Below are 72089 nucleotides of genomic sequence, written 5' to 3'. Positions count from 1 at the left end.
ACCAATCACAGACATCAGTTTTACATCAGAGGATTGTGGGTTGTAGAGTGCTTCTTCTCGACATTGCAAATAAAACATGTTTTTCTCTAAATGCAGTTGATATCATACGGATGTGGGCCACTTTAGGAAATGATGCAGCACTTCTGAAACAAGTGGGCCACTCAAAACAGAGTGGCCCTCTTGTAAAATAACAAATGTGGCCCAAATATCCCAAAACAAATGTTGCCCCTTTTTGGAAAACATGCGGTGCTCTCGGCAAAGTGTGATCCGGATGTGAACCTAAAGGGGACCATGTGGTAAAAGGGGAATATGGCCCAAATAGCACAAAACAAATTTTGGCCACCATTGGTTGATATGTGGTATTGCTATGGCTAACTTGCGGCACAGATCTGGCAAACAGAAGCGGACCACCCAAGTGCCAGGATTCTACGTGGTATGTGGGCCGGGTTACATTGTGGCAGCTGATAATCAAAATCTCATCTAACGCTTCATGCTTCATTCAGTTGAGCTCTATGGTGTCTGTCTGTCTCATCCTCCTCCTCCTCAGGACCCCATCCTCCTATCTGTCATCTCCCAGCATGTCTGCACTGTCTTCAGCATTTCTTATGCTCTCTCCACTTGGCCTCTCTGCAGGAAGGTCAGATCAAGTGCAGGGTCGGTGGCAGAACAAAGCCTTGGGAGGTGCCTGGGATTCAGTGTCTTGTTCAAGGACATGTGAGTAGAAAGAACTCCGGCTGAGCCTTCAATCCTGTACGACCAGTTTGGTTTCAGCTTATACCCTTCAGCCTAGAGCCTAGAATATTTTTCTAATATATACTAATGCTAGAGCTGCAAATCAAGGCTGCACCGAATTAGACATATCAGTCAGACAAGAAAGGGGACAAAAAAAGAAATAGTTGTGGATAGTTATGGATACCCCTATCTATATTTAGATTCAACTCATCTCACCAAAAGATGCACATGTTCTAACTTCATTTCCTGTTGATCTGAAAATTCTTTCCATTTCTTTGAGAACAAGTAGATCCAACAAGAACTGCTTCACAGTAACCCTCTTGGGTTTAAAGTGCCAAATATAGAAATGCAAAATGAAAAATGTATCCCCTGCCATCTCTCTGACAAAGATACCATCTTTATTTAAGAGAAAGAGAAAGTGGTCTCAAACTTTTGGTCTGATAGAAAAGCAGTGGGGAAAGATACCAGCCTCCAAACGGAACACTTTTCAATTGAAACTGAAAAACTGATGTTATAAATGTTGACAGGATTGGATTTTCCTTCCCTTCTTTATTGGCTTTACAATAATCTCTATATGATATTAAGAAGATCTATAATTAGTAGTATTTTCCAAGGATTATTGTTTCTAAAGTCAGATGTGTTGTATTTATTCCTTGAGGATAGTTCAGATCAATTGAACAGAATCGTCCGTCTATCAAGAGATTTCCAGATGATGATGCTTCTAACGCGCAACAGACGCTCGTCTGTTGAAAAAGCGGAGCCATACATGCAGAAGACACAGACGAAGGTGTCAAGAGAGTTCCTGGTGATATGAGCTGATACTGGTGTGTATGTGTTGTGAAGATGCCGTGATCTCCGCAGCGGAGTTAATACATCACTTCCTGCCTCTGTCTGCTGCACCTGGCTGCTCCACCTCTCACCTGAATAATGCAGAGGATTAGTTTGTGTTGTGAACACGAACCTCCCGATCATCAGCTCTGCATGTGTGAATGGTAAACTCTGGGTAAACTCTGTATCCAATTTTCCGGACTTTACCCGCAGGCCATGTCGGAAAACGGCTTTACTTGCCTCTTGGGACTCCCTCATCTCCTTTGTAGGACTTAATGATATTGTATTTGCAGAGATGAACTGAACCAATTCTGAACTCTAATCATTCTGCAACTTCATTTTCCACACCGGCACGATTGGGATCTCTCTCTGCTTTCAAACTCTGATGTTTGTGCCTTGTTCTGGCCAAAGATGAAGGTTTCCCATCACTAACAGAGCTTCACTGTGTTTTTATTATTTTTACAGTCCTGGTTGATTGCTTTCTAATGCTCTGCCTAAGATACTTATTGATGGATAAACAAACATGTTTCAGCTAAAACAACTATTGATAAGACATTAATGTTGCAGCCAAAGACACAGTGTTGCTGCATGTGCATATATCAGATGAGCTTACTCATGTCTGTGAGCATTAGCAGTGTCTCCCGTGTCTCACTACAGTTCCATTCTGGCAATAATACCAACATTGGAGTGAGGATGTTAAAGTTTATTATTTCTGTCCAAACTGTGTAGACTGTATCAAAAGATGGACGACATGTCAACACCCCAAAAGTGAAGCCAAAGCCTTCTGATCACCCCCTGGTGGCTGGCTGCAGTATAGGTCATAAACATTGCCACCTCCATGTGAGTGGATGGGACATGGCCCAAACTAACAAGTCAGGATACATGCCAAATACATTTTTGCCAAAGATTGTTTCTGTCATTTTAGGGAGTTTTTATCACACTGGTGTTTTGTTCAAAACTACTTTTTCTTCCAGTAAATTCGGTTTTAGTTAGTTATTTGATGCCATAAAAAAACGGGTGAAATGTAATGTATTGACAGATGAGACTGACAGCGTTCGTATCCGGAATGTTTTAGCTTTATTTCTGGATAGTGGGAGGAAGTTGACATGTCATTCTATGGTACAGATGCATTATGGAGAGGCAGTTACTGCAGCAGTCATTGTTGATGAGAACGCTGTTACACTGAACAACCCCCTACTGGCTAATGTGAGTGGATGCATATCCTTCAAAAACCAATAAACACGCATTTCCACAATATCCACAGTTTAGTTATATGGACTCAGTCGCGGGTTAGTTTTGCATTTGGTTTCATAATATTGCAGAGTGCCACAGGGAAAAATGAAGATCCATTAAACTGTACCAGTGCAACAACCTGCCTCATCATGTTGATCTCTTTATTGCTGCTGATTAATGAAAAGCTGTAAATGAAACAAGACTATTAACATCCATCTACTGTGTGACAACGTAAGTTTTAATGGCGACCGTGGGGAGATGTGTCATCACATTTATCTTCCCACCCCCACTGTCAAAATGTCAGCCAGGAGAGCTCTTGCTCTCGCCCCAAGCAAATGCTCAGGCGCTGAACTTCAGTGAGAGACGAAAGGTTTGGCATTTACACAGCAGCAGCAGCAGCAGCATTGTGACTCTGAGAGCTGAAGCAACCTGAGATCATCAGCTCTGCCCAGTGCAATCAGGCCCTTTTGGTGCAGAAGTATTCCACCCTCAATGCTTTCATTTCCAACCTTGCCTTCCCCTGCGCCTACTGTCAGCTGCCTGGAATCTGCTTCTATCACCCACGTAGACAGCAAGCACTTACAGATTTCAAGGTAATTGATACGTTACTGTTTGAGCCCATGGATGAAAATGTCTTCTGACATTATTGTTTTTAGGAAGACTTGTTATCTCAATACACATATTCCAGTGTGGGCATCTTCGGTCTAGACGCTATAAAAGCTATAAATCATTATGTTTGGGCTGTTTTCATTGTCATTACCAGGCAGTTTCTTGTGGTATATTGTTATTCTGGTATGAGATAAAAACCTTGAACTTTGTTTTCCACTTATTTTCTGGTGAATCCCCAAATTAAGTCTTTCTATATCTTTCCTTTTTTACTTGAACTTTCCTCTGGTGCATTATGAATTCTCTCAGTTCCCTCCCTCACCTTATCTTCCTCTCACACTGTCATTTGTCTCCTCCGAGCTTTTGCCGACATGAGTGATTTATTCTCATCTCATATTCAGTCTCATGGTGAAATGTGAATAATGTCTGAGTCCCTGCGGGGCCGCTGGCTGGTCCCAACAGAATACAATGTGAGCCCCTTCTCTCTGTCCCTGCCTGTTATTTATGTCCTTATTTTCCCTGAGCATGGCGTGAAACAAAGTTAACCCTGACTAATGTAAAAACATCAGACTTGACACCAGTGACGTTCCTGTATATTAGTCATTTCAGTTCTGCAAACCCATCTAAAAGTTTTACTTTCGGCGTGCTTTGTTATATAAGTGTGTGGGAGGTGTTTCCTGCAAAAGCCCATCAAAATATTACGAGTGTCTTAATGCATTGGGTGGGATCATTTATGTTAAAATAATGTACTACACAAAGCACTCGCCAGAATAAACACTCATCTTAAAAGCCTAAATGACAAAGTGGGGCTGTGATAGAGAAGAGTTTTCTATCTTCCAGCGTGGGCGCTTTAAATGTGATACATGCTGTGAAATTCTGATGTCATTTGTGGATTCTGTTCCGCACAAAAAGATAAAACAGAAACTACATCTTAAAAAGAAGCATTTGTTAAGAAAAAGCTTGACTCTCCATTTGTCTTTAAGATACATTTCGGTAGAAAACAAGAACTATGCCACATTCAGTTCACATGGGAGGGATGATAGAGATGAGAAAGAGTCCCATGTGGTTGCAGGTGTTTATGTTGTCAAGACGATGGCCGTGGAATACACAGTACACGACAGATGAGGCTGATGGCAGTGTCATTAGTTTTTAGTATACAGGGATTAACCAAATACCTGAAAATAAATACATTAGGATCTGATGACGGAGCTGCAGGAAACATCACAGGGTCACCAAAATCACGTAGGGGTCGTCCTCAGGGGACCATGAATGACTGAGATTTTAAGATATTTCAGTCAGGTGAATGGTGAAGTAGTGGACCATCCCGACCATGATGGCTCTAACATAGCTTGGTCGAATTTAAGCTCACCATTTTTTCTTTCAAAAATAAAGAGAAATATTGATGAGTTTGCTGCATTTTTCAGGAAATCTTGACTCTCAGGGTAAAATTCCCAACTGCTGAATCTCACTGCCAGTTTCTGAGTGTAGTTTTAACTTTTGACAGACAAAAAAAAGTATTAGAGAATTAATTTAGCATTATTTTCTACAAATTATCTGAATTATTTATAAGTACAGTTTGAATCATTGATATTTAAGATGGTATATTCTAACCAGGCTCTATGATTAAAGATGGAGGTGTATAAATAAATGGTATTTATAAACACATTTGGAATTGTCCCAGGAGATCGCCCCTACAATGTAATCTTATGGGGCAACTGCGATAGTCCACAAAATGTCCACTATAAATGTTTTTCTTTCTCACCAATAAAAGGGTGGAATTGTCATTCTGGGTCTTTGCTAAGAGTCTGGCAACACTACACATATTTCGTCTACGTCGCAAAATACAGACATTGCCCTTTAAATGACAGCATTCACCTGAAACAACTGCAACAACATTTTGAAGGAGCCCATCACACTGAGGTTGCACTTTTAGCTTTTAGCGTGCACCAAAGGAGAACATGACCTATAGTCCATAGACCAAGGACTGGAGGCAGCAGGGTGAAGTGTAAGAGAAGTCGGCTGTCCTTCTACCTGAGAGCTGTCACATTATCACCAGGCAGAGCTGAGACTTTAAGAGTGTCAGCCTGGGTCTCATTTCACCTCCTGTTGGACAGGAAAGGGAGGCAGAGCGCTCTCAGTTCTCTCTCGTCTCATCAATCCAACGAGCAGCCTTTCAGCAGGGTATGGGACAAATCAATATTTGCCTTTACATAAGAATGCCTTTGATGAGCTGAGGCTGTCTGAACCGCTCTCAGCTCGATGTCACGGCTCCAGATGAACAAAATGCAGAGTAAAAGAGTTTTCTGCTTTGACGTCTCTTAGAAAATCCACATTTTGAGTTGAGCACATAGTCAAAATACTGCAAAATACTGCAATGCAGGCCAATCACTACCGCTGTGTTCCACTGGAGGAATTCTGCCCATTTATTTGTGATGCAAAGAAAACATCCTCTTTCATTTATTTTTCATGCTCCTGTTTTTCTTGCCTCCGTGGCTGTGAGGTGTTTGTCGAGGCGTGAACCTTGAAAAAGACAAACCCGCACACAATAGACTCAGCTTTAATCTCTCAGCTTGCTTGAGATTTGACACAACAACTTTAAATCCTCCTACTCTATCATTGGCAGAGTGCTGGACTTTTCTTTTTACACATTGTGCTGCACACACACACACACACACACACACACACACACACACACACACACACACACACACACACACACACACACACACACACACACACACACACACACACACACACACACACACAAACACACACACAGCTCCCTGTGGGCCACAGTTCAAGCTGTTTCTCAATGGATGAATCATACTGTATAATTTTACACTGGTCCCAAAGGTTTTCACTCAGATTTCTAGGAGTGCACATAGTAAATATCACAATATATGGTCATAGACAGAATGATATATTTCAGTTCTATAAGGTAGTTCATCCTTTATCATACAATAGCTCTTTATTATTGACATGATCTACTCTAGTGACTCTGTTGAGCTGTACACAGGCACAGCAGTGCTTTGAACAATGTCACATCAACATCGCATGCTAACAATGATATTTATCACATTCATTCATGTTTGTGTGCTAAACTTCAGTAGTTAGCACAGAATTATGCAGCAACTGACCTAATGAGGGCACTACATGAAAGGAATGACTCATCAAAGTGACTGCAGTTCATCATGAGGACATGTGTCTGTAAACAAAAACAAACCAAAGTGACAACCTCGTGCTGGCAGGACAGTAAAAGTCAGGATTCGACCTCTGGCGACCATGGAGGTCACAAGCTGCTTTCAGACTTTCCCTCGACTCCGCAGATTCTACGCACTTTCTCCGGAGCAGGTGCATGTGTGAACACAAATGTCCGGGTTGATAATGCTTCTAACACGCGAGAGACACAAAAATGAAAAACAAAACAAATATCTCCCGGGGAAAAATCAGAGACATACTCGTTGAAGACTCCGACAAAGATGTCAAGAGAGTTTGTGGAGATAAGAGCCGACAAGAAAATCTTGTGATCTCCACTGTGGAGTTAATTCACACTTCCTGCACCCGGCTCCTCCACCTCTCGCCTGAATAATCTGGAGGATTTGTGGTTGTTGTGAACGCCTCTGTGCAAATCTCTTGCTGCGTTGTGCATGTGTGAAAAGCAAACTGCGGATAAAGTCTGTACCAACAATTCTCCAGACTTTATCCGCAGGTCATGTCTGAAAACAGCTTAAAAATCAACCTCATTCTGGCACTGGAGGAATTGAAGGGAATCATCCTGTCTGCACAAAGTTTAATGGCAGTCTATCCAAGTTGTTGAGATATTTTAGTCCAATGGACCAACTCACCATCCCACAGCTAACTGAATTTTGAATAATGCAATGAATAAATACAATTAATATAATCATAAGATTGTTTGATAATTTAAGGTAATACATTTTTCTATTAACATATATTTAACTAAAATATTAAGAGCATATTATATCATGTGTTGCTCTGTTTTCACAGTTACAAAATAAAATGATTTCTACTTAACATAGACAGTCATGTTGTGGGCAAAATAAATTCATGATATTTCATGCTGTCTGCAGTGTGCTCCTTTGTGTATGCTCGTGGATGCAGGAGAGCAACAAGCCAATCTCCACTCTAAAATGATTCACCTCTTTGGCTAATCAGTTTTCTATAGCAAATAGCTTGTGCAGCCGTGTGCAGGAAGACATATGTTAATTCTAGAGGCTGAAGTGTGCAGTGGTGACCCTGAGGGAAACAGGCCTGGATATCAGCACCGAGCAGATGTGGGTGTAATAGGAGCGGGTTTGATCAATCGCCCTTGCATTGATTGGTATAAAAGATTCAAGCACATGTTGCTGTTTTAAGAATATGCAGTCTTGTGCATCCCGTCAGAAGATGACACGATCAACCGCTCTTTTCATTTTAAATAAGAATTGATTAGAATTAATGTGTTTTTCAATGAACCTATTAGCATTTCTTATAACAGGGACCTGTTAGCACTGCATATTTAAGCTTCCATTTCTGTTTATGTTTTTTTTCTTTTCTACATATACCCCTGGGACATCATCGAGCCTGTGAATCATTTATGGGACTTTTATATATCATGTAAAATCTGATTTGGCTCCTGTTGAGTCAACTACACGGTGCTCGGAGGCCCAAATCGGCATTAATCTGTTGTTTGGGTTAATCATTTTTCTCCTGCTTGGATCAAATAAAAGCAAGGTTCTCAAAATAGCTCTTGGCTCAGGCAAGGAGGAAATTTAATTATACTTGAAAGAAAGAACACTGTTGTTTCTATAAGAAGAGCGGCTTAGGTGCTACATATTTAGTTTGATTCCACGTAGCAGCACAATGTGCCAAAGCCTCAGTGTTCTCCTTCATATCAAAAGACTATTTACATTTGCTTAATCTTTTTGAATATACCTGATTATGCAATATGTGCATTTCTATCAGAAAACACCACAAAGAAATCGCTCTTGTTCTGTTCTCTTATCTGTTCTTCTCTTTTTCTGGAAGTTATTGAGTGGAAAGGTAATTGGATTTGCGTCCTGATTATTATTGGATTAGCGGGTTCTCTAATTCTAATAATGATTAATCTCAAAGTAAAGGATGAGCCAAGGAAATGATTAACTGGCTGTGCTTTTTTTGTGGAGTCGGGTTGAGGCCGGGCCAATGAGGCTGCATGCAGACAGAGTGGAGGGGTGAGAGGGGCTGCGGCTGGAGTCTACTAATACCTGACCTTTGCCTCCTTCACTTTGAGCAACTGTTGTGCTAAAGCTGAGCCTCATGGGAGATTCTGGTAAATAAACAGCCAAACCAGGGCGAACAGCTAACTGCTGCTCGTCAAAGATCCAGCACCTCGATCAACCTTTCGAATCCTTATCTCTGTGCTTGCATGTGACAGAGGGGGGGCGGCCTCACGCAGGACAGTTGATGTTTCCCTCAGAAAAAACACAGAGGTTTATCAACTGGGGTCAAAATCCTCCTCTCCATTTGCCCAAACATCCAGGAATAACCTGTCATCTTCCCACAGCGTCTGATCCAGCATATCCCTCCACATGGCACACAGTGCTGGCAGTGGACAGCTTTGCTGATGATTCTTGCTCTTTTCCAGGAAGTTGTCGTCCTCATCAATTTCACACAGTCTCCCTGTGGTGATGACTGGCTTCAGTTTCCTCAGCCTGCTGGCAACAAGCTTAAATAATCCATTCCTTTAAATGAAACAAATATGACAATCCTGCTCTCAAGCAGCATATCCTGACATCCCCAGGCAAGGGAGGATTAAGAGGATACGATTTTTTTTTAGAAGTCTTAATAAATTTTTAAAGCCACCTGATTAACATATGTGAGAGATAAGTCATGCTTTAAAAACATCCTGGAATCCTGGGTCGTGAAGTGAGATGAAGAACAGTGGGGGGGATTTAAGTCCAGTGCCTGGAAGGCTGTCTAACATGATTAGCTGAAGAGGTAAGAATGTCTGTGGAGAGCTGATAACACAACCTTGGTGCCACTGAGGTCCACTGAGGTGTTAAATACATGGAGCTGATGACCTGCTTCTACTCTTCATCCATGCTGTGTTCACCTGGCTGTGGAGGATTTGTTATTCTTTTAGAAAAGTGCGAGGACACCAAAACCAGTTGGATCCCATATTTGTAGTTGGAGATGAATTCGGTGATGAATTTGGATGCTGCTGGTTGTGGTCGGAAGACGAGTGTTGTCTGTTTGACAGGTTCGAGTGAGGGTGAAGACAAAGAACACGTGCCTCCCACATACCAGCCCCTTTTTTAGAGCCTGTAGTTTCTCATGTGCTGCTCACATTGCAAGTGCCACATCTCCCTCCTCATGTGCTCACATTACACTTTCCATGGCGGCTTACTCTACCTCCTCTCCTTCCCTCGCTCTTACAGAGTACCCCCGCCTGCCGTTCTGTACCATCCTCACCTGTGACATCGACCCGCTACCATCATCTGTTCCTCTGAAATGTCACTGTTTCCTTGTGAGTGTCCAATACCTGATAAACCACCGAGGGGTGGATGTCACGCAGGTGGGTGGAAATGCCACTGCAACCTGATTACAGACTGTTCTCCAATCCAATATCCTTTTGTCGGTTATTTCCAGTACTGAGATCATTAATTCACAAGAACACACTTCTATCAGGGTTTCCACGTATTCCTGGAAAGCCTGGAACTTTAGAGAGAGCTTTCTCAAACATGGACACAACCTGGAACTGAATACAAATGACAAAATATCCTCTAAATCTTAATTGTCCTGGAATATTTTGAATTGGATTTTAGCCCCTTACATAAATTACCCACTTAAGTATGTATTGAGTTTGAAGTTTGTATGAGGGAGCTGTTTAAAGTGACTGCCACATTTCAAGTAAGTGATAGTAATTTAAATAACAAAATCATTTACGTCCAACAAAACAAGGTCATGGTGGAGAAGTTATTGAGCTGTCGTCAGTGATGGATCTAGCCATCACCTGTAATCAAGACATTTAATCATGAACCCTGCATCACTGAGAAGGAGGAATTAAATAGGTTGTCGCTTTTCTGCTGTCAGAGAAAAAGTCCTGGAAAAGTCCTGGCACATGATTTCTCAAAAAGCGAGAAGCTTGTTCTATTGTGCAAGTATAGTCGCTTTCACACAAAAATGTAAACAATTACTGAGAGTGGCCGTCCTTGAATACTGAGGACTTCATCTACATCACACATATTCACTGGTCACCCTGTTGAGTCTGTTTAACGTCAGTAAATCTGTTCTTTCATAGATTCTTTCCTGCGGACTGCTCTTAATACAATTATCCCTGTGGCATCATCTTAAGTCTTTTTAACTGAGCCGGATGTGCAACAATATCAAAGACTCAAAAATAGTGCTGACCATCATGTCATCATGTGACAGCTGACTGTATAAAATGTTGAAATGCTTTTAACTTCTATTAATGTCACAGCCACATTTTCCAGCCATCATTCTTTACAGGCTTTTCAAAAGCTGCACTGCTGAGAGTTTCCTGCACAGAAGCAACAGTCCTAGGAATTATATAACACCACAGTGTCCCTTCAGTGAACCCCCTCATTACAGTTTTACTCAGTCTTCACTCGAAACTTAGCACAGAGCTATGACAATTTCAGTTTGGGTTTAGTACAAACCAGAAGTGTGCCTGTATGTGTGGGGCGTACGAATATACGGCAAAAAAGGGATTTTATTTTTATCTATCTGTTCAATGTGTTGTCTAAATGATGTAGAAAATTTGATTTGTTGTTTTCCTCTGTGGCTTTTATTGTGAATGCTGATAAATAGAAATGATTTTGTAAATATGGATGATGTGCAAAGACTGTGTTGGCTGTTGACATATTAAACTTATGTTAATTAGACATTTCTCTGGAGAAAGCCTGAGAGAAGAGAAAATCGATATGTATGCAGATATGTAACAGTTCTCAAAGCATAAGTTCGTCTGGAATTTCTTTAGATTTGTATTTAATGGTGTGTGTCTTCTCTTTTTCTTCTTTCCACATGTTTTGTGGATGGGATACCAGAAGAAGATGTATGTGTTTGTAAATTAGGGATGTCTTGTAATCCCAGGAAGGGATGGGCCAGATGCATTGACTTGACACAGAAATAAAAAAAACATATGTATGTACACTAAATTGAAAAGCAAAATATGATTTGGTTCACCTCTACCTGGATTTTCAATGTGAAGTCACCTGTGTGATGTTTCTTCTGGAGAAATGTATGCAGATATTCTCTACTCCATCTTGTTACCAACCTCCAGGTGCTCCCAGGTGCTCCCCCCCCCCCCCCCCCCCCCCCCCCCCCCACCCCACCTTTCATTCTGCCTCTGCCAGCATTCCCTCCGAGGTGCTTCCTCCAGCACTAACTCAGCAACTCTGTTCTGAGCAGAGGAGCTTGTTTTATTAGCACCTTCATGAATAACCTTGATGGTGTTAAGGCAATCAAAGACGAAAAACCTGGCTCTTTTCTCTTCTGAAGACAAAATGTGGGAATAGAAGGCTGTTGAGCTGAACCCGTTGTTTAATATCAAAAGAAGACTTTACATTGAAATACTTGACAGATACTTCAGAGGCAGCTGATTTCCTGAATTATTCATGTTTCTCTGAAAGGAAGAATGATAAGTATGGTATGTCAAGATGTCTCATTAGAGTATATGAAAAATCTCTATATAGGAACATACATTCATATAGGTACCCACAGGATATTTTGTATCTAAGGTTCACTATATATTTTTGGAGGGAGTGACACATTCAATGCATTACCTCTGAATAAAAACTCAAAAAGCCTTATTATCACTCAAATCACAGTCACATTCATGAAGTGCTTTCAGTGGTGCTCTTCTTTACAGGATTGTCATTCTGGGCAGTGTAGGGTTCAGTGTCTTGCCCAAGGACACTTTGACATGCAGATTGGAGGAGCTGGGAATCAAACCACCGATCTTCAGGTTAATGGCCGCTCTACATCCTAAGCCACAACTGCAAAAGCCTCAGTGACTGTGATTTCTGCATTGAATCTACTGGTGATATAATCCTTTAAAAATTGATTATCAAATCCTTATGTAAAATGTTTGAATCTACAGCTCAATTTCTCACAACAATATATGCATTTCTGTGTTCATCATGTTTATTGTGCGCATCACAAAATGTTCATCACCTTTCAAACAAAGGTTTCATCAGATTCAGTGGTCTGGTACTGTCCCACAGATTACTCGTGAATCTGTGAATTCATTTCCTAACGTGTTCATCAAGATTTAATGTTATGTTGACATTTGACGTGCAACTTGTCAGGTGGTCAAGATAATAAGTGAGGTCACCACCCATGGAACCGCCTACAAATAGACTGTGTGTTTGTTTCCTATCAGACGTGAACAGCTATAGGAGAATGAACCACTGACTAACAGTGACCCATTGTTTTTATAGCAGATGTGGAAGACATTCACGGCGCGCTTCTAGTTGACATATTACGGTAGAAGAAGTCGTGTGTGTGCTCTCTCTCTCTCTCTCTCTTTCTCTCTCTCTCTCTCCCCCTCACTCCCGCCCCCCCTCTCTGGTTGTTGTCAGCAGCAGCTCCCGGGTTAGTAGTGATCCCTCTCTCTCTCTGTCTCTGAGCGCTGTGATCAGACACCCTTCTCTCCGAACACTCTCCTCTCTAACAGCGACCCTTCCTCTGTGAGACGAACTCCGGACACCAGCCCACCCGCTCCCACTGTGAGTTTCGCACCTTGTGCTTTTGTTGCTGCGTGTTCCACCAACTCCAGTTGGACTCTGTCGCGCTTGCAGCCATGTTTCGCGCGTGTGTCGGGGAGTTTGCTGCTCGCTGACACGCACCGCGCTGCTCTGACAGAAAGAGCGTGCCCCCCCCCCCCCTGTTTGAACTGGACGTGTTCGATTCCGTGTGTTGTTTGAGTGTTTCTTTTAGTCGTAGCTGTGGTTTTGCGTTAACCGGGATGTGTAGAGCAAAAGCTGGAGGAGAAGCGGAGGGAGCGTGGTGGACGTGTCTGTCAAATATAACGCGAAAGAAAAACAACTCCGTAAACATGTATGAAAGGAAAACACCTCTTGATGCGTTTTTAAATTGTAACGTCCTATTGTTTAGCTTTGTTAACGTAGCCACGGTGGAGCTACTACACCCCACCCCACTAACAGGACCTGTGAAGTAGTTTAGCAGCAGCACTAAACATGTGCGAGCTTGTTCTCTTCTCTCTTCTCTGTTCTCTTTATTCATCTTCTCCTGGTGGGTTTTAACCAGCCCAATATTTTCTACTTTCAAAACTTGTTTTTTTTTTGTAGGTTATTGTTTGTTCTTTTAAAAGAATCGTTTCCTATTATTTATTTTTTTCACCTAAAGTACCATTAGTAAGTTATTTGCTTAATAAGTAAGGTTGGGTAATGATTGTTTTTCATTTATCATGCTGAACTCGAATGGCACATTCCTCCACTGGGGCCAAACAGCCCCCCCATGAAAGCATATTTAAGTTCACCAGATCTGGATTTTTATTTGGATCGTCACTAAGTTGCCCACCTTCATAAATATCAGTCCCCTTCCCTTCAAATTGAGTTCCATCGATTATTCTCAGAGAAATCAACGAAATTATGAAAAAAATTCCCCATCTCACAGTGTTAAAGACAATGAAGGGACATTTTCTTGATCCGCAGCTGCACCAAAATTGAATGGGTTCTTTCGTCACCGCTTCCTCATCCTTTCAACAAGTTTCGTAGGAATTTGTCCAGTAAGTTTGGGTAATCCCGCTCACAAACAAACAAACACGGATGAAAGTGTAATCTAACAGCTTGGCAGAGGTAAACATAACCTCCTTGGCAGAAGTAATAGGTGAACAACTTAACAACTGTTTACCTTAGCAAAATGTAGGCACAGGAATATTACGCCATAGAGCCCATACCTCCAACAAGGCCAAACAACAATTCTAAAAGTTTGTTAAAAGTCCAGCGTGTAAGATTTAGGTGAAGGGGATCTATTGGCAGAAATTGAATATGAAATAATCGTAGTGATGCCCCCACTAGAGCTGCATTTGTGATTAATTACATGTTGCTGCAACACCTATGTGTTGCAACAACATGTTATTAATGTAGCCTCTATAATGAGCTTTAGTTTGACCCAAACTGTCTGCACTGACTCTGAGGCCCCACTGTTGTGGAAACATTTGCAATTACGAGTCAATAAAAACATATGGACCTATTTTTTTACTGCCATGGTGCACGGAATGGGACTGTGGGCCTTTGTTAGGTGACAGGATGCGTCTGGTGCATCTGGAAACAGAGAGTGATTGAGATGTAGTGGATGTGTTAGCGGCGAGGATGGACTTAACAAACTAGACATTGTTTTAAACATCCCTTATGCTTCCCTTTAAGGAGAGTGTGTGCCGCACCACAGTGTAGTGTCATTTTGGTGAGGTCTAATTCCGCAAGTCTCAGAGAGAGAGAGAGGGGGAGGGAGGGAGGGATGGCGACGTCACAAGGTAAATCTGTTAACTATCTCTCCCCCATTCTGAATAAATATTTAATTTCATAGGATAAACCTATTTTAAAGGGAAGGATAAAAATATATAACTACGTATGGCCGTTCAGCTTAAGTTACCATGGTGATTTACCCCGATAAGAAGTGAACAAGCTTCGTAGGACTAAAAACCCCGAAGTAAACCTGAAGTTACCCCGATAACTGCAAATCCTGCTTCGTAGTACAGGCCTCTGGAGGTTTAGTAACATTTGCATATTCCTGCTGACAAACAAGCAAAGAGAGAAACAAACAGACACAGGTGAAACCGAACCCTCCTTGCTGTGTATGGGATAAACGCTTCATCATAGTCAAATCTAAATTAGCAGAATAGATTTTCTTATAAGGGCAAACAAAACCTGCAGCTTTGTTTTTCCTATAAACATGGCCACATAGACGGTAGTCATCACCATGAAGTGCAGTATGGCTGCATGGCTTTCGCTTCTGAATGGGAGGACAGACACATCTTGGTGATTACTTCTTTAATGGTTCACCGTATTGGAAGCACCACTGCTAGAATAACCCACATATGTTGCACGGTGCTTGCACACATTTGCCATTATGCTTCCATACAGAAGAGCCAAATGATGCTGGAGGATCCTTTAACCATTGTCTCTGTTTATTGCCTCAAGGATCTTTTTCCCCATTGACTTTTTTTATGAATTTTTTTTTCTGCACATTCTTCATAGTCCATTTCAAATGAACTGAAAAATACATAAATGCCCTGAACCGTGACCAACAAAACAAGCTGGCCAATGTGCTGTAGTGTTTGTATGAAAATGAAAGACGTTTGTTTCATTTGTACCTTTCCTCTCCCTTGCACTTTTACGCAACATTTAGTCTAACTATCAAAATAAACTGACTGTAAAGGTAGTGAGGGCAGTTGGTGGAGTAGGTCATGGCTGCTCTCAAGAGCCATGAATCACTTGGTGTGAGAGTCTTCTTAACACCTAATAATTCAGGTTAGTGTTCGACATGTCAAGACTTGTCTAAAGTGCAGTTCAGCAATAATGCAGCACTCTCATGAACACTCATGTTGTTGGTGCTGTGAACTGAGCTGTAGCATACTGTTAACCAGTCTGCAGGGAAAGTTTCAGTCCCATTTCCTGTGAGGTTAGATGACCGGATGACTGACATGTACGTTTAACTCATTTTACCACCTCCACCTGCCCAATTTGTTTACGTTGAAGAAGAGACCGTTGTATTTTTCCCTTCAAAATTACACAACTGCTTAAGGTACATGAGCTTGCTCATGTTTGTAATGGTACCAGCACTCCAACACACAACAAAGACCAGACCCAAGGTGCAGGCTTGCGTCGGCCAATAACATGAGGGAGGCAACATGGTGGCTCATACATTCCTGATAGCTCACAGTAAAGAAAATGTGATGTCGAATGAGGAGATAAATGAGACAGTTGTTTTTAATCAGGAATCCATATATCATCCAGGCTCTGTGGGTGGGCAGGGATTTCTAATCTCAGGAATGAGGAAAAATGAAGTGGGGATTCTTCTCTGTTCTTAGCAACCATGGTGACTTAATTTTCAACTTGATGGAAGTTAATGAAATTGTCATGGAGTTAAGGTGCCTGGTAGCTCACCTGCTAGAGTTGGTGCCCCATGTGCTGGGCTGCAGGTTCAACTCTGGCTTGCAGCCCTTTGCTGCTTATCGCCCCCTCTTTCTCCTCCTTTCACGCTTTAGATGTTCTATCAATCAAGGCAAAAATGCCCCCAAAATATCTTTTAAAAAGGCTCGGAGTAAGCAACAGTGGATGACTGTTGAAGATAGTGGCTAGAGATGTTTCAGTACCATCTTCCCTTCCTGATTTCGATTCCCATACCTGGACTATCAGCCGATATTAAGTACGAAACTTACATTACATATTTTAAAAGCTGTATGCTACAAACTCTGTATGGAAGTGATGATTGCTATCATTGCTGTATGGCCTGGCGTAGCGTAAACCCAAGCTGAAAAACAAATACATATGCAGAATTAATGCCATAGAACTTATTTTATAATCTATCTGTCTGAATTATTGTCAAATTGTTGACATTTTAGCTAGCCCTGGACTTTGCTACACTACTGGAAAGCACTTCTTCTTTGCCACTAAAAACAGTAGCTGAATAATTAATGATTGATAAGACCAATGTACTTTAAAGATGTGGTATTGGTTCAGTAGATAGATTTGCCTACTCGTCAATGCCCGGAATTTCCAGCAGTATCTGAGGCACTTCTGATGGTGGTATCAGTATCAGGACATCTGTAATAGTGGCTGCACTGAAGCAGCCATCAGCAATTTTTCCTTCTCATGTATATGCTCAACAGCATCACTGTCATCTTATTCAAAGCAAGCATGATAAAAACACGAGGTATTTTCACAGAGTTAAGAGAGTAACACTCCACTGTCAGAATTAAGAAGTGGCTCTGTTAAATGGGTCAGATCTGACCTGATAACCTTTTTTTTACACTTTTAACACTTGTGGCTGCAGGATATTGTCCTCACAGCCAACACGCAAAGACTCTTTTAGCCTTTTCTGCAAACTCTTCTAACTAATGGTCCTCAGGCTGAACAACAACACTGCTCTATGTTTCACATGGAAATAGTAAACACCGTCATACAAGTGCACTTTAAACATTACACTATGCTATGGCCTCCTTGTTCAAAGCAGTCACATTCACTGTTGAGTGAAAATGGAAGGGAGACTTGATCTGGTCTCAGTGGAGCTAGACTGTGAGGCTGATATGATCCCTGGAGAGTTAAACAGTAGTACATGTAGATGTTTTTTTGTCTCTGTGTGGTTTTTGTGAAGAGGCACTGAAGCAAGGACTATCACTGGGTACAGCTCTGGGAAGCCCCACAGGTCTCTCACACACTCCTGGCATGCCGCATGCTGGCTGGCCAAAGCAGATGGTGACCACCTTTTTGTTTTAACTTCCCTGTGTTTAATTAGAGCTAAAAGCCGAGCCCACCGATGGCACAACAAACTGTGAGCGATATCATTTTAGGTTGAATTTATTTATAGTTCAACTCTACAAATGTACACTTGCAGGCCTCTGTATTGTGAGGGTAGTAGGTTCACTGCCTGGGGCACTTGGCCCTGACAGATCAGAGACCGTAACACAGCGAGTAGCTGTTGAGCATCTTTGCCACAAGACTTTCTTGTTTATTTATATATGATAATTTAATAATGGATGTGTTGTTCATTTTTCCCAAGAACAGCACTCACTACAGGTCTCTTCTACTTATATTGATTTGGTGATTCTTGCTTTAGATTTAGTCTAAGAATAGAAACAAATATGATTTAGCTAAGCAAGCTGATGGTTGACTATATTTAGTTTCATCTTCCAACACTCGCCGACCTCTGGTCTGTCTCTAAGGACCAGCAATATTGTTCTGCCATGGAGGATGGCTTTCTTCCTGGCATCTTTGCTTTTAATTTCCTACTTACTAGTGTGACGAGGGTGTAGCTTTAGGCCTTAATAACGACCCCACAGCACACACGCTAGTGTTTATTTCCAGTGGACAAGATTAGAGAAGCTAAGACCATATGCTGCTTTTCAGACCTAGCTGTTTTATGGCAGCAGAAGCAGCTCAACTCATTGATTGTATCTGGGGAACTGACAGAAAAGCAATTCCATTGTTGAGTGGTGGGACAACATTGTGGAAAATGTCTGTGTATATTGGGCAAGTCATTTCACTCAAAAATGTTATCTTGGATTCATCCTCTTTGATAACCTCTTTACTTCCTATTGCAATGCTTGAAACATCTGCTGCTTTCTTTAGTTCGACTTGCTCGCATCCACTTTTATTTTCTCAAACAATCTCTGGTTTATTCTTCCAAGAGATTTCAGACCATAAGTTTGTGTTTTTCATTTTAAAATATGTTGTTATTTGATTTTCATTTGACAGGTGAACTTCAGAGGACGTCACAGGATCTTCGGAAAAGCAGGAGCATCATCTCCCTCCCAAATTCAGTAAGTCAAAGTTAGAATTGTTTTTCACTTCATGTATGTATATGGTTTAGTAATTTTTAAGTGTGTGGTAAAAGGCCTGCAGTCACTGGAAATGAGGAATATACCAGGCTGTGCTGGTCAGCTGTTGAACAAGCTCTGCTGTGGAGACTGGTTGTGAGGAGTCTGTATGTATTCATTCTCACAGTGGAGCATTGTGATTGTTTTGACTGCTTCTCTGATTGCATGCATGGAACTTTTTTTTTTTTTATGGTTTCACATTCTCTCCATTTGCCATTTTGACAAAGTCTCCTTTCATTTCTCCTCAGCAGCACTCATACATCACATCTATTAGTCTCAATGCGTTCATTATACGTCTGGTTAACTGACCCCATTGGTAAGAAATGTGAATATCTAAGCTGTTAAATGTTAAAATTGAGGTGGCAGCCTTATCTCGTCATAGATTTACCCCATCACCTCAGAGCCATATGGTTTCCTCATCCTGTTGTCGTTCTGTCCAGTTCATTGACTCACTGATTACACTTCGATTTTGAAACCTAGCAGCAGCTCATCACTGATCATTTGGATCCCACTGAACTGTTGCTACTTTTGCTACTCTAGTGCGTGCTCTTTAGTGCATCATGGATCACTTCACGTTTCAGTTAATCTAGAGGTTGCTTCATTAAAGTAGATTCTCTGTGACTGGAACAGAAACCCACTGATTTGGTGACAAAAGTAGTAAAAGGGGGCTCACTGTCAAAGCAGTCAGTACCTTCAGGGCTTGTTTCTCTGATTCAGAGAGAGATATCTTTTATGTCAGGAGAAGTGTAAAAAATCTTTTGGTTTATTATGAAACTGGGGGGGGGGGCACTGTGATACAGGGAGTAAATAGATTATATCCTTACAGCAAGAAGGTTCTTGGTTCAAATCCTGGTTCTGTGTGGAGTTAACATGTTTTATTAAACTTTATGAAATGTCATCAGTTATTGTCTTTGCAAGGGAGAGTGCTAGAAACAACTGAATGCTAGAAACAACTGAATGCTAAACACACAGCACTTAACATAGACGCTCAGCTACAGTAAACGTTTCAGCATTAGTGTTAATACAGTCACTGAGCCAAGGAGCAGCTGGAACACAAGTCTGTGTTGGGCACAAACACATTGGAACCCGTGATAAGCCATTTATAAGCAGCCTTTCTTGCTGAAAATAAATCTCATTGTGAATGATATTAAAAAAAACAGCTGAGCACCACACAGCAACAGAGAGGAAGGACATTAAACTTTAAACTGTCTCAGAAGTTAATGTAAGCAAATCCCAGTTGGCAACATTGCTTACAAACCATGTACCTCAGAGTAGGGTGTCATAGGGCTTTGCAATAGGATATATATATTTATGCACATATATAATTTGCATGATGATAGAAAAATGTATATTGTGTAATATAATACTCTACGGTTTCTTTCATTGGGCTAAAAATTGGACTCTTGGATGATGCTTTGCGTTCACACAGCACAGATAGAAGCAGGACATTTGCAAGAAGGCAACACAAACATGGAGGAACAATATGCGAGTCAGAAAAAGGACTCTGACCAGCCAAGACAAAGTGAGGAGCTCTTACTTAAAAGAGGGGCTACTTCTGTGTGGACTGAGTTTGGATGTGAAGAGTCTTTCATGGACCAGAAAACAGTACAACAGACTCAACTCACCACTCGCCTCTTCTACCTGTCAAACAGTACGAAGAGTCTACAGATCAGAGCCACAATAGTACAGCTGAGTGCTTACAACATACGCCAAACTCAGATGTTGAAATTAGCTTTTGCCTGTGGCCCACCATATGGTAAAAAGATCATGAAAACACAGGGAGGTAACAGCTGCTGCTATGACACCCACAAAGATCTGAGTGGCGGATGGCAGCAGGGTGTTTAAAGGCCGTTTAAACCAAAATCAGTCATTTGTCTCTTAACATTACTGAAAACATGTGAGAAGAATGGGAACTATGTAGTACTGAATTGTGACGTTTGACCGTTTTAAAGCATTCCTTGGTTCTAGATTTTTAGCACAACGTACAGTTTATTGGTCGACATGCATGATGAAGTGCGGCCCTCATTAGCAAAGCTCGCGCCCAAACTATATAAGAGTTAGCAACGGGGGATCCCCCACTGGATTCAGTGGAGTTGGGGAGTTGATGGCACTTCTAAAATGTGACGAAAGCAAAAATAAAACAAAATTCTCCTGGTGAAAAAGTGGTGTCATACACGAAGACGACGAAGATGTCAAAAGAGTTATTGGTGATAAGAGCCGATGATGGTGTCGGGGTGCTGTAAACATGATCACATGATCTCAGCAGCGGAGTAAATACGTCACTTCCTGCCTCTGTCCGCCGCACTCGGCTGCTCTATCTCTCGGCTGAATAATGCGGAGGATTTGATGCTGTTGTGAACGCGTCTGTGCAGAGAACCTCCCACTGCATGTGTGAAAGTCAGACTACAGGTAGATTCCGTTGGTCATGTCTGAACATGGCTTATGTAACTAATAGAATTCAGACTCACCTACCACAGCTCCTGTTTTCTACACTTTCACACCTGGTGTGCTGTAAAGAGTAACACTTGCTGCGGGTACCAACACTAAACGTCACTCATACCTCCATCATTCTCCATATACTTAAGGGCAGAGGATGTCACACCTTGTTAAAGCCCTGTGAGACAAATTGTGATTTGTGATTATGGGCTATACAAATAAAATTTGATTGATGACTGATTGATTGATACTCACACGACCCTCTGTGGGCATTGGACAAATGGTTGCTGCGTTAGCGATTACAGTACTGTTATCGTTTATTTTTAAATAACTGCAGTCTGATCCTGCAGTGATGAAATGAGTGTATGTCACATCAGACAGTAGCATAGACGAGAAGAGAGTTGACCAATAAGGTGCAGGTGTAAAAGGGTGGTACATTTTTTTATGTTATGTGGGTGTGGGCAACCACAGTTTCATTATAAAATTGATGAAATATTTAATGCTTCTCATAAGATAAAAGATCTCTAATCCTGTATTTGTGCCATTGTCCTTGTAGCACCGTGCACAGTGCCTTCATTTGCTCAGTCACTCCTTGCTGAGTTTTTCCTCGGCAGGCAGGCAGGACATTGCATTGGAAGTTTGTACTTTAGCTGTGCACGTTCCTTTGACCAGCATGCAGGTCTTGCAGGCATTGTGCCCAGCGTGCTGAGTGCGTGGGCCCGGACTGTACTCGCTGTCCATTCACAACAGATACACAGATAGATAGTTCAAGAATCTGAGTATGTGGGAAACACACAGTAACAGTTATCCATTATCTGTGGATGTGTTTGTTGCAAGATCCACATATACTTTTGCTTCCTTGCCTTAGGACACCTTTGAAAACAGTGTTGACACTGAACTTCTTTTCCTCAGTGCTGGAGTTCAAGCTCTACAAGACTGGCTTTGTTAAGTAAAACACCATTTAATCTAATAATGCTGCACAGAAACCCCAGACCATGCTCACCTTTTCCATTCTAACATATCATTTTAATAGATAGTGTTGCTTATTTTTGCTCCCACATCCATGAAATTGAATACCATCTTTCTAAAACAAAACCTTCGGTACTGCAACAACACACCATTTCCCCAAACCCTTAATGGCTGAGGTTACCCTCTTTGCTAAAAAAAAAAATAGCATCTTGAACAAAAACAACACTAGAATTTGTACATTTTTTATGAAATATTGTGTTGTCAAGCTTCTTACAGCAAAAGCCAAATATTTAATGGGTAGTGAGATTGTTTAAATTGTCAGCTAGGAACTAATAGTTGGCCTTTATGTAATTACAAAGCTGCAGGACCTAACTTGCCAACTGGATTTGTTGTGTAATTGTCTGTCTACCAGAGCTTTTTTTAAGTCACAATAGTAATCAATAGATTAATCTGTATCAAATAATTCTTAGTTGCAGCATGAATTATAAACATATAACTGAATTATTAAAGTGTTTTATATTTTTATAAAGTTTTTTTTTAATAGTAACAAACAATGAATTGCATTGAGTATCAATGTGAGTGGTTTCCACGTGATCTCACAACCAGACCCTTGCTAAAGGAATAAAGTGAGGTTAACAGGTCCAGGAGACAAACCCTGCCTCTTTCCAGATGAGATGTCTTCCTCATCACTCCTGAACATTAACCATTCTGTGCAGACAACGATTTGCTGTTGGCTAAGGTTGATTCCCTCATTTGTTTCTGTGTAAACTCAGCTGAGCCCTCATGGCATTTGTGGTGCTCTACACAAACCTGATTAGCAAGCTGTGTGGGGGCGCGCTCACATTTACCAAGACACAGCCTTGGTATATCCGAGGATGAGTTAACAATATAGAGTGTGACAAAACTGGCAGTAATGATTATGTTTCTCCTCCTGGATGTAAGTTGGTTTTACCTCAACACAAAGACATCATTCAGTAACAGGCTTTCTTGAGGTGTCGATAAAATGGCTCGAATGCTTTTAGGGCAGAAAGGGTGATTTGAGTAGAGTACATCAGAGGCTTTGCACACATGCCTACAAACACACAAACATGCCTTGCCAGACTTACGAGGTATGCCAGAGCTGTTTAGGACGAAAACATTTTGCTGCTATACAACAAAGACTTTATTTACGTCTCTCTGCCTACTTGTAAAGTGAGCTGTGTCTACTGCTTCTGTAAACCTGTAGGCTGAACAAAAACATATGATTTCCCAGAAGAGTTATCATCTCAAGGAAAATGACTGAAATTATGTTGTCAGTTGATTATTTTTGTACAACTTATTGCTGCCCAGCAACACAAGACTACATAACCCCCGATATCCCTGTAATTAAAACTAATTAGTGCTGAATGACATGCTATTAGAGGCTCCTAACATTTAAAGTCTGTTTTATAATTCCTGCAGACAGTCTAGAGGAAGGTGGAGATTTGAGCGAGGTCGTAACAGGCAATGTTTCATAACCTTTACTATTTTCACTCTGTCTGCAGTGTGGGAGAGTGATGGACACACCAATCAGAGTCTGAATAGTAACAGGAATGGTATGTGCCTGTGTTGGTATGGATGCAGCTGTTTGTATTGCACTGTTTATGGAAGGTGCTCTGCCTACTGATAAAGGGCATTGATTCAAGTATTTCTGTCATCGGATCTGAGCAGGGTAACAGAATGGCAGTCTGATGAAATTATGAAATGAGGTTTCTTTGTCTCAGACAGGGGCCTATAGCTTGGAAACGAGGTGTCTCACAGGAATAAATCTCACGAGAGAAGACTTTCAAACCCAGAACTACAGCACGGAAATAATTTGTTTTTCTTTTGTACAATTTGTATAATGTTGAAGTAATCAGTCCACTAGTTACCTTCTTAGTAGGGTTGTAGTGTTAAGTCTGTCTTACAGGTGTAACTCGGTGTCATGGCCCCACTGTCAATTTTATTTTCTTTAGTCATAAAACCCACACAGTTCTTTTTTTGCTGTTTAGCTGGAACAATTGAGTTATCTGACTCAAAGCAAAGCAAAAAGCAAGAGCGCCTATTCGGCAATAATACTGTCTGATAAGGGTAGATCATTGTGATCGTGTAACATGCACCCACTACGCTGTCATGTGCAACCGCTCAATGTGAGACAGAGATTGGGGCAGATAGTGCTGCACACAGCTTTACAGTGAAGCACTGGTCTGAAACACAGAGTTAGAGATTCTTTTGTGTTATGAGAAGTGTAAAAACAAAATTGCATCATTATTAAACTGTGGCGTGACAAATTAGACCCTGTCAGACTCACACAGTCTATGGGAAACACTGCACGCATTTTCAATTGCATCACAAGAGGCTGCTCTATTGAGACAAAACGAGGGCTGAGTTGCAAACTGCAGTGCCTGAGCACTAACCTCATTGTGTCTGTAGTTTTGAAAATTGATGAGTGTAATACATCGAATGCTTGGTCAGATTCTTAAGTAATTTGACAGAAAACATCGCGTGGTAAAACAACAGCAAGTGCCTGCAGTGTTTGGGGCATGTTGTACCAGTGGCATGATGAAATAGAATCTCGGAAGACTGGTTTTAGTGCTAAATCAAGGAGTTTGAAGGCCTCTCTGAAAGCAAGATGGGTTTTCACAAGTGAGATTTGGGACACAAAGCATTTTAAATGACACGGTTCCTGCGCTGTCTTTACAGCCATTAAAGCAGAGAACAAACTGTATAATATCTCTAGCTTACCCGACCCAGGCTAAGTCATTACTACCTTTTGTGTCTCGTAAACTAAAGAAATGGCACATTCCTGGTAATTGCTGTCATGTATTGTTTGATATTTTCTTCAATGCTTTTGCAGTGTGAGGTACAAAAATTGTGTTTTTTCCACACAGGCCAATTAGGAAAATGACATGCTAATAAAATGGAATTTGTTGTTCTTGGTCTTATGAGCTTCTGGCCTAACACTTGAAAATTGACGTGTACCTGCACACTAATGTTGATGTTAGTGGATTTATGGAATACTCTTGTCGGCTCATCTGAAATTTATAAGCAATAGAAGTATGTTTATTGCTGTGTGAACCAACATACGTGTGTGTGCATCAATTACCACTATCATGGCTAGAATGATGAGCCCCGGAATATATGACATGCTTGCTTACACATGTTCATGGGAGGAGGTGAGATGGCAAAGGATAAAAATGTTATAATAATAATAGCATAAATGGCAATATGGTGGATATTTCAAGGTTCTCTTTTTGACCTTTATCTTGCAATTATTTCCACATGAACTAATCCCTAGTGACGCAGAATGATCCTGCAAGTGAGTCGTCTTCGTCACTCAGCACGGCTGCCTAGCAACCAGGTAGCACTCCAGCAGGCTGAGCAAGGGTGAACTTGTCATATTGTTGCACCTCATGGATCAATATTCTCTTCAAGTAACATTGTTTTAATTATAGTTAAACTGACACTGGTTGATTTGTACTTAAGACAGTATATCTACAATCAGAAGCACTTGCAAACAGTACTTTCACAAGTTCACTAGGGTATGTCTTTAAAAAATCAGTGACAGACTGTCTTTCCATCCAATGCTGTTCTTAGTCTTGGGGCTGTTCAATCAGTTGCTTTAACACTTAATTCACTGACATGGAACGAAAGAAAATATCCCCAACCGTGAGGATTTCCCTTCAGTAACACAGAAACATGTTTACTCTACTTGTAGTAATTGCAGATTATCCTACTCCCTGATTAGTTCTTCTGTCGTCAACAAGCTCAGTGAATAGAAGAATGTAAAACGGGGTTATAAATTGCTTAGTCATATGGGTCATATAGTGTGGGACAGGGTTTAGAATTATTTCTTTGGTCTGCTCGAGTAAACGTGAAACTGGCTAAAATACTTCTCAACTGGCCATAGAACTGCATAATTCAGTGTTTTCTGTGGGTGAAGGGCACACTGTGACCGTGGGTAGTTGAGGGTACTACTACTACTAAGTAATGGTTAGATAAAGAACATTTTCATTTGAACAATTTTAAATTTGTATCATTTATTAATCTGCATGGCGATTTTGTATTTTTGAAACATAGTATTTGAAATATGGTATAACCAAGCCATGAATATTGGAATACTATTTAAATATGGGTCCCACCCAGTCTCTCTATGTTGGGATTTTGATCTCATCTTTTCCTCCGCCCTGTCTGCACCTGTTTAAACGTGACTCAGTTGTAGCTAGCGGGTTTGTTGTTGGGAGTGATTTTCTCCTGTTGTGTGAGATCAGTGCCAGCATGTTGCTGCAGCTACAGAAAAGTGTATGCCATTAGGGGTAGTCACAGTACTTGGACCTGTGAGAGTAAAGACAGACCTTCCAACTATCTAAACGCCTGCCAGGGTGAGTCACCAGTTGGATTAGATGATTGATTGGTTGTATTGATTACCCTACACGCTTGGCATAGCTGGGACACAAACATGCACACACACACACAGTACTCATCCAGCAGTATATAGAGCTGGGGCGATGGTCTGCCTGCCTGAGCTTCTTGTGTGTTGCATGAACGCCCACAGTGAAGTGTATACAGACTATGCATGCGTTTTTTGTTGTGGTGGGCAGCTGCGGGAAATAATAGCAGCAGAAGAACTGATAAAATACCATCAAAATATCACTTCATACTTTGTAGGGATTAGTGCTTACTGCTAGGTATGTTTATATCATCAATATCCTGGCACCAGAAATGACATTGTCCAATCTATTGTGTCAAGCTCTTGCAATGGTTGACAGTAAGAGTCAATCAAAGAAGCGGAAAAAAAGTTTGATGAAGTCCGTCTACAAAAGGAACCCACCAATGGTGACTGAACTCATTTATTTGATTTGCTAAAGAAGAATTTTACTTGCATTTGGTGAGTGGTGGAGCCTTGTATGGCAGTAAAATGTACCTACAGGCCCAGATTTATGGGTCAGAAAGCCAGACAGTGTTTTTTTTCTTCTTTTCTTTAATCTCTTAACCTAAACTATAGGCCTGTTGCACCAGGGTTTTTGTACAGGGATTTTTCACAGCTTGTTTCTCTAACCATTCCTCAGAATGTGAGGAAAACAGTTTTTTTAATCTGGCCACAGTGGGCTGTATATAAATATATAAATGGATCAATGGAACTGTTGGTAGCAGAGACTGAGCTCCCGGGGAGCTACAGAACACAAAATTATGTTGTCAAATGTGATACAATTGAAATAGTCAATTTTGTATTATTATTTTTCTCTGCAGCAGAGAAACATTAAGAAAAAAACATTTACCACCATTTATAAACTGCAGTGTTCAACCACCGCTGAGATTTTCATAATGTTGCTTTTACTGATCATTACCAGTTGCCATCTACTTATTATACATAATATATTTCTCACTGCTCTTATTAAGATGCACTTGTACAATCCATACAACCACATAACCGTAATGGTTCCCCTGTTGTTTTACCAATCACAGTTACCACCACTGTCTGCTGCTAGTGCATTTCAAGGATAATGCAAGTGATAAGTCTAATTGTGACCTACAAGTGAAAATGTAGAGCATTGTAGCAGTGCAGGTTAAAGCTAAATGTAATTTGCCTTAATCCACAAAGTGCAGTGACACAACCCTTTTCACGGTCACTGCACCACACAACTCTGTGATGAAGTGTTTGTGGTTACCCTTGAAATGTTAAGAAGTCTCCTGTAATCTCCCAGCAGTCCTGAGGGGAAAATATTTGGGTTTGCAGAGTTTTATCCACTAATAAGCGCTTGTTGTGCGTCATTAAAGACCGCCTCATTAGATCGTATAATTAGTCCTGGTGAACAGTTACCCTGGACAACAAACTTTTGACATCTGGTATTTCCTCTTTTTGACTCCACTAAACCTCCAGTGCCTTCATTTTGTCCGACTTAACCCTGCTGAGTTATGAACACTGTTCATGCACTTCGTCTAATACTGCAGTTATTCAGTAAATCCTGCCTTAACAAAACTCATGGTCTTGATAACTGGGTGTATATAGTTTAATTATTTAAAGTCCATAGCTTTTTTACAGCTTTGGCATAATTTTTAATAATTTGTGAAAGTGTTGTAGCTTTGGTTGATGTGTCATTAATTACAATAATGATGACAGGATCTGCTTTTTAATTAGATTTTCTGTGTAATTGTAATTATCACTCATCTTTAAATCACTGTGACACTGAAGTAACAGACCATGGCAGAGATGAGCAAATCAAAATTAATTGTAAGTACATACCCACTGATTCCGTTCGCTGACTAAAAATCAACTGATATTAGCCTTGACAGACATATTGGTGCTTATGTTTACTGATCTGAAAACTTTTATTTTTACTGAATAAACAATGCAGAAAAGATGTGTTTATTTACATAAATGAATAGTTTATTTTCTTGATGGTTTTGCTCCTCGGAGGAGATTGTTTACCTCCCAGCTGCGCGGGTGCATTAAGTGTCAGCTCTGCTTTAGCTCAACATGTCTCCACTGCTTTTGAGCTGGCCTCACGGTGAGCCTGCCGTGTCAAGATGCCTCCAGAGATGGAAACACCAAACAATCACTGGCACCTCCACCTCATTCCTGTACCCCACATGAGCACTGAGTAAGAGATGGTAAAAATAAACCACCTGTCTATTTGACACACCAATATATAAATGTGCATTGCGTGTAGAGTATAAAGTATAAAGCAGTGTCAAGTCGTACTGCGGTCACTCCCTCTATGATTTGTTTTTTTAGTACTAGCTCCTCCAGAATGAGCTTGGAAGTGGAAAGTGTTTCAATATGGGTTGTTTGTAGCCTTAATCTCAAAGGTTACCAGGTTTTATAGTGTGTCTAAGGTTAACATGTAAGTTTAACACAACTGTGTGCAAACCATCATTGCAAAAATAGTGTATTCAATGTGTTATTTTCCTCCTAGTGGTTAATATAGGAAGGAGAGGAGAAGTAGTAATGCCAGGAGGGACGGTGGGCTGCCTTCACTAGAATGAGAGACCCGCAGGGAGTCAACAGAGACGCAGCTGGACTGCAGTCCTGTGAACCCTGTCATTATCCACAATCCTTATGGTTGAGTGGATTGGATAGTGCTCGAAATAATTGTTCAGAGATCCACGTTCTGAATGACAGTATCTCACAGCATCAGGATGTTAATTTTAACATCATAATCATTGTTAAAACCTTGCTTTCATAGATGCTCTAGTAAGATCATATCACAGGATCAGTTAGTGCTTGTATACTCGGCTTTGTGTGTAATTGTGACTACCCAAAGATCTTCAGTCATCACTCCAGCAACACGCTTGCGTAATCACGTCAGAGTAAGTCAGGCAACAAGAGGGTAAATTCCCTCGGTTTAGTGCGATGTAATAACTGAATATTAGACAGGGAAACTCCTTATCTTTGGATTCATTAGGGCGAGTTCATCTCATGTCGAATGTCCCCAGATGATTACACAACAGCCTTAATCTGTTTGACTCACACGCACAATAATCCATTGATAGTAACTGAGGAGCCGTTAACACAGACCGCTTGCATTTCCAGATCTTTTGTGTTGTGTAGAATACGGTTTCCAGGCCATGTATTGGTGGCCTGTTCAAGACCTCAAGACAGGAATTCACTGCCTCCTCCATTGTCTTTTGTTTATTGCCGCCAGCTGTAGTAAACTCTGCTTCCTGTGTTCATCAGTTTTCTCTTTATTTTACCACAACTGAACCTCATTTGTAATGTCCACTACATCAGAGCCAGCATCTGTCAGGCAAGGAATCCATTACTTGAGCTGAGTTTCATCACCCCTGGATAACTGGATACATCAACAGGATCAATCTCTCATTTTGCATTATATGATGTATGCTATAAGTGCCCACACTCAACTATGCTGTACTGATGAAATGTGCTGTCACAGAGCCATAGGGAGAAGACTGGGGCCATTTTAGACTCTTCATGTTTATCTCTTAGTAATCTGTTGCTCCTTCATAACATTTGTTTCTGATCTGACAACAATCACAGGGACTGACTAAATATATTGTATAGAGGTTTTTGTAGTCGTGTTAGAACTGTGTTGATTCAACTCTATTAAATTTGAAGATATATTTTCTTATTGCAATTCATATTATCTCATCTTGACCCTTGTGGGCAGAAGAATAAACAGAATTAACAGTTTTCACCTTTTCAAAACAACCCTGGTGTCACCACGTTTCATTGCCTTACTGTGTTTTATTCTACTTCTATTGACTGTGCTTGGTTGGAGTTGGAGTTGTGAATAGATATTTGTAGAGTTTTGTATTGATAATAGAAAATGGAGGCAGACGAATTAGATCTGAAAAGAAACGGCACCAGATCCATCATCCGGCAGTGATTTGTGAATCAGGAAGATGTTGAAGAATGGATGTACAGTATATCTGTAAAATATGCTGCAAAAGAGAAGCTGTACCACAAATTAGTTTGACTGTTTGAAATGCCACCCACTACGAAAGAAAGGAATGGCTGAAACTCTGCATGTCTGCATCTCCCATTGAACTGTTTTGAGTCTTTGTTGAGCTTGTTGCAGAACTGAGACTTCAAAGTAAAGTTCCACAGTTATCCACTTCCCCTGGGGCACAAGACAGTCATGTTATTCTGGATCAAGGGAACTCATGCCTTTGTCTTCTTCTCAGTGAGTAGATGTGGTCACACATAATTGCATAAATCCATATAATAGATTGTCAGAGAACTATGCAAGTCAGTTCAAAAATGTGCGTCCATCCATCTCATAGATGTAAAGGTAATTCACTAGATAAGTGACAACTCCGATCAAATGGAAATGGGAACCATTCATGTCAGAGTATAAACCTTTATGGTAATCCCTTTGATATTTTTCAGTCACCAATTGTTTTCCAACCTCAGGGCCAGATGAGGTAGTTAAGTCAGTTGAACCAGTAAATCAAACAAGCACCTCCTTAGCACTGTTAGGACATCTGTAATCCCCTGAGAGTCAATGAGGCTTGTTGTAACTCCAATAGAGCACGGAGACTTGATCCTCCCTGTTTTCAGCTTGAAAGCATACTGTGTTGAAGCTCCAATATTCCTCAGGGCAATGACAAATCCACAACATTAACACTAACCACGAGAGGCAATACAATTACTGAGTCCAGTCAATCATTGTGAGTGCACACAAGAGATAGACACGCCACTCAGGACTAACCTCCCTCACTTGTTTCTAGAGTCTGTTGAGTTGAATTGGGTTTTTTTTATTTTTTTTTATTATCCCGGCTCTACATAGTCCCACTAGAGATCCCAAACATGGTGGTGAGGGGATTTAGAAACTATTGGGCAACTGTGTCTCCGGTTATTTATGGAAAAGCAGGGGGAGATGAGCAGGCTGTAGAGTCTGCTTTCTTATTTTGAGTAACACATTTGTTCACAGTTGATCCTCTACACCCACACACTGCTTTTGTCCTTGTGATCCAATTATTCTTTTTTTTTTTACAGAACATCTTTCTAGGGAGTTCTCACCTCAATTCTCTCAATATATTTCTCCTATGTTTAGCAGCTTTTCATTTCCACAGCACATGTTCTGTCACAAAGTCTGCAGAAAGAACATAGAGAGAGAGAGTTGTGATTATTACTGGTACATAGTTTTCAGCTTTTGGTTCATTCTTCTCTCTACTCTCCAGAGTATTAAAAATCTGCAATAAATGTCTAGGTGCTGCATGTGCCTCAGTCTTCCAATGGTAAAGAAAAGCCTGTATGTTACCGGACCATTTATGCTCTCACTCTTAAATGTCCATGTAGGTAGAACGATAAAGATTTTGGCAATAGGACTCTAAGGGTTTTAAAGCTATACTATAATAGTAATTCTCCAAGTCACCCCTGTAGACAGCTCCCACGTATTTCTATACTCATCTTTTCTATCTTGACAGCATCTCAATACATCCTCTGTGTCTGTTGAAATTTTAATCATGGCCACCCATAATGGACTGCTTTCTCCTTTTTTCAGCTCCTAATTCATCTTTTCAATTATTCTTCGTCTCTGAGCCCTCTATCATCCAGGTGTGATGTGTTTGGGTTCACAAATAGAGTACATATGTATGTCACCATAACACAAAGTAGTAGACTAACTTGCCCCTCAGACGGGGTCACTATCAGGGTGAACACAACATGCACCTAGTGGTTATATGTCATCACCGACTTACATCATGGCAACTGTCAAGAAATGCTGTTGCAAGTGCAACTGGAAAAGGGCAACACTGCATTTTTCTGCAGTGCAAGAACAAAAGCCTGCTATGACAACTGAATACGCTGGTAGGAGTTCTAAGGATATAAAAGGAACTAAACGTCTTTGCTATTCTGCACTAACTTTAGGCCTAAATTTTAAATTGTAAATATGTCTTTAAATTAGTTATTTTTTCAAGATAAATATATTGGCAACATGTCTCCATGTGTTGTAATTCTTTCTCAACGATAGATATATAGAATGGAGTAATAAAATTACAAATAAGACCAACATGGAACTGATAGCTGACTGCCTACAAACTCCCTGGTCTGAATTTCTCTCAATAGGCTCATCTTGGTTGTGGGACAGACTATGGATACCTACTGTCTGTTCCTGCAGTTTGCGAGATAATGTGACGTTTCCTGGATTATTCACTACCAGGCTACTTCACCTTATCTTCAATCGTAGGGAAGTATAAGTAATTTTGAGACTCTGATGTCCCTTCATATATGTCACACTTCACACATCTTAAAATTAAATTAATTACATTAAAATGAATTCATCATGATCTTAAAGTCTTAACTTTAGCTTGTTGAAACCTTCAGAAACTTTGTGTAAACAGTTCCTCTCAAAATTGACTCTTGCAAAGACTAGTTGCAAGTATCATCATATCCGACATCAGATGCCTCACTGATGAGAAGCAGTTCTAGCCTGACCCTTCATAGGAAAAATGCTCCCCAGCCCTGGTTTGTCTTTTATTTTGAATAGAAGCCACTCATAAGGAAAACCTGTCTCTACTCCAATTTACTGAATACAGATCAGAATCTTTATTTATCCTAAAATGTCACTGGTGATAGTAAGAAGAGCGGCTGCGTAATAGCACTGACTCTCAGCAGAAACCCCCTTATCAAAGGTGGTTACAATCATGAAAGGTGCTTTCAATATTGAAGAAGCCATTGTTCCATTGGCAGTTGCTAGGCAACTGCATCAATATTGCTGACAAGTCAAGGAGCAGTGGTATGGAGAGGCAGAGACTTGCAAGGGTATTTTAGAATGTGAGAAAAGCGTGTGATTTACCAAGGCATACATTGATATGTACCACATATTTTGATGGGGTCATGGTGGTAGAGCATAACAATAAAGGAAACATGCAGGGTGGGTATTGAGGCTGTGAGAAGATTGTTGGATTAAAGGGATACTTCACCAAAAATAAAATTCACCCATTATCTACTCACCACTATGCCGATGGAGGGGTGAGTGAAGTGTTTGAGTCCACAAAACACTTTAGGAGTCTCAGGGGTAAACAGCGATGCAGCCAAATCCAATACAATTGAAGTCAATTGCGACCGCTTCTTCAGACGTAATAAAACTACCGAAAAAAACATAAAATGCTTCTAGACTGCTGGTGTGGTGTCATCCAAGTGTCCGCAAGTCCTGACATTCATATTCGACTGGAAACTGCATCATTTACACCATGTTTTTAACCTAAATGTACTGCGTTCACGTACCCTCAGGCACACCATCGTTTGGCTATGTCTACTAGCATAGCCACTTCCGGTAGTGGACATTTAGGCTTAAAACACAGTGTAAATGACCTCGCACTATCATACAGAAGCTACACAATTCAGTTATAGTAATCGACTGCTTATAGTGATCAATTTGGCCCGAGATAAGCATGATCACTATACACGGTTTCAACTGTTTGTATTCAATGCTCACCTTGTGCCTCCATCTCCGATGGTACACTTTCCATTTGTAGGAAAAGTGAGCACTTTGTTGTTTCCTGGTAGCACTGATTGTTTTTCCCTCTGTTCCCTTTTAGAGCTGCTCTCCTCATCCACAGGAGAGTGGTTCAATAATTTATCTTGTTTTACTCCTCTAGAGAATTGCCCTATGGCGTAGGGCTTAACAATTAATTGTATCGAAATAGTAATATGGTCAAATGCAATGTCTGGATTGCAGGAGCTAGAGTTTTTTGTTGAAGGTAAAATGTGTCACAACATACAATTCATTATAAATCAAGCATTGTTGTGCTGTAGAGGCAACCCAGCCTACAAACCAGACATAAGACCCCAGCAAACATCACCATCATTGTTATATTTTTCAGTGAAAATATAATGAAAAAATTACTATCAGCACTAAAATATTTTTTGTGTATTGGTTGATCCTACTGTGGAGTAGCCATCACTTTTTAGACAGGCCATCCTATTATTTGTGTGTGTGATTGTGTTTGTGTGTGTGCGCGCAAGGACAAAGTGGATGGTTCATTATTGATCAGTGATTCTCTCAATTGCTTGTCCCCTTTAAATCCACAGGCACTATTCACTATTCAGCGCAGTTAGACTTTAAACCACCATGTGATGTGATCACACCTGCCGTGACAGCTGTCCACATCTTAACGTGCTGATGAGCACTCATTAATTATTACTATATAATTACAAGAGTAGGTGGCACTCATGGGTTGGACCAACCCCATTTGAGAACTTGGCCTTCGTTTTGATATCATCTACGAACTTTTGCGGTGACAGACATTTTTCCATTATCACACACACACAACACGAGATGTGCTGCCACATGATGAATTTCAAATAGATATCAATAATCATTATGAATGATTATCAATAATTTGTTGTTTTTTGCAATCAAAATTATTACCTACGCCAAGGAGTTTGTTTTCATCACTGTCTGTTTGTTTGTTGGTTGGTGTGTTGGTTTGTTTCCTGGACTTAGCTAAAATTAACTCTTTTCCACGAAACGAAGTACAAGAATGGGATGTCAGCCAAATAATAACCCATTAAACTTTGGTTTTGATAAAGGAATTTTTTTATCACTCTATTGTTGTTTTTGGACGATTTCCTTTATTTTCAGGGAATGATTCATGGAATCTTGATGAAAAAAATCTGGCATATTTGAGGGAGTAATTAGTTGCAGTTTGATTGAATATAAGGTTTGTCCTTGGCGGCGATATGTGCTCTACTGTGTGAGTACCACTCTAGTTTATAGTGGAATACTATAACTGCTTAACAGGTGCAGTTGCAAGCTGGAATCATAACCTTATTGTAAAGATTGAAAAATAATTTTGTAATCAAAAGAGTTTTTGTCCTAAAAAATGTTTTGTATCACTTGAAAAACAATCAAAGCTTGTTGGCCGAGCACCAACGTATCTTTTAAGGCAGAGGTCTTCAACAGGGGGGTCGCGGAATTTTTGGTTGATTAACCAATTTTTTTCCCACAAATTTAAATGTCTTTAAATACACATTAACATGAATCCAACATATTGTAGCGAACGGATAAATGGAGGCAGAAGACGTTATCTTATAGTCAGCAATGCAAACATTCAGCGACACACAATAATAAAAACATGAATATATGAACCTGTGTATTATTTGAATAGCTTAGTATTGAATGCACAATAACAGGGTAGCTATGTTTATACATGGCACTAGGCTTAATATAAAACACTATTTTATACAATATATATAGTAGGGGGTCCCTGCTCCATCTCTCCATCAGTTTGGGGGTCCTTGGCCTGAAAAAACATTGAAGACCCCTGTTATAAGGTGTTTTAATCACAACAGTGGGGATAAAACAAGTCATTGTCATTATTGTTGTAAAGAGACATTGAGGAGCCATTTTAAGTGAGACATGAATACATCTGTAGCCAAGGTCAGGGCATATTGCTGTGTAGGCAGTACAAGCTGACATCAAAACCCTTGTCCGCTTACCGGGTCACATGTCGTCAGTGGAACCTAATCGATATGGAAAGTGAGACCCTCATCTCTGTTCAATGCATTGGCTCATTGTGGAGGCACCTACATCTGTTGGTCTCCTGACAGACCCACATGACGTCTGGCTCCTGCTTCTAGTTTGACTTGAGGGGAAGGTTTTATGGGTTGCTGCTTGTATTTGCAAGACCCGTGTTATGTAATTGCATTGCATAAGTCGAGTCCTCGAGGGGATTATTTGTATATTGGTAACTGCATATCCCTGCCTCTGCACTGGATAAGTGTCTGCTTTGGAGAGGGGGGTAATCGCAGAAGAAATACTCAACTGATTATTTTTACATAATGGAAAATGGAAACCCCATTTTCTTCCTCCCTCTCTTTGTATTCCATTCATTAATATATCCTCTACTGCAATATGACTCTGCACACATTTGCTTGTCATTCCAGCTTCTCTAACCTTGTACCTTATTTTTTATTTTTTTTTCTCATCTCCTTTGTTAGGTGTGTGCACCATGGTGTCTAAACCTCACCCTCCTCTAATGAAGAAGCACAGTCAGACGGACTTGATAAGCCGCCTGAAGAGCCGGAAGATCCTCGGAGTCGGTGGTGAGGATGATGATGGTGAAGTTCACCGCTCAAAGGTCAGATTACATCACATGAACACAGTCCAGTCATTTTTAGCCTTTTTTAGGGGGATAATGCAGATACCAAAGGCAAATGGCTTCTGCATGAGTGCAACAAACTGCTTAGTTATAAATATGAGCATGTATTAAACCATAATCAGATAACATTGATGCAGGGTATAAACAAGAAAATGCACTCAACCACAGATTCGGGCACTTACCCAGAGAAATGGATTACTTTTAAAAGCCAAAATAGGCTGCTAATTGGCTCATCACTCACAACCCATTGTGTGCTTTTGCTCCTCATGCTTCAGTGAATCTAGATCACATATTCCCATGAGTTCACACAACTCCACTGAAATGGGACTGTCTCCCCGGAGAGACTCCCTGCCTCTTGCATCCCATGTATTATATCATTCCAACCATACATTTGCACATTTGTGTGGACAGTGTACAGTCATGTGTACACCAAAACAGCACACATGCTGGTGCATATCAGTCGTCACAAAATCACCCATCATAATCACGCATGTGGAGCACAGTTGCAGACTGATGATAGTCTCTTGTTGGGGTTCAGAAGGCTCACATATCACGATTCTACAGTTTTTTATTTTATCATTTTTTATCTGATGGCATTAGAATGAGCACAGGCAGAGCAAACACTTCCTCACTGAAATATTAATCAGGCAAGAGGGAGCAGGAAACCGAACAGAAGGAAGCAGGCATACGGTGGCTGATGGCATGTGATGAGATGTCAGCACCCTTTTCTCAGCCCTCCCGAGTGTTTGTTTTCTCTCTTAATGTCTTAGCAACTAGCCTAACCCAGACATCTGCCGCTTTGATCCCTTTCACAAAGCATTGGGATGGAAACAGATACATATAAGCTGCTTTCAGACATCCACGGAACTCCACACAATCTCCTTACATTATCCGAAGGGACTATATGTAAGAACGTAAATGTCTACGCGCAGATGTGACAGCACATCAACACTTGCTGGGTTCACTCAGACATTTTCCTGACATTTTTCTACGGGGGTGGCTGGAAGATTTCCGGGAAATGTCTGGACCAGCTGACTCGGACATTTGCGTTCTCCAAATGGAAAATTTCAGGAACATTGCGAGACCTCATGCCTGAAAGCAGCTTTATTTTTCTATTTTGGCCTGATGTGTGAATGCCGTTTTAAAAAGTGGGCCTCCTAATTTTAGCTGTGACTTCGATTGTGACATTGACTGTTGCCCTGAGAGTCTATTTGTACTCTTATACATTGTGCTGGTACTTGACTTGTTCCATTTATCCTCGCCAAAAGTGTTTGTGATTATGAAGTACGGTGAGCTGCATATAGTTGCTTTGGAGGGGAAACAGTTGACTTTACCCCTGTGGTACCTGTAAACAAAGGAGGGAAGTCCTGCTGCGCTCCACTGATTGTTCTCTTCCTGCTCCTTCTACAGTCCAGAGATAAGAATGCAATTCCTTTTACTCATAGTCGTACCTAAGTGAGAGCGAGGTTGGTATTCATGCCAAGGTGCTGTATGTGAGTGCAGCTGTGCTGGAGGCTTCTTTAATCCACTGGTAGACAGACTGCTTTAGTTTTAAGGTCATGTATCAACAATCAATCTCTGACAGCCCGAGCTTCGGCCTTTATAAATAAGAGATATAACAAAGTTGTATGAATAATTTGTGACCCAGAAGATAACCACTTAGCCATAATTTATATTTGTTTTGACTGCAACATCCATCAGATGAGAAGTGTACATACTGACATGACAAATTTTAGCTCTGTGTAGTACAGATAATTTTTTCTCCGGGATATTTTCCTGCCCTCTGGTTGAAAAGTTTCACTTTGTTTACTTTACGCGTCGGACTGAGAGATTGATGACAAATCGGGGCAATCGCAGCTGTGAATAACCATCTCTTCCTGCAAACAGCATTGTGTATTTCTTCCTTTTCCTGTTTCTCCCTCTCTGCACCTCTCCCTTCTGCTTCTATTCCGCCCGAGCCAGTCCTGTGCCATCGGTTGACGCTCAGCTCCCTTTGAGTGTTTCTTATGCCAGTCATGCATATTTATGTGATCTTGTCAAAATCTGCCCCTGAAAGCATGGCACAGGAAGGAGTGAATCACTCGGTCACGTGATCCCAGCTGGCACCAGAGACGCTGTTAGGGAGGTTGAAACACTGGGAGCTCAGCCCAGCCAAGAAATCTTTAGATGCTGCCTGATATTTGTGAAATGATTATAAGACATGAGACAAAAGCTTTTCTGTGCTGTACCCGACGCCTCCAGTCAGACGTGGAGGCTGACTTTCACAACATGAAATCCTAATAACCAAAAAGAGTGCAATCTGACTTCTCATTCAGCTTCATTATTGTGTTTATTTTCAGCAGCAGGAGTAGAACTCTCCTGAAAGAAATAAAAGCCTTGACATGGATGAAACAGTGATGATAGATTATATGTTGCCAAAGCTTTGTACAGTTCTGTCATATCCGCTGCTTCTGTCCTGTGATGACGGCTTCTTTTGAACTCTGACAGATTTTCGATATGACAAACTGCTTTAACGCTGTGTCTCATGTCTATCCGATACTCACCTCTTCACCTCCACAGGAGCTCTCTCTTTTCTTTTCTCCTGCCTGCCACACGCCTCTGCTCTGTCATCCTGCCAGGGATGCAATCAGCATACGCCAAAAAAATCGAAGTAAATCTGTCCTTTTTTTGATGTGATTATAAGCTCATCAACACATCTTATTACCCCTGCTAAGAAGGGTATGTTTTCATTGCCGTTTAATTGGCTGCCAGCAGGATTGCTCAAAAAATACTGATCCGATTTCCATTTCATTTTGTGAAGGGGTGGGGCATGATCCAAGGAAGAACCTATAATTATTTGTTTGTATCGAGCATTTTTTTCTTCTAAACATGGCGATATAGGGCTTTAGTGCTGTTCTAGTTTCTAAATGTATTTTGTACATTGACTTATCCAATTATTTGAACAGGCTAACCAATATCAAGATTATAGAAAAATCATTCATGATCTTTTCTACCCCAGAGGGGCTAAATAGTCATCAATACTCATTATTCCATATGGGGGGAGAGGCGCACAATACAATAACACTATTGACGTCAGCTACAGGCCAATATTCAATGCAGCAACAGATGTACAACAATCAATATTTGGATTACTCACTGTAGTGTTATCAGTGGATTCTCTGCTCTCGTTTGACTTCATCCCTTCTTCTGTTGTGCTCTTGTTGCTATTTCGAGTTATCTTTCATACCTTTTTTACACCAAAGTTAGCGAGTATACGCAGGTTTATTTAAACACGGGTAAAAAAGGTGATGGAATTAGTCTTTTCTGTTCTTTTTCTATCCCGGTGAGTGATGCCTGACGTCTCTAACCACGCTGTCTTGCCAGTGTTGCATTTTGCGTGATTTATTAACATGCCGATGCCTCGAGGTCCAATGGAAATGGGGTTCAGAAAACCCCTTGAAACCCCCCTGTCCTGATCTGTCTAGTATTTAGTTCTACTTTGAAAACTCACAGACTTTTCAAGCAGAAAACTACTTTGCAACTGACAGTAAGTTCCATGTATACACTGCTGCCCAGAAAATCAGTCATCTGTTCTGCATTTTCAGTTTCAGTTTTTTAAGAAGAGAGTTGTTTAATGATAAAGGGAAATAATTGAGGGCTGTGGATGAAGTGGTTCAACTTTTCAGCCACGGGGGGGTTTCGGTGTGGCAGTTTTCACAGTGGCATGAAAGTTGCATACCTGGTACATGTTCTTATTACCGGTATTGAAAAAAGAGCATGTGGGCAAACCGAGACTCTCACCTACACATGCTCATCTCCTTTCCTCCTTGACTGACTCTCAACACCACACTCGCATGTAGGGGAGAAAGTAGCAGAGAAGCAAGAGAGATACCTCCAATCTCCATCCCTTAAAAACTAAATAAAAATCTGCAATGCGGGGTTGTTTTGGTCACTTTATAAATAAATGCAGGCTTGTCCTTAAGGACAGGATCCAGTTTGAACAAAAAATGTATCCAAAGTGACTGCCGAAGGAGGAAACGCATCTGACATGTTTGTTCTTTGTGGAGGGATGGGGTTCTCAGAGAAGGACACAGATTGTGTGTCCTGAACATTGTAAAGGTTGATCATAAAATGTCCTGACAGGTTTCTGAGTAGTATTCCACATCTGGGCTCCTGGCTTCATCTGTGTTTTCTGTCCGTTTGCTGACCTCTGACTTAGAAAACAGACACACACTGTGACCTCAGTCTGACCCCATTGAGAAACACACACACAAACTTTCCTTGCTCCGGGGGCAGACATAAGTGAGTGTATTCAAGGCTCAGACAGATTCAGTCTGGCTCTCCTGTCGCACACATAATTTATTGGAACCATTTTTCAATTATTGTTCAGAACATGTGACAATATTTTGTCAAACAATCAATCAATTAACAGAAAAAATTATCTAAATCCAAAATCAAAAATGTATTTGTTATTAGTCACTCGACTAACTATTCTATTAGTTGCAGTTGGACACAAACTATATAATATTAACAAACCCCATATATAACAAACCCCATATATATATATATAATGTCTTGAGTACTTTTAATGCCTGGTACTTTTAATAGTGTGGTATTAGTACTGAAATAAAGGATGTGAATACCTTCCCCACTGGTACCAACATAAAAACTGCCACGTTCAACCATAAAATTCTGTGTAGCATAAAACCATGAAAACAGGATGCTTTTTTAGACTGATATCATCTCATGGAAATCTCTGTTGCAACCCTGCTCACAACCAACCAACATATATAATTCATGAATTATAAAAAAAAAAAAACTGTGGTTGCAGACTGTCTGCTCTGTACATAATTCTCTCTCTCTCTCTCTCTCTCTCTCTCTCTCTCTCTCTCTCTCTCTCTCTCTCTCTCTCTCTCTCTCTCATATATCACTCATCACTGTTGAATCTTAATCTAACCTGGGCCACCTTGGTACATGCTACTCTACTACATCATACCAGCACTAATACAGTTTTACATTCATACATACTATGACTGAATGGTGTGTTTTGATGCTTAAAATCAGTAGCTGCCTAGAAAACCTAGTCGCTGATTATTAACATTCCAGAATCTTCTAGCATCTGCGATAAGAGATGCTTATCATAACAGATATGAAACATGTGGGTGTGTCTTCTCAATATTGCTTCATTCATTCCTAATGACTTTTCACTAACTATTATTTGTCTTTGTATTCAGCTGTGATGAAAAATTGGTTACTAAGAAACAGCGTGGCACACTTTGCTTTCAATTTGTTGAATAGTCCTCTCACCATTTGCTTCAGGCTTTCAGGAATATAAATAGAGTGCTGCGTGGTCCTCGCGTTGCTAAGATTAAGTTAATTTGTAGCGAAATGGTTTTTCTGTTGCCAGAAACATTTGAGTTGGTCGTTCATCCAGAATTGACTGTAAATGTTGTTATGACATTCCGGCTTAATCCTCAGGGGCTGATTAACGAGGTGGAGACATTCACAGTCTCTAATTAACATCCTAATAGGTCCTACTTTGACACTCATCTTTTCTCTCCACCTCTTTAATGTGCTTCTTTCCAGGAGCTTGGTAAAGATGAGCTGGTGACATTAAATACACCTCCATGGAGAGTGATTCATTCTTGGTTATGCGGTGCTTTGTAAAACATGTCATAAGAAACTGTTTCCACGTATGACCTGCCCGGGCCTTCACACATGCACAACAAAATCAGAGATTGTCTGTGCAAGAGGAGTTCACACCAACTGGAAATGCTCCCTCTGGGGTTTAGGTAGGGGTTGTCGACTGGGTAGCACATGCAGGAAGCTGGATATGAACACGCCCACTAGGTGCCTGTGATTTCCACAGGCAATTATCTGCTCCATTCACACATCGGCCCAATCGGACCTTCTACACTTGACACCGATTAATCTCTGGTTCAACTAATGTTTCCCTTTAGGTTCATACAGATTCTTTGGGTAATGTCTACAAAGGGGCAGGGTTACAGTGCATGTGTGAAAGCAGCCACTGATATGTGTTAAGATGAAATGATTATTGTTACATTTCCTGTCTCATTTCCTTTTTCCTTATCGTGCCATGTTCTCTTACAGATCAGTCAGATGCTCGGAAATGAGATGAAGTTTGCAGTGCGAGAACCAATCGGGCTGAGGTGAGATTTCAGCTGCTCACAGTGAACATGGCAGACTGTGTGTGGTCATGGGTGTGGTTATGTTCAACATCTTCTAAATTCTGAGAAAACAAATATACAATCTATATTAAGGGATTATACACAATTTTACGCAATGTCTTTCTTATTAGGGTGTGGATCCTCATCTCTGCCGTGGGTTTCACAGCTGTGGCCTTGATGGTAAGCGTTGCTCTGCACTCTTTCTGTGAACAAGTCCTGTTTTAAACCCAACAGAGCTCAATATCCTCAGGGTTCAGGGGCAGCACACACAAATAGGAAGACTCTTGTCAGTACTGCTGCATTCTGGGGCTATTATGGGAGCGTTGGGAAATACAGAATGTTATCCTCTTATATTAATTTGACGGAACTGTATTGTGCTTGTTTTCGACCGCAGGCCCTGGTGTTCCCTAACCAACTATATGAAGTTGTTTTTGAGGAGGAACTCTCCTCGCCCAGCATCTCCATTCGCCTTTATGGAGGAGCACTGCTCAGTAAGTCCTCACTTCTGAGACGCAAGAAATATACACAGATAATAAATTCATGCAGCTTTTCATGATTCGTCATGCATAGCTGCAGTACAGGGAGTATACTGCACTAGGGTTGCAAAGGGGCGGAAAATTTCCGGTAAATTTCCGGAAACTTTCCGGAAACTTTCCATGGGAAGTTAAGCTCGGGAATTTTGGGAATTTTGAAAAAAAAAAATTACCGCAAATTAAACGCTGAGCAATAAAAACGTCATTCAAAACTCTATTTTAAAGATGTATGGAATGCAGCACACGCTGCACGTTGAATTTCAACCCTGCACTGTGCATTTCTCCATCACATGTACAGTGCATTCTTCCATCACATGCACAGATAATTCCCAGTATCCTGCACACTACAGCAGGGCTATTGAGGCCACACTACTGCATTAGCCCAAGGACTAGTCAGGGAAGTTTTGATGATATTACTGGGGAAAATATATTAGCATGCTGATTGAGGATTGTTCATCTGTTCATCTAGCCTATTTCTATTCATTTATCCATCAATTGTAAAATATTTTTAAAGACGATTCCAATTGTTTAGCTAACTACTGCATTAGTGTTTTTTACAAGTTTTTTTCTCATCTTATTCTACAGAACAATGCTACGTGCACTATCTCATGTGTGGAGACATTTCACCCCAGCCAATGTAGAAGGAAAGGCTGTGTACATTTGCAAATACTGTGCAAAGACCTACGTTAAGAATGCCACAAAGATGCAGAAGCATATAGTCAAGTGCCCAAAGTTTCCTCAGGGCTCAAATCAGCTTATGACAAAACAAAATGTTTATATTTATGTCTGTATATGACAAGGTAAATACAGTTAGTATAAATTACCCACAAAATTTCCAGTTTATTCCCGTTAATTCCCGTTAATTCCCGTATATTCCCGTTAATTCCCATGGAAAGTTTCCAACTTTGAATATTCCCGGAATTTTGCAACCCTATACTGCACACACTGAAGTAAATTCACTGTACTGCAGTGATGCTGACAATGTTTTCATATTGATTTATATACTGGCTAAAAATGTACACTGGTTTACTGCTGATCTTGTGTGATAAGGCCACTCAATGCATTCATTACAAGTCACACACAAACATTCAGATAATGAACAAAAACACCTCCTGCTGTAAAATCCATGTTTACGTGAACATGAACACCAATATTCTGATATTAACCTGATTAAGATAAAAGTCTGAATAAGACATTCTCATGTAAACAGCATTTTCTGATACCTTAATATATATTGGATATATATATATTTGGCGTATTGGACATAATAGTATGAGTCATAATCAGATTGTGCTTTGTAAGATGTAAACTGGTATATGAATGGAATATTTTATTAGCAACTTATGTAAACATCATAATCGAAATATTGTCTTATTCTGAATAAGGTCATTAGTCAGAATATTGGTGTCCACATGAACACAGTCCTTCGCTGCACATTTAGATTCCACGAAGGCTAAAGAGACTAATTCTCCAGAAGACTCACAGCAGTCGCCTCATATACCATGTCTATTTCTGGTGGAAACACAGTGGGAGATGTTAGGACAGTGTATGTACAGTGTGGGGGTCTGATTTTCAAGGAGGTAGTTTATTAGTCTACATTCAAATTTTGCAGCTTGCTCTTTCAGTCACGCATTAAATGTAGCTTTTTTCCCCCACTCGTCCGTGTCACGCAAACAACAGGAGACCATCAATGCTCATAAATCTGCCAGGTGATTGGTTCTTTGCTCCGCTCTTATGGAGAAATTACATTGTCATTATTTTAATGGCTTTAGTTTAAGACAGGACTTGTCAGGCAAGTCAGTGAGTCAGTTAGTGATTACAGGATTTACGATGGCTTTGAGGAGCACAGCACACCAGTGGCAGAGACGCAGGTAGCACACAGCTTGTTCCTTGATGGGAAAGTAAAGAAGGGAACAGAGGGTGAGAGCCCAGACTTAAAATATATCCAGTGAAATTTCCCAGGCTGTCACTTTCAGCTAAATCAGGCTATTACATTTGACAGAACGTTAGCACCTCGACCGTATATACACAGAGAAACACAAAATATCGAATCTGTTTAATATGTTCGCCTCCTCCCTCATGACATGAAGTGAATACTAAGGAATCACCACATCCTGTCCTCTGACACGTCGTATTCAAATGTTAACAAGATCAAATCCGAACAAATCAAAAAATAGCCCTCTATCATTACTGCATTGCCTGGAGAGAGACACAACCTTAAATACATGGAATTGTGGATGAAGATATGAATGAACCAGCTTTCAATCTCATAAAGCCAACAAAAGACCGGCTCCATTATGTAAATGTCAGCAGGGCGGTGGGGATTAGGAGGGATAAAAAGGGCGATGTCTTGCGAGACAAGGAGCGGTGAAGGGGCGAAGGATGGGGGTCGCATCTGCCACACAGATGGAACCTGGCAGGGAGAGGATACAGTCCATCACCACTCCCACCTCTTCTGCCCACCCCTGCTCGTTTCCACAGCCTCGCTGGTGTGTGTGCGTGTGCGTGGGTGGAGTGAAATACAGGAAAGTGAACGGGAAGAATGTCATGAAATAATTTTGTACAGGCTTTTAGCACAATCAATAGTCCAATTATCACCATGTGTACATGTCATAGATTTCAGTTTGAGTACTGCTGCAGTGAATTGCCCTCATAGTAGTTCGATGGTGGTGCTGTTAAACATGTCTCACATCTTCTTTGCTGAAAAGCCACTTTTTTTTTTTCTATTTCATTCTCATGCCCTCGATCTTATACATTTCCTTTTATCCCATCCTTTTCCAGGTTTGGCCCTCATCATGTGGAATGGTCTGTACACAGCAGAGAAGATCATCATCCAGTGGACTCTGCTCAGTGAAGCCTGCTACTTCGCTGTCCAGTTTCTAGGTGATTACACTTGTCCAACACATCATTTTACAGTGATTGCCGTGTCTTCTTACTCAAACTACCACACAACCCCTGATTTCTATCTCTGGTATTGGCTTGAGTTTGTGTAGAAATTAAACTACAAGTCAGAATTAATTCTGCCAGTGTTTTGAATGTGTGTTGATACTGCCCTCTTGAGTTCAGTAAGCAGAGTTGCAGCATTGCAGTTTGTTTCAGGATAGATTTTCATGTCCCTAGTCCAGTGTTCACCAACCTTTTCAAGCCCAAGATCACTTTTTAAATCTAAACGTAAGCCTAGATCTTCCACCCTGATATCTTCCCAAAAAAAACACTTAGGAGGGTCATATTTATTATTTTTTCCAATTTCTGTTAAAGGCTCAATGTACGAGCATAAATATACACAAAGAAAGGGAGTTATGGAACTTTATCTATTCGATGCACAGTATTAACATTAATATCAATTCATATTTTCAGCATCTGTTCAATGCACATTTAGCTTATAAAAAAATAAAACTCAGGGGAAAGATAATTTTCTCTGTTTATTGTCCTGTTTATCTCCCTATGTCACAAACGAACCAATTTTAAAGTAAAAGCACTCCAGCGTTCCACTTTGTGAATCCATTTTTTTGTTCTAACAATCATTTGTTTTTATATACAGTCTGGTTCTAACAGGGCTTTGATTGTTATCGCAAGACCGGAAGATGCATGTCTTCATACCGTAGAGTCCTGACATTTAGTTTAGTACATAATCTGACTTGTATTGAAGGAAATGCAGGAAATAAACCAGCTGCTCCGCCGGCAGTAGCGGACACGCTGCCAGTGAGAACAACAGACAACCGACACTGTTGAGCAACCGCAGCCAGATCGCGATCAACGGGTTGGGGACCACTGCTTTAGACAACACGCACATGCGCATATATATATATACTTTGAAACCATATAAACACGCTTCCTGTATGAACTGGACCTTAGACAGACTAACAGACAAAGGAATTAGTGATGGTGGATAAATTCCACAGCCCTGGTTCCAAAGAGCCAAAATTCTTTCCAGGGAAACACAAAGAGGGAATTTCCCACCAAGAATAACGCTTTGTATATCCTCTTGAATTGCCTCAAGGCCCTTGTACACTGTGTGATTTTCAGGTCTCTGCATTGACAGCCACAAGAAAAAAATAAAAATAAACATCATTTGTATAGCACCTTTCATACTAGAAATGCCGCTCAAAGTGCTTTGCATACAATATAGATACAAATAAAAACATGTTAAAATGTAATTGATATAAGAGAACAGATTTTCAATAACATAAGAACATGTTTAAAGTTTTCTTTTAGAAGAACTAGCTTCTCTGATATCTAGCGGCCATCTCTTTCACATCTTTGGAGCGTGGTTTACAACAGCTGCATCGCCGATGTGTTGTCGGCGGTTCATGGGAACCTCTAATAGACTTGCTGCAGATGATCTCAGTGCTCTAGAGGGGACATAGTTAACCAGAGAGTCAGCTATGTAACTCGGTCCTCGCCCATTCAGAGCCTTGTATGTAAGGAGGACCTTTAAGTCAATCCTGTGTGTATCAGCCAACCAGTGCAGAGCAGAACTGGACTAATGAGTTCTCTCCTCTTGGTTCTGGTTAACAGCCGAGCAGCAGAGTTCTGAATCAGCTGGAGTCTATTGCTTTCTTTGGGAGGCCTGTAAAAAGTGCATTTCAGTCATACAGTCAGTTAGAAATGAAGGCATGAATCAGCTTTTCAGCATCTGTCTAATGGCTGAACCTTTGCTATGTTTTTAAGGTGGAAAAATTTGGTTTTGGTCACAGTTTTAATGTGGACCTTCAAACTCAGATCTGAGTCTAAGATAACAAAAATTGTCAAATCTGTGTAACTCAATTCAAAGCTGTGGTCCAAGCTCAGACGTCCTCTCATGACCACTCCGACCTTTGGCAACCGAAAACAACAACTTATAGTGTGACTTGTGCTACAACCCACATCTACAAACCAACCGGTCATTACCGCAGACAATAAACTGGCAGTAACTGCAGCTTATATATGAGCTTATGTGACTCTGGCAAAGCGGGAAACCTTGTGGAGCAGTATTTTCAAAACAAAACGTAAGATTAGCGCAGATGCATGACACAAGCTGATGATGTGTTTCGACTCTCACATTATATGCGTTTCACTCCTTGACCCCTCAAATCTATTGACCAACCTTTGTGAAGTCTGCCACTGTTTTCAACGTGTTTTGATTTTATTCTATTCATCAATCAAACAATTTCATACTTTCATCTCTGTTAAGCATTGCATGTGTTGTTTTACATGTGCTCTAAACATACAGAATTCACTTTGCTTGACTTGACGTTTGTTCTGATACATCATAGCGCTTCACTTCACCACTCATTCACCTCACATCATTCATCATGCCTTAGACTGGTTGTTTGATTGCCTGACAGTCTGAGACAGTTTCACACCAAGGTTTATTAAATTCATTTACACATCCAAGTGGCATCCATGATCACCGCTGCTTCCTACACCTCTTTAACACCAAAATTAGCGGATATATGTCGTTTTTTTCTTCGACGTCTCAAACGTGCCAGAACCAGAGGTCTCTCAAATCGCTTTCTCGCCAGTGTTGCATCTTGCACGTTACGAAGAAGAAGGGAAAAAAACGCTTTTGCATGTTGTTCCCAGGATGTGAAAAACAATAATTACACAAATGTTCATGGCTATTTATGTGCCGATGCCTGGAAGTTCAATGATTGTCATAACATTGCACCAAAAAAGATGCAGTGTCAGCCAAAAGCTGATGAAAACCTGTCTCCTGTGGAGTAATTTGACCTGGGAGTGAATGCTGATTGTATCCATTCCCATTGCAGACAGAAGCCAGATGTTAGTGTTATTTTTGACCAGTGAATAGCACCTAAACAGAGACATACACTTGTAGTGACCAGTAACTCTTTCAATGTACCTAAAGGTATGTGAGCAAACTTGGAAAATATGAACCTATAATTTCAGATCCTCTTCCCATAGGTTCAAATTCATTGTGCCTTTTACTTATGGTAAAAAAGTCATATTTTAAGTGCTGTAATGTTGCTCTGTGATTTCAGTGACATCCATCACATTAATGGAGATTGGGATCCTGCCCCATGCTGCCATGCTCCTGCTCCTCAGCCGCGTGCTCTTCCTGGCGGTCACCATGGCCTACTATTACCACCTGGGCCGTAAGCCGAAGAAGATCTGAGTTGCTGTATGTGATACTTCCAAGGAGGGGACAGCCGAGCAAAGATCACAAACGTGTGGGGTCAGAAGGTTGGATTATTGTTTGACTGGGGCTTGGAGCATCTCTTTGCCAGCGGATGCCCCCTGCCCCTTTCTATGGCACATAACCTATTGTGACCCCCGAGTATTCACCAGATGAGCGCAGTCTCACATTCCAGAGTCCACAGCAAGAAAGAGAAACCTCATAGTGAAAGTGAATTACTCTCACTGGACTGTGAGGTCAAGCCCCTCTCGACACACATCCGTTCTTTGTGCAGTGCTGAGTGCTGTGAGCAGTTTATAGTGCATTGCATTCTTGTATTACCTAGTCCTGTGATTTAATATGTACAGTACAGAGTAATTTTAAACATCTGACTGTGTTCTAAATGTACAGCTACATGATTTCTAGAATGGGTATTTCGTATTTATCTGTTTGGTTAAAAAAAAGGCATCTGGACACGGCTTCTTAATCCCACTCAAGGACCAAGACTTTGTGCTTTAACATGTTTCCTGTTTGCCGTAGATGTTAACACACACTGTATGTATGCTGAAGTGAAGCCTCGATGTGTGCGCTCTCGCATGCGTCCCTGACAAACTCCCCACCGGTTGCGCTAGATGGAAAAGCAGCAGCTGTGATTAGTGTAGGATTCAGGTGCAGTCAGATGATCTAAACGCTTGTTGAGTGACAATGAACCCTTTCTTATACTGCTGAGCTCACCATGGAAACTCCCTAAGGTCAGTTTATACCCTCAATCACGCCCATCAGCCGTTCACACTTCAAACTTACCCAAAAGGAAATGCTGAATCAAAACAATGTTTTCAGGGAAATGGTGACTTTTTTTTATTCTTTGAGGTATCAGTCATGAGATTCTACCAAAGTGAACAGGAATAGTTTTGTACAGAATATTTACACGTCGGAGATTAATATATGTAATGTTGATGGAACGCACACGTGAGCCGACTCAAAGACGGGCGGTTCTCTCCTTGTTGTGTGTGCACTGTTCGACAGGACCGAAGCCCAAGTGATCTTACAGAGAGACTTTTACATTCTGACCTTTACTGTAGAGCTAGTGTCACATGTCAGGGTAAACACACCTGAAGTGGTTCCTCCTTAGTGATGTAGCACAGTTTTTACATAAACCATATCCTTAGTCTTGCCTTAAAGCTTCTTAAAAACAGTCATCAACACTGCAACCTACTTTTTGTATATATGTAAATAAAATTATTTACCATTTTGTGGTGTTCTTGTGAACAGAACAGGGAACTTGTTCAGTATTAGTTAAGATTTTCTAAAGTGACACTTGTGTTTCGACAACTTGCATGCAATATAATCCAGAAATATTAATAGCTCAGAAAGTGTAGCAAGCTGCCTCCAACAGGAACATAAAGCTGATAATAAAGATGGTAAATGGATGGATTATCCAAAAATGACTTAAATCTTGAAAAGGCAACATTCATTTATAAGGTAGTTAAACTCCCTGTGCTTTAAAATTCAGTTAACACCCGATCAATATGTTCGAAACATTTTCTACCTCTGCCCTTAGGCATGTGATGTCCTCGCTCTGGTTTAGCACGCCAGCAATGCTAACTGTGTTTTCTGCAGCTAAAACTCTGCAGCACATACGTTCAGTCAAAAAGACAGTTGACTCGTACAGTAAATTTAATTTGAAACATCATTTTGAGTCAAACAAGAAACACTCTGCAGGACGCCTCCAAAGGTGGTCCATATTGTTGCAAATGACCACGTTGAGTTCTGCCCCAGAAGGGAGTGGTCCTGAGGTCACAGTGATTGTGGGTTTGCAGTCGCGAGTCCAGCGCCGAAGGCAGATGTGCTCGTTACTTTGGGTGAGTTTTCAGTTCAGATAGGGAACGTGAAACTTGGGTGAGGTCTTCCTTACTCCTGAAAAGTAGTAATTATCCTTTTTTTTCGAGTGTTTAATTAAATGCAGCTCTCCTGAGTGACATTGTATGCCCCAGCCTACTGCTCTGTCCTGACTGGCATAGTAATTATTGAGTTCAAGAGAAATGCCGTTCCATTTCCGTCGATATTGCAGGCCTCAAATCATCAGCCTAGTGAAAGGTTCAGAAGTCTGTAGAGCTGGTTATTTTAGGAGGGATGGGCAACGTCGGGGGGGGATGTGCGGCAGTAGGGAGGCGAAGAAATGGCTCTTTCATCCTCCGGCTTTTCTGACGTAAATTAGTCAAGATATTACATTGGTAAGTTGTGTCCTTTAAATTTTAGAGGAATGGTAAGTTGAGCTTTTCATTCCCTCATGTAGATTAAAAATATATTGTACTGTTGTGACTAGCATACCAGGTCAAACTGTTCCAAGTTGTAGCATTGTGTTTTTATGTAGCCTATATTTGTGCGAAACTGTACCTCAGAAATGAATTGTTATGGATTTCCACTATTTAGTTTGAAATAAAAAACATACTTGTTTATTTTGAAGACTTCAAAAGTGGTGCAATCAACTTTGTTCCCTGTTGTCCTGTCTGATGGAAATATGTTATATATAATATATTATTTTCTGAACTAATTTAAATCACAAGAAATCCAGTTACAAAAACTATTTTCACAATCACAACTTCTTAAAGCAAAATTTTGAATCTTTAAATCACTCTGTCCAACCAAACCCATATAAAAGTAAACGCATTCAGTTTAGGAAAAACTGAAAATCCTCATGTTGCAATCAGAAATTGTTTTAAAGCCTTAATTGAAAATGGACAATAGTGATTACAATTTTTTTTAAATAGTTGCTGATTAGTTTTCTGCAAGTCAACTAATTAATGAATCAATCAATTAAATGTTTCAGCATCAGAAATATCTTTTTCCTGCTAAATGCTGGAGCCCTCAAGTTCCAATCATGCAAAATGTAATGGTGGTATAGGGCTGTTATTCCTGCTTTAAAGGTTGAGTGTGTAGAATGTAGTGATGGAGTTGCATGTTGCAGCTGAATACCCCTCACCTCACCCTCCCCTTCCAAACATGAAAGAGAACCTGTGGTAGCCTTCAGTTGTCATAAAAACTCAAAAGGTGTTTGTCCAGTCTGGGCTACTGTTAAAAACATGGCAGCCTCCGTAGAGAGGACCCGATCCTGATGGTAATATGAAGTATTTATATATAAAGGGCTCATTCTAGTTTAAAGAAAACAACAATTCGTACAATTTAGATGAAACACTAGTGAAAACCAATAGGATTATTGTATATTCACTTTCTGCCAATAACTCCTTTTCACATAAATCTTACACACTGAACCTTTAACTGTATTTCAGAATATGACAGCTAGAATGTCTACTGGAATGGTAACATGCTCAACCCGAGTTCTTATAGACATTAAATGAAAAAAACAAGGTTAACATACAATTTCAAACAAACCGAAATACCACAGATGCCATGCCTGACATCACAGGAAACAGAAGGTGGAGGACAGCTTTCTACCTCAAAACATCACTGTAACCCCAGCAGCAGGGCAGTATTTTATCTTATCCACCGTTTTGATAGCTGACAGTCTGTAGCAGCTCTGAACAGAATACGCTCTGCTGGAAAGTGGAGAGACTTCCATAAAATGTCCCGTCAAATTCTGCAAAATACGCGACAATTCAAAATGTGCGTCTTTGCTCTAACGTGTCTCAACAAACAAACTTAAGAGCTGTGATGTAATGTCACCCTTTGTTTGGTGTTTTCTGTTTGGAGGCTGGTGAACGTGTCACAACACGATCATCTACAGGTTTTTCACCAGGATTCCTTCAGTGAATTTAAATGAATGTACCTGGTGTATCCTGCCACATAGTCTAACTTCACTCTTTCCACACACGCACACATACACTGGGCACGCGGTGAAAAGGAGGATTGTGTGTCACAGGAAATGTATGTGTGTTTAAGGTTGTTTATAGGCAAAAGGCTCCCACGTGTCTCTGTGTGTATGCATTCTCCCCATACTTTCCATTTAATATATTGAGTCCTGGCTTATGTCTTCAGGCATGGTGGCACACAGTATTTTAGAATGGTTCACAATGGATCATTTATAATGCTGTGTAAACAATTGGTCCGGTTTAACCAGCAACACCACTTGATTAACATGTACGTAAATAAAACATTTGCATAATTTTTCAGCAGACTGGACTGGAAATTTCTGTTTATATTTTTATGTTGTTTCTTATGATCATAACTAATTATTTTGTGAGCTTAAAACTGTTTGTTTTTTTAAAACTTTGGATAATATCACCGTAACCCAAGTATTTGATAAGCGGGCCCCTTTTTAAACAAACATAGATTTTAAAATGGGTCAAGTCCTTGTTTGTGAGCAGAAATGTCATCCCTCCTTAAAGAAAGGAAAAAAATCATGCTGGGGATCCCAATCGCTCTCTTGCTTTTAGGCATCTTAGGAACAAATGCACGCCTACATTAAGAAAGGCTGAATCTGACTATTATTTGTTTCTAATCCTCAAATCGTATTCAGCTCCAGCGAAAAATTCTGGAAGGCAACAAATTCTGTCAACCACAAATTCTGTCAACACAGCTGATGGCTGTGCAATATCAGACAATAAACAGACGTGTGCAGCTTTAAATAAACATTTTACATCTGCTGGTGATGTGTTTGATGAAATGTATACAGTAGCCTTTCTTTCTGTCATTAATCCAGACACCCAGTCAACTACAAGCCCTCGTTTTACAATACAACTATTCTCTTCTGCTGAAGTGACCAATGCACTGCAAGTTAAAGATCTAAAGAATTTGGTTGGTCAGGACAAACTTTATTTATTTTATATTCAGTATAAAGTATTTTTATACTTTTTGGGATGTTAAATATAGTCAGTCAGATATTGCTTCTAAAAATACTTCATAATATAGGTTTTGATTGAATTGCTCACAAATGCTCCTTATGTTACCTTATGGACAGACAGCTGTTTGGGATTATTGAAAAATGTCAATTCAGAATTTATATAAAAGGTGTCCCTCAAGGCTCAATGCTGGGGTCTGTTCTGTTCACTCTATGCTGATGATTCTATTTTGTAATGCATTTCAGATCTGATACATTCTGCTGTTAATTCTTTACAGAAGTGCTTTGTTGACTTGCAAGTTGCACTCAAAACTAAATGGAAATATTGTATAATTGATTACGAGTCATGGAGTACAAGTATGGTGGAATCTGGATGGATGAGAGCAAACTAAGCAATCCGGAGTAAATCATGTTTCTGATGCATAGTAGAAGGGTGTTTATTGGGACAAATTTCTTGCCAGTACTGGATTATGGTGACATTTTTTGTCGACACGCCTCAGTTATGACTCTGTAGCCCTTGGATACTGTTTATCACGCTACATTAAGATTTATCACCAGTGATAATTATAATTGTGCACTGTATCCCAAGCTTGGGTGGTCCTCTCCCATTGTGAGGCACGACAGACTGGGTTTTATTTATTTATGAGGCCTTGACGGTTTTTTACACCCATATGTTACTTTCGTTCTGTCTTTTAACTTTGGCTCCTCCCAAACATGCACAAATGATTGGATTATGTTGCAGGACGGTTTTCACTGAACTTTGAGAATCCATTTTTTCTCTTTATGCTCCTGTAACCTGAGCATGTAGACTCTGCAGCCCATGCTCCTGTAACCTGAAATGCTGAACAATCAAAAGCTTGCCTTATTTCTATCCTTAGGGCATCTGAAATGTTTAATTTAACCTTATTTCACTTCCTTCCCCTCTGTGAAGGAGCTGAATCAGTTGTTTTGTCACAATTTTACAAATCGGACTCATTATTTTTTTACTATTTATTGCAATTTGTTTTAATTTATTCCTTCTTTTGTCTCATGTTCCCTTTGAATTTTTTGTTCATTTGTTTCATCTTGGCATAAATTAGGTCTCTACCTCAATGTCTCTCCGAGTTAAAATAAAGGTTGAATATAAGAAAATCTCCGTCTAATGTTTGACATGTGCTGAGTATATAGTCTAACCACATAAAGGTTCTTTCTAACATTTCTATAACAAGGACTGAAATTACTACTGTTGACTACCACAGGCTGCCACTATTTCTACAGCACTATACCAAGACTCATAGTATGGCTATGATGAAATCAAGTAGTTCAGATTAGACGCCACTAAAGAATATAAAGCAATGTCTGGAAGAGGTTGCTCATTGTCTGCTGAAGATTTTGCACACCACAATGTCAGATTTTTACTGACGAGAAGGAAACAGACAATGAAGTAATGATGTGTCATCACATACGCCTGGGTGTTGTGGGAAAGGAAGTATTCAGGTCTTTTATGTAAGTACAAGTACTAACACTTCCCAGGAAATAAGTATTAAATAAGTATCAGAAAACTTTACTTCAAGTATATACAAAATTATTAGATCACTGTTGGTTATGCAATAAGACAAAATAAAGAGCTCAGTGTTGTGGTTGGTGGGGCTTTTTTGTTTAACCATATAGGACAATTCATTCTGGATTCATCTCCTAAATTAATTTGCTTACAAAAACTCAGAAAGGAGATGGCCATCTCAATTACCCTGAGCCCAAAGGGACACATTTACATTGCTTGTTTTGACTCAGAATAATTTGAAATAGATAAAAGGAATTCAAAATAGAATTTAAAATAATTAAGAATAGAAAATCTAATCCAAATACTATAAAGTAAAGCAAAAAACTGGATCTATGAAAACACCATCAAAGTGAATGAATTGATTAAGCGACTTATACCATTGCTGTTGCACTGATTGTTTTAATATGCATCAAGCATTATACTAGCATTACTACTACTACTAATAATAATAATACTATATAGATATAAAGGCAATAGACAGCACACGATAAAGGTTTTCTATAGAGATGTGTCTTAAGAAGTGAGATAATCACTCTATATATGTTGTATGCACACATCTTCACTTTGAAATAACTTGAGGTGTCAATAATGGTGGAGCGGAAATGAAATACCATCTGAAGAATAAAGTGTGAGTGTAACGTGTCATTAATGGAAAATACAGTAGATGCAGTATAGAGTGCAGTAATACAGTAGAGTACAAGTACACTTAGGACATTAAGTGTACTTTTACATCTTAGTTAGACTTGCTCCACTGGTGTTGGACAGGAGAGGGTTAAACACACACACACAGACACACACACACACTCACACACGCACCCACGCACCCACGCCCGTCCTGGAGCTCCCTCTCACACACACACACGCGGGGCAGTCACAGTGTGGACAGCTCAGGAGACGGTCGACCCTCAGACAACTGTTACCCCCTCCACTGAAGTCCCGGTAAGTTTTTTCCCCTCATATTTCCACCAAGTTAGCTGCCATTTTATTTGTCTTTTAGAAAACTTCCTCTAGCCGCGGAACAACAGTTGGTGAACAAACCCACTTTCTGCCATGTTACAGCGGGTTATAGCTGGGTAGGGTTACGGTTAATGTCGGCGTGTCGTTAGCTAACGTGGTTAGGGTTATTAAACTGAAGTGTTAAAACCACCGACTGTGTATCAAAGGTTAACACGTAGAATGTGTTTGACCGTAGCGTCTGTCACTGGGGCTGTACCGTCACGTTCTCTGCCTCCTCTTCGCTTTCTGACACTTTGTGCGTACAACACATTTCCACGTAAGCTTTAAACCGTTGGTCAGGTGCCCGGCTCCACGCTGTAAATACTGCGAGTACTCCCCCGTGTAGAGTAACCAGTACAATGTCCCTCCACGGTGCACCTCCAATGGAAACGATGGGGACAGATTGGGTCTTTTAAGCCCTTTTAAAACTCACCTCTACAAGGTCTTACTCAAAAGACTGTTAGATTTAAATAAAACATCCATGTAAACTAGTTTGATAACAACTTAAATCCAGTTTACAGTGCGTTTTACACTCAGGGTTTTGTCCCCCATCACTTAAAGATCCTTTAAACGTCCAGTAGGAACAGGAGGAATCAGTACAACAAGTAGAAACCAGTGTTCATATCAGGGACCTGGGGATATTCTAAAAGAGCCGAACCTGAAGGACCTCCAGGATCAGCCTGACTCATTGCTCCCAGACCGAGAAGTGGTGGAATGTCATTATTTCACTTCTTAGGAATAACAGTCCTCTCGTCAGTGTGTCAGGAGAACAGTCATCATCACAGCATCCAGTGGATCAACTTGCTGTGGGAACTTTTAAAAGTCCCCCCCCCCCCCCCCAGTCCCTATGAGACTTTTTACCCTCAGTGACGAAGCCAATGGGTTTGAGAGCAAATGCAAAAACACTGTGTGTGTTGTTTGCTTAAATAACAATAGAATCAACACCCCTAATGTGGATGAAATTTGATGATGCTGCAAAACAATTTGAAAGTGCGATTGTTTGCAGATAAACGTTACAAAGAATTTGGCACAGATGTCTCATGGTTCCTTGTAGTGATGGGGCAGAGACTTATCTTTGACAGGTCATCATATGTCTCTATGGTGAGCTGTACTAGGGTTTGTCTGTGGCAAAACTATATAGAAGCTATGTGGAAGGCACATATTCAATGAAGGCATCGAGTCCGCAGTACTTTTTAATCCTTCTTGCATCAGCTTAATTTTTTGGTAGTATTATAGTTTACAAGGAGAAGCAACTCTTAGTCACTTAAAGCTTTCATAACCTTGACTTGGAAAAAAATATGTCCGTAGAAAAGTGAGCTTTTGGGTTAGACACAGGGTTCCACTTGGTCTCCATCAGCATTCAGCTGGCCATGTATTCAGCAGCTGCTTGTCGTGACTATGCACTGCAGTATATCACTGGATAACAAAGTCTTTAACAGCTCATACAACCACATGCTGTCTTTTGGAAAGCTGTAGTAGAGCGTTGTGAGCTGACAATTTATTATAAAATATATACTTTGACTTTTGGGAACATTGATTTGCTTCTGGTAACTTGTAAGGCATCATTCTTTTTTGTAAATGATATAAATAATTAAACAGATGAGCACTGATATTCAGGTTAAAGGCCACATGGGCTCTGTTTTACCATGCTACAGATGCTTCATCATTTCCACTGGGTGTTAGAAAGTTCGCGGGCACTGAACTCCAGTGGGGGGATTTCCCCCCTCTATGTCATATGGCATTAGAGTACCATTGATGGGAAATCCCGTTCATCCCACAGAATTCGTTGAAGCTTAAACTCTTGAAGGATTGTCTAGACCACAGCTTTCGCATGACCCAAATGATTGAAAACATTTATACAGATAAACAATAATCAGATAATAAAAAAAGAAAATCATTGCTTCCAGCTTTAGTCCTCTGGGAGGAAAGCGGTAAAGCTGAATTAACACAAGTAGCTGTTTGTAGAAATGTCTGGTGAAACTCTTTCCTCACCATTTCTGTTTAGTCACAAACACAGCTGTAGACTACATCCTCTCTGAACAGATGGATGAATGACACCGTAGCAGATGTTTAAAGCAGGTTGCTGACATGGTATTAAGGGTTTAGTACCAAGACGATGCCGGCAGGATCATGCCAGCACGACGACCTCACAGATGTGACAGTGAATTGTATATGATCGGAGGTTGTACTTGGAGGTTGGCACATGGCCTGGCGTTTTTCCTGTACAACAGGGCTGTAGTTGATCCATGCTGCGTCCATTACAGACACAGTCGGTGCTGTCACCCACTCATGCTGTCTTCACAATCATATCTGTGCCCCGCACATCTGAACTTGCTCTTTTTACAGCGAAGAAACACAGATTTCAATGGAACACCTCAGTATAAGAGGTGTTTAATAGTGTAATGGTGATCACACCTTTGCCAAACTACAGGGAGGGAGATTGGGGCCGATGAAGGGGGAAAAAAACATGGCCGCGTGAGGTCACAGAGTTTGGAAAGTTCAGATGACTCATTTGCTCAAGCCTCCTCTAACCTTTCTTCTCTTGCCCCAGTACAAATAAACTGCATTGTCTCTAATACCACTGTAGCTCTTCTCCAAGGTAACACTGTGCCTTGGAAGTGCCGTTTGGCTCGGATTTGAATTTCCATCGCACTTTCCCGTCTTTATTTGCACTTTGGAAGAGATTTGTCTTTCACTTTCAGGGAGCCCTGTGCATTTAGGTTTTTCTTGGTAGACAGAGGAAGAAATTAATCTTTAAAGCTGCAGTTTATCTGCATGGAAGTTCTGCAAAAATCATTTGGCTGTATTTATGGTTTGGCTTGGCTCTGCTCTCAACCTCAGTATGTAGTTAGCTGCTTCAGAATCAATTGGGCTGGGCCTGTTCGCCTATTTAATTTGTCTTTCGAAAAATATAATAAGTAGCACTAAAGCATTTTAGGAGTTGTTCTCACATGGTCAGGGCTCAGTCAACAAACAATGGTAGTCATAACTAAGCCGTTTTTTAATCTCCACTGCTGTTCGCTATCTAGACATAAAGGCCAACAATCTCCTTTTAGGATTATCTACTTTGCAGGGGTATGTGCTGTGTGGTTTGGGCTTTGTGCTGTTTTCGGGTATGAAAACATGAATTTTATAGTGGTATTTAGGTTATTGAGTGAATTTAACAGCCATCATCTGTCTTTTAATAGCATCTACAGATACTGTGTCGTCCACATAAAGATTAAACCCAGCCAAGTCTTTTGGATGGGAAAGATGTACAGTATTTATTTGTTCATATATTGGTTGCACTAAAATAACTAATGGTGTTGTGATGTGACTTTGTGAATCCTGATGTCATTATAAGCTCTTTTTGCGACAGATGCAGAAATGGAAAAAACTAAAAGAAAACATATTTCTCCTGGCGAAAAAAACACAGACGTAGATGTCTCGACAGTTTGTGGTGAGAAGATCTGATAACTGCGTCAGGGTGCCGTCAACAAAATCACTTGATCTACGCAGCAGAGTAAATACATCACTTCCTGCCTCTGTCTTCTGCACCTGGCTCCTCCACCTCTCGCCTGAATAGTGCGGAGGATTTGTTGCTATTGTGAACACATCTGTGCAGAGAACCTCCCGCTGCATTGTGCATTTGTGAAAGATGTTTGGTTAGCACTGCTAGGTCTAATTACAAGTTTGCTTGCACCACATTAACGGCATTCCCCGGGTGTCTGCATCACCCAATATTACTTTGAATACCATGTTTCCGCTCAACAGATAGTCGATGGAGACTTTATCGCCACCTACTGGCCCCGGCATGCTTATTTGAGCTTTTGTTGTCGTTTTGTGATATATTGTAAAATCAAGGGGAACGTTTCTATTAAGAAAATATCCGCAGTAGTGGGGACCAGGCCTAAATTAGAGAAAGAGTATTTGAAGTTTGTATTGTTAATAATATAATTAAGTAATTGTAACATGGATACAACAATAAAGTAAAGTTGTTAATTAAGTATCAAGTAAACATGACAGCACATTTACATGTCTGTTGTCTTTTTTTAATACCTTTTAAATAACCTTTTTTGGTCATTAAAGTGAGAGTCATTTATTTCCTGTTGTGATGATGCTCTTATCGAAAAGGAGAAGGAAACCAGGATGTTAATGCTTCACTTTTCACTTGCATGTAAACACAGACATTCTGCTAATGAGAGGGATATTTAAGTCTTGCGGTTATAAATGAGAGGTGTTATTTTGTGATATTTGACTGTTTCCAAGGTGACTCAAAAGTTATTTACTGATAATACAACATACAAGTCCTTGTTGAAAGAAGTACACTGACAAGTGACTCATTTTCTACTCATGAAACATTACTTTACATAACTTTTCTTAACCAGCCAGTTCTTGCTCTGCCTTATTAACACAGCATTTGTTTTCAGTGCCATGTGTGTAGCTAATCTACATATATACACGAAATCTACAGTTTTGAAAAAGTAGTTCCTCTGTGATCTTTCAAAATATAGGAGTTTTTGAAGGACTGTAAGAAACACATGATAGGCTTTGGGACAAACCTGCAGCTGAGATATTCCAAGAGACAGAGAGAAGAGAACAGCTTGTCATCTGTTTCACAGGGAGTTGTCTTCATGGGATATTTACAGACTCCTGAAACAACCACAATGGCTGGTTATATTTTCAGTTCTTCTCTGAAGGAAAAACGTCTGGTTGTGGTAAATATTTTCTCTGGACTTATGGACCATGTTGCCAGAGAGTTTTCACAACGTCCTTCTATTGTACTGCAGTGTGGTGTGGTGCTTGCCTGGCCTGCAGGTGTTTTCTCTAAGGAAAGTGTTATTCACTGAATGCAGCCATATGAGTACACACACACACACACACACACACACACACACACACACACACACAGAGTTAAGCAAAGAAAACATAGCAATGAAGCCGATTTAACCAACTTAAAATGACAGACAGCAACTGACACAGTATTTCCCAGTATTATTTTGTCTGTTATGCGGCCATTTTGTTGTTGCTTTATTTTTGTCTTAATCCTTTTTTTAAGCGTTTATTAACTTTGTTAAGTACACAAGTGCAGACGTTTGTTAAGCTTTACAAATATAGCTGATTAAAATATAGTAATTATAATTATTATATGAAATCAGACCTGTTGAATATAGCTGGAATATGGTCATAAATAGCTACACTTTTTGTATATTTGGTTTGAAGTATTTAATAAATGGACTGTAAAAAAGACATGTGTCTCTAACCTAGCCTGTTGCTGCTATAGTTGCCTAGTTTCCCCTCTTCTTGTGATGACAATAGCACACCTAACCACATCTGTTGTCATGGACCCCAAACAGTCATCATGACTAAACCACTAGCCACTTTGTGGTGGTCTTCCCTCCAATCTGTCTCATTTGGGTGGTTCCTCTGGTTTGTCAAGAATAAAAAGAGCAAATGTGCCTTCAAAACCCTACAATACAATACAAAAAAATAATTCTACGACAACAAGCCAATATTTGTTTTTCAAACATAGAATAGAGCAGTTTGGGATTTGTAAGACTGGAGAAATGTGCCCTAATTCTGTTTTGTGTCGCCCATCTTGTGACTTTCTTCTCTTTCATATTACTTATTTCTATCTGATGTTTAACCTTCACAATTTGTTTACTTCTGTCCTCCAGAATCACAACCATGGGGAAAGGATGCATCACAGTCACCAAGTATTTTCTGTTCCTCTTCAACCTCCTCTTCTTTGTAAGTAAACTAATTTCTTCATCCCTGTTTAGTTGCCATCCTGCAATAACTCCACATAGCATTACTCCCACTTCCTCAGCAGCTTTGTTTACTAACAATAAAAATACAATGTAGTACACAATGTATTTCATATACTGTAGAGTATATACTGTACAGTATATACAATACATCCCTTGGTGCATATATATACTGTATGTTCATATATGTCGGGTTTGTTGATCAACTTCCCAGCAATGTAACTAGTTAGCCACTTCCTGTGAAGCTCAGCTGTGTACTCTGTTACATGTGCTGCAGAAACCACAATATCTGTGATCAGCCATCTGATATATAGGTCAACATTCATGACACGTTGAGATCTGTGTGTGGGTTTTCCAGGTTTTTATTTGACTGTGTCTTCATTCAAATATCACCAGAGATTAGTTGAGATACATAGGGAAATGTTGCTGCAGCTCTGCCTGGGGCGAGTTCCTCATCACAACCTGGTCTAAACAGCTGCAGGTGGTTTGTTTCCTCCTCTTTACATCAGCCACAACATAAAGTCCAGGGATTGATAAAACCCCAGACTCCTAAACGTGACTGCGAGGATGTCCAGACCTTTCCAATGAGTGTGCGGCTGTAAACCTGACGCAGACCTTTTGATGTGAACGCTCAACTGGTGTCTAAGAGGAAGCATGTGTGTCTGTGTCAGTGTTTGTCCATGTGGACACATTAGACTAGGGGAGGCTCAGGGGAAGCCAGGAAGTGGTGGGCTAATGATGGCTGCCGGGAGCTCAACAGGCCCTGTAAATGAGCAGCTCTTAACCAGGGCTCTAATTACTGTTGTAGATTAGGGGCAGGGGCAGCGAAACAAGCGGGAAGCTGGTGAATCAACAAAGCCTCTCATCTATGAATTTCGCTCCCTCTACAGTGCCCCACAACTTCCACACAAGCACCCTCTCCATTATGTAAAAGTCCTGCACTTCATTACCTCATTACAATAGCACAAATGGTAGAGCTGATCATTTTGAGACGCTAGTGACAAAATGTCCCAGTCTAGAAATCATGATTCTTCTCATTTCAAATAGTCTTGACCCGGTTATCCTCACTCAGCACTACCCAGTGTTAAATTTGATAAAAGCCAGCAAAAGTGGAGATGAGCGAAAGTTGGGCTGTTGAAGGCTGGGGAGATCTGCCCGTTGTGATATTATCCACATCCTCTTTCCATCAGTATCTGCTGTGAAAGAGGAAGCGACAGGAAGACAAAAAGACAGAGAGAGGAGTTAAGATCTGATTAATCCCAGATGTGACAGACTGAAGAAGCAGAAATATGCCTCAGTGTTTCAGACATCCAGCACAGATTTAGTGTTTTACTCACGTGAGATATGGTGCCTGATTTTTGTTTTTTTCATCCTCCACAGATATTCGGAGCCCTGATCATGGGCTTTGGACTCTGGGTTCTCTTTGATAATCAGAGCTTCATTTCGGTTCTGCGTAAGTGTTTGTAACACTCACTGACACACACACACACACACACACACACACACACACACACACACACACACACACACACACACGCGCTGTCCTGCTGCCACGTCCTTTACTGATAACACTCACGTCAACAGACATTCAGCACTTTTGACCCAGCGACTCCCAGCTCAGTGGAAGTGAAAATAGAGATTGCAGAATGTGCTTGTCAAATCCTAAAAGCCCAGACCTACTTTATGCAGTCTATGTGATTTGTATCCCCTAGGACTAATTCCAAAGAAAAGGATGTTTCCAACAAACCAAAAATATGACTCACATAGAAACTGGATGACTCTCTCAGCCACTCAAAAACTGCCCTGTGGACACACACACACACACACACATACTGTATATTGAGATCCATGGGAATAGATTTGTCAGGGGAGTAGAGGGTTTATCGATTATCAAGGCGATCAAGCTGTTTCAGCTTATGCTGGAGAACAGCAGGTTTATTTCCCCACACTTTCCACAGAGTCATACTTTGAGCATGCGTGTTCTCTCCGTTCCCCAGATGGTGGAGACGCACAGATAGAATCTCCCACCCTCACAGATGTTGCCACAGATCTATTTGTAGTCACGGTTTTGTAAGAGAGACAGCAAGACTCTCAATCTCCTGCTGAAAGAGGCAAAGGTATCAGTTTTGTTATAGACACCAATGTGTCTCTCTGATGTTATTTATTGTGAAGAGAAAATGTTATGAAACCCAGTTCCAGCCCTGCCTGAAAAGAACAGGGAACCAAGGATGGAAACTCTTAGTTTCCATAAATCTTGTTATGAATGCTTTCAGTGTATTCTTCCCAGATGGAGCTTTGCTGAGGCGAGTGCAGAAGTTTTCTCCCAGTTGCTAAAGAAGAATTCCTACGGTTTATTATCTCACAACTTCGTACTTGTTGGAAGTCAATTTTTACTTTTTTGTCTGTCCTATAGGAGATGAACTTAATGAAGTGGATCACAAAGCTAGTAGTACTAAGTTTGTTAACACATTCAGATTCGCCTCATATTTGGTTATTACCTGCATCACTGTGGAAAGGAGAGTGAGAGTTACTGCTCTTAAGTAGACATTATCTGAACAAAAATGTATTGTGCTTTTTCTTTAGCTGAAATCAATAGTTGATTAAATAACGTTAATTAGTAACTAGCAAATCAATATAAAGCTTTATTTACATAGCATATGTAATTCTAGGTGCATGGATGCATAGTTTGCTGCACAAACCATGAGATAACATGGAAGTTGTAACCATATAAACTATGTGGAAAGTGTAAATATAAACATTAGACACAGATTAAAACCAACACACATATTGAAAGTAGGAAAAAAATATGATTAAATAAAATAATAATTGGACTCATGAAATAAAAAGAGAAATAAAAGGAATACAAATTAAATAAATGGGTTAATTAAAACCAGCTAACCAGACTAGTGAAAGGTGCCTCTATCAAGTAATGTTTTCAGTTTTTAGAAGATGATAGCATTGGCACCTCTTAATATGGTAGCATATTCCAGTGGCTTACAGCATAAAAGGCTAGTTTTCTTTGTTACTGTGAACCTAATATATTTGATTTTGGATTGTTGATCAGAAAAAAATAAAAACAGAATCTGAACACATTATTTTGATCTCTGGGATAACATGATGTCCGTAATGTGTTTTTTTTTTTATAAGAAAGCCCCATTTGTGAGGGCCAGGCACTACTAAAGAAATCTATATTTAGGCTGAAGCTTTGTGCTGCTTTGACTAATGAGTCGTGAAGAGGCTGCAGTTATGACGAAGACCCTACAGATCGGACCTTGTGTCCTTAATACTCCAGAGACCTATTTTCTTATTTCAGCTCTCGAGGTCACTGTCGAGGGAGGAATCACTCCAAGGTTATCACTGAGCTGAGTTTGCTTATCTCCAGCCATGCGTTCAGAATGTAAAGACAGTAGAGTATCCATCATCCCAGCCTGCCCTAGTCCTATTGTTACAATAATCCAGCTGTCCTTCCAGAGATAGCAGAGAACCTGCATCATTGCTACCCTGAGGATATCCCTTCCTGCTGGATGTGGGACATGATGACCTTCTCTCCTCCACGTCTTTTTGTTCCCTGTACTCAGGATGGGTTCGATCTCAGCTCCTCCCCGTCTCCATGGATTTATATTCTCACTGGAAATCTCTTACCACTCTGTAAAGGAACAAAAAACAAAGCAGCACACAACTATGTTTATTGACTCAGGGCGCTCCTCAGAAGTTGTACCATTGCCTGGCCATAAACAGGATCTCTGTGTTTTCAGTTTCCATTCTTTATGAGTGATATTAATAGAGGCCTCTGCAGCTGTCCCACTGACTCCCAAGCAGGGGAACTTTGGGGAATGTCTTGGTTTCATGTCCCCTGTTTTTAATTTAAAAGGCCATCTGCCCCTAAATATACGCCCCTCAATATCAATACAGTGGTGTGTTAATAGTTTACCCCAGTTATATAAAGTCCTGAGTTGATCTTGTTGGCACTTACCAAAAGTCAGCCTTGGAAAGTAGGTCTGTGAGCTGGAGAGTTTCCCGAAGCACAGTTTGGAAAAATGCTGCAGAGTAATTCAAAAACTTTCCATAGACATGAACAGAGAGGTTTTTTTTCAGATTCAACACAGAGCTATTCTTTTTTATGTTTACTTTTTAAATCAGAACAACCGTGACTTTTCTCCAGCTTTTTGTGCGTCTTTGGTCACGTTTACTAAACAACAGCCGTCGCTCCCCCCACGGCAGCTTTCTTGAAGGGCTCCATAATTCTTGCCTCTTTAAATGGAAAGTTCCATGGAAACCACCCAAGGATCTATTTTAGAAAATCTAGCAAAGACCTACATGGACACGTGCCATAGTACATGACAGAACAGCACAGTAACCGGGCGACCACATGCTGAGTGTGTGTTTTAGTGTGACCACAGAAGAATACAGATGTTAGCTTTAACAGCTGGACACTTGTCAAGTACAGTATCTGTTGCTCTGTAACTCAAATACACCTGAGAGGAAACACCCTTTAGAGTTTTACAAGACTTTCCTTTAAAGAGTGTAGGATAGAAACAACATGTGGGACAACAAGTCCTGTTAATAGTGTTTTCCTGTTGCTATATGATCTTAAAGGAAATAGCCAATCTACAGAATTCATGCATTGCTATGACGCTCCAAGAATATTTGAAATCATCTCAGATGGAAACTTGAGAAGTGGTGGCAGCAGATAATGGCTTTTAGGTTGCATTAGTGTTGCATTCCGTTCTCTGTTATTCCAGACTGAATGTTTTTACTGGAACAAGTGTTCACAGAGTTACAGGGAATCCACACAGAAACATCCATCTCAATTTTAGTTCCCACAATTAATCGCCATAGAATACTGCCTTTTGATTGAATGTTCTACAAGCGCAGTGAAATAGCTTTTTGGTTTTCAAAGCAATTAGCATGCAGTACCATTTCAGAGCAGAGTCCGTTTGAAATATGAATGGATATGAACGCTGCCATGCAATGTGATAAGAGCTACCTAAAATGACAGAAATGATATAAAATGCATTTCGTGAGAGGCATAACTTCACTCTCACTGTCACGTCTTTCACCTTTATCTACAGTTTATGGTTCAGCACTGACATGTGTCACTTTTTTCTCCTTTATTCTCAAATATAGTTGTGTTATTTATGGCACCAAACAACCATAACTGTCTCTTGCAAAGGTTTGGTCTGGTAATCCTCGACAGAACATTTCATGCCCCCCCCTCCCCCAATTTCTGGTAATTAGTTTTTCAAGGAACTGTAGACAATTGCACAAACACCACCTGCTTTTGCAGACACTGCCTGTGTGGGTGTGTAAGAGAGAGACTGAAATAACATGCTTCAACAGTGCTGGATATAGAACCTACTGTATGCTTGTCTTCCTCCCTTTAAATAATACCCTGCAGCCACATAAACATTCTGCATATGTTGACCCACGTACTTTTAGCTTCCAATTATTCTCAAACCACCACAACTCTGGCAAAACATGTAGACGCAGCCTTGTACATGCATGTAATGACATCTTTTTACAAGCTTTGATGCAAGTTTACATCAAGAACATCGTCAGAGATGTTTCAGGACACCACATCTGTGCACCAAGTATATTCATCAAATATGTGTTTTGCGTCGAGTTACAGCTACGACTACTTCTTTTTAGCAGTTAATCTGCAGCTTATTTTCCTGATTAGAAAATCAAACACATGGTTCATAAAATGTAAATGTCGATTATAATTTCCCAGGGTCCAAAGTCATGTCTTAAAACATCAATCACAGTCCTAACAGTCCAAAACCAGATATGACGTTTTCAATATTAAACAGAGAAAACCAGCAAATCTTGTCAACGTGTTAATTTTTGGATAGATGGAGGAAGTTAGACACGTTGTCTGTCTTTTTTACAGTCTATGATATAGATCTACTAAACAATGATTTCCATTATCATTACGTTGAAGTCGTGTAAGCAAGTGCAATTCTGATCACTATCAGCACAGCCTTTGTAGCAAATCATACTTAACACTGTCTGTGAAAATTAATGTTAGAATATTTTAAACAACACCTTTCCTAATTAGGCCTACACTGCATAAAACTTTTTTGATGAATAGTATAATTAGGTAAAAGTCATGGTTTGAACTGGTTCCTTCATCCATAGATTTCATGTTAAAATATGTAACTGACATATAAGCAGAAGCAACACTACATAATTTTCACAGGGCGGTGGTGAAGGAGCTTCTGTGTCTGTCAGCTTCTCCACTGAAGAGACGATACTGAGTTTTCCGACAGTGCTGGCTGGTTTGTTTGGCCCAGGAATCTTTAGAAGCTGAAGCCATTTCACAGTTCTCAGATTCTGGCTCCATACACACACTGAGCACTGACACTCTGGAGCTCCTCCAGCCCAGATAACACAGTCACATAATGGCTCCAGTTTATCTCCTCTCCAACCTTCCAAACTCCCTTCTCAGCGCCAGCCCCTCCTTCTGGATCTCTCCTGCTCTACATACCAAAGAGGGAACTCAATTAATCTTGCCACACATTTACTTGTCTTGGGCCAACTCTCATTGGTGGCCTATTAAATCATTTTTGTGGGAGAAAAGCAGCAGAAAATTCTGAAATCAGAGGAGTAGATGGTTTGTTACGTGAAGCATTTTTGGCTCACTGTATCCATCTGCATCACAATGGTTTTTCAAGTGAACGAGTCCTTCCTCTGAGCTGCATTAGTTTGCAAACACGCTGTGGTTAAAGCAAGAAATCAAGATGAGAGATCAGGATCCTGTTGCTCATATTTTCTCATGAAAAAACATGAGTTACTTATTTTTAAGCTGACTGATTGTTTTTGAAAAGATGTTGAGTTTAACTGAATTTAACTTTCAAACTTTTGCTATAAAACTGTTGCAGCCGATGTGCAGTATGTATTTGCAGTTGACGTTAAATTCTCCCTGTGTTTTCACCAGAGGAATCGTCACACACGGTGAAAGTGGCTTCGTACATCCTGATCGGAGTGGGTTCTCTGTCGATGGCCATGGGCTTCTTCGGTTGCATCGGAGCCATCTACGAAATCCGTTGCCTGCTGGGTCTGGTGAGGAATCAGATCCACTTTCAGCTCTAACGCAAACGTACTACAGCTTGGTTTCACACACGGTTAACATCCTCGCTATCGCAGCTGAATAGGAAATGTGCGTCAGAAACTCCTGTAAGATTGCATGTTCGTGTGCGACCACACAGGAAACTCAATGTTGAACTAGAAGACAAAGAAGATAAATAGGTCCTTAACCAGAACTTCAACCTGATCTTTCTATTACAAAGACGTTAAATGCCCCAAAATAATACATAATTACAAAATACATTACTCGATATGTCAGTTGCACCTACAGGACACATCCAGCTAAATGCACCTGCTCGAAATGCCAAGCTTGACTAACAACACCTGACAGATTCTTGCTGACAGCAAAGCCCTTGAGCATTTCTGCTCATGTGTGAGCAGAGGGTTCGCAGCATGTGTGGATTTACTGAGAGAGGAGGCATGACAGGGATCAAGCCAGCGAGATGCAGGGGGTACAACAAGAGCGGGGTCGGCTGCATGACCTCTATCGTGTTAAACCTGCAAGGAGTTAACTGAAGAACTGCTGTGACCTACTTCTCCCAGTGACAATGACCAGCTGGCGATAGACCAGCCCATCACACACACACGCACCCACACACAAACACACAGAGGACATAAACAATGGAAGGATCGTTAATGAATTGCTCGAGGCTTCAGATATTATGTTAAGAATCTAGACACAAATGTTAGATGATGTGTTAAATCCTTTCTTGTTGTGTTTTCAAACCTGCAGTAATTGATTTTTTATTCATCATTTGGTGGAAACCGAAACAAAAAATGAGCACAACATTGACTTGACCACCTTAGTACTAAGTTGATATGTGGAAATTGTTAACAAATGGTAAATTTATACATCTGGCAGTGAAAATGATTATTACTTTGGAGTTGAATTGTTTCCGACCAACAAGAATGTGATAATAGTAATCTCTTTTAGCTCTGTTTATGGTCTAAACCGTCTCTTTAGGAAAATATCTGGCTCATTCACTGCTAAATGCTTCACTATGTTCACAAGATCATTGATCTGTGTGTGTCTGCTGTTAAGAGCTGCCTCAATAGTTATTATTTATTATTCAATTTTCCATAATTTTCAATCAAAAATGATTGATTTCATGCAGTGTGCTTTAAAAGTCTGGATTATAAATGTTGTGACACTGACTTTGCCCTCATCCTGCACAGTACTTCACCTGCCTCCTGCTCATCCTCATCGCCCAGGTCACCGCTGGAGTCCTCATTTACTTCCAGAGAGAGCCGGTAAACACCAATGTGCTTTATCAGTCTACTTCTCTCTGTTCCCCTCTTTCTTAATTTCACTGATTTATATGTTATCCCCTTCTTTCTACTTTATGTTTTTTAAGAGATTCCCTTTTTGTTCTCTCTCTTAATTTAAACATCTCTCGCCCCTTCTTACCCTCTCACCACTCTTCCTGTCACTGGTACAGCTGGAGCCTGATGGGTATTTGCGCTTCCCCTCTTCACAGTTGTGTCTGGCTGCTTTTTATGTTTTAGCTAGACCTTGTATTAAGCACCTGCGCTCTGTGGTCAAACCCAGTTTCATAGCTCGATGAACGGAAAGTGAATGGATGCTGTGGCTGATGTGATGCTGGGAGCTGGTAGAATGTGAGATGAAGTGGGTGGATTGACTGAGATGTGTTGTGTCGGGGAAATAGTAAGCAGGCTCCTACACTTGTTGTGTTTCCATGTTTCCTTTGTCGTCTCACTTCAGCCTCTGGGTGTTTCTGTTTGTTGTGTTGTTGAGTAAACAAATTTATGTTGACTGTATTTTCCTACAGCTGCTGTTATATGCTGACATATTCTATTGGTATGTGTAGTGTTTCCCAATTTAAGACCCTTAATTATCACCCCAGGGACTCAAACCACTTTCTAACAATGCCTTTGAATATACAGTAGCTGCAGGCAGCATCACCAAATCACCAAGTTACTGAATGTGTCTCAGCCTCTTCTCTGAATTAAGTGTCAGTCTGTTTTTAAAAAGAGAAGTGTAATAAAGTTTCAATTATTTACTAGATGGATAGATAAATAAGCCGGTGGGGTAAATTAGTCATTAATACTCAGATAAGGACAAAGGAGAAAACAAGTCAGACAGGTCACACATGATCACTGCTCAGTGAGAATCAAGTGACTCTAAAACAGGCAGAAACTTGAACTGTTCCTT

The 72089-nt window shown here is 40.4% G+C and overlaps 2 protein-coding genes across 4 annotated transcripts in view; both read left to right on the top strand.

Annotated features, from left to right (window-relative positions):
* Positions 1-12998: 12998 nt before the first annotated feature.
* Positions 12999-52212, top strand: LOC117763324 (tumor protein p53-inducible protein 11-like). The gene is made up of 8 exons (XM_034588340.1): positions 12999-13127; positions 18840-18904; positions 36774-36913; positions 43025-43083; positions 43233-43281; positions 43496-43592; positions 46416-46517; positions 49616-52212. The coding sequence occupies exons 3-8, from the start codon at positions 36785-36787 to the stop codon at positions 49747-49749; spliced, it is 570 nt and encodes a 189-aa protein (XP_034444231.1). The 5' UTR covers positions 12999-13127; positions 18840-18904; positions 36774-36784; the 3' UTR covers positions 49750-52212.
* Positions 52213-56878: 4666 nt separating this feature from the next.
* Positions 56879-72089, top strand: part of cd82b (CD82 molecule b) — a 21754-nt gene continuing 6543 nt past the window's right edge. For 2 of the 3 annotated variants that reach the window (XR_004614089.1, XM_034587596.1), the window contains exons 1-5: positions 56909-57026; positions 62741-62813; positions 64211-64283; positions 69768-69892; positions 71093-71167. Coding sequence is in view for 2 of the 3 variants with exons in the window: in XM_034587596.1 (XP_034443487.1) it covers positions 62751-62813; positions 64211-64283; positions 69768-69892; positions 71093-71167 (336 nt within the window). In the remaining variant the exon portion in view is untranslated. The other variant, XM_034587597.1, reaches the window with a different exon arrangement.

The sequence above is a fragment of the Hippoglossus hippoglossus genome, chromosome 6, assembly GCF_009819705.1.
Source record: "Hippoglossus hippoglossus isolate fHipHip1 chromosome 6, fHipHip1.pri, whole genome shotgun sequence".
Taxonomy (NCBI): Eukaryota; Metazoa; Chordata; class Actinopteri; order Pleuronectiformes; family Pleuronectidae; genus Hippoglossus; species Hippoglossus hippoglossus.
This window is presented reverse-complemented; position numbering and strand designations above follow the sequence as displayed.

Coding starts and splice junctions, on each gene's coding strand:
- LOC117763324 (XM_034588340.1), top strand. CDS start 36,785: ATGGTGTCTAAACCTCACCCTCCTCTAATGAAGAAGCACAGTCAGACG. Junction 36,914..43,024: donor GTGAAGTTCACCGCTCAAAG/GTCAGATTACAT, acceptor GTTCTCTTACAG/ATCAGTCAGATGCTCGGAAA. Junction 43,593..46,415: donor TTATGGAGGAGCACTGCTCA/GTAAGTCCTCAC, acceptor ATCCTTTTCCAG/GTTTGGCCCTCATCATGTGG.